The sequence below is a fragment of the Hydractinia symbiolongicarpus genome, chromosome 1 (assembly GCF_029227915.1).
Source record: "Hydractinia symbiolongicarpus strain clone_291-10 chromosome 1, HSymV2.1, whole genome shotgun sequence".
NCBI lineage: Eukaryota > Metazoa > Cnidaria > Hydrozoa > Anthoathecata > Hydractiniidae > Hydractinia > Hydractinia symbiolongicarpus.
The window spans coordinates 26190176-26262264 of NC_079875.1; the positions used below are offsets into that span (position 1 = coordinate 26190176).

Below are 72089 nucleotides of genomic sequence, written 5' to 3' on the forward strand. Positions count from 1 at the left end.
TGACTTCATAAATTCAAAAAATTTATAAGTTCATGAATATAAATGAAATAAATTACCTTGCAGTGATTATCTTGGCCCCCATAACATTTATTCAAATAATAATCAATAGGCATTTTTTATTCCTTTCACAAAGAGAATAAGAACAATTTTAGGAGAAACCTAAATCTATTTTCTTAAAGAAGGGAGCTACACTGTAGCTACTAAATATTTTTATTTATGAAAATGTGTGACCTTTGAGTAAAACATTTTCGTAAGAACAGCAGCATGTTCAGTAGTTTATCACTTCTTGAACATATTCAATAAATGATACACCTACAATACTAATATGAACTTGAACAGTCAAACCAAAACAATGAGCCAAAATATGTTTATTATAAATTTATACTGAATGCAAAAGGATATTAAAAGTGTGACAATAATTAAGGGATCTCACCTCTGTGCACATAGCTAGCGATAACATTCAACCTATAATATCTGGCTAGGATGAAAATATAAGTATAATATATATATAAATTATAATTATATAAGTTATTTGAGGTTTAAGTAAACTAGGTAAATATTTCAGATCTTACAGTATAGAATATAAACTTTTTGGAGGAGCAAGAAACAAGACGTTTGTTAGCTTGCTATAGCTAGCTAGCTAGTCAACATTAAAGTTGTCATGAATACACTTAATATCAATAAATATTCATAATTGTTGTTACACTACCACTATTAATACCCTCTATGTACTTTTATTCACTGCGACTCTTTCAATACGGCAGTTGAACATTATAAAACCAACATTTGTTGATAACTAGAGTCAGAACAGCTAGTAAACAACTTGGCGTCCTGAACATTATCTAAACTAACCTCGTTTTCATGCAATGTTTTGATTTTTCGCTACCACGGATGACTTTGAAAAGGCGATATTGCAATAGGTCTATTGTTATATCACACTGTAGGCTTGACATTTAATTGTTATCGAAATTATGGCTTGTTTAGACATAAATTTTACTTACGTTTACTGTTAAAATCTCATTGGAAAAGCCTCTGGACATTTCCAGAGGCTTTTCCAATGAGTTGACTATTGTAAAATAATTAAAAATTGATGGAAGGTATTGTTGCTTTATCGCTTTTGGTCTACACATTGTTTTCATTCAAATTTCTTTTATAAGAATCATCGAGGCTCAAAATCCGAAATTTTAAGAATATTTTAAGAATAATGTGTTTTGTGGAAATTCAAATAGTCGGAAATATTCACTTTTTTTGTTGCTTATTAGTTCTTATTGGTGTTTTTCACATTTTTTCAGTCAGTCATGTTTTAAATTTTCTTTGTTTATATTTTCTATCTATAGCATGTGCAAAAAACCGCAAACCCTTTAACTTTTGTAAACATTGGAAACTCATTGAAGCACATGTTTTTTAATAAGAATGCTCATCTTGAAGGAAACCTTTTAATGTTTTTTAACCTTTCTAATTTAAAGCGTAAAAACACGTAAAAAAGGATCAAAATAGGAGCAATATATTTTTGCTCATGTTACTTTTTCTGTGACGAAAAATCGGATTAATCATTTGTCCACAAAATACAGAAAGATTCTACTTGATGAAACGAAGTTTCAAGTTCTAATGATAATCCTAACAAGAGTTATTATATTTTCCGATTATAAGGATTTCATAGAGATATTTAGGGGTAGTTTCAAGTAATAGCCAATATCAAAGTCTCTGCGACATGCAAGTGTCTAATAGATAAATATTTAAACTTAGTAAGTATCATAGCCGTACGTACAGTTTTCAACCCAATATGAGGGAATTTGCTTACCCTCGCCTACAATGCTCCCGCAAGAATACGCCGGAGGATGTCACTTTGCACCCTCCCTCTTGTGACAATGTAGTGCTAAACCAATTTAGCTTGAAAATAATGTAATGACAAAGAAAAAAATTAGCTTGTTTCTGTCAGCATGTTCTAGATAGCGTTCACAGCAAAAAAACATAGAATTTTTCTTTCTGGAAATTCGTCCGGAGCCATATTTTACAAATCTGTTAACGTGTGTATGTTAATTAATGATGACAGAAGTAGGTCCCTGAAAACAAAATGATAATTTTGAAAGTCGGTTAACGATGGCAACACCGACAAAGTAACAAATCAAGCAATGTCCCGTAAATTTTTGAAAAAGGTGAAGTTCAGTCGGCCAATTTTCGTTTACATATTCTGTTGAATTTAGATGATATAAAATCAAGAACTAGAAAGCTATTAGTAAAGAATTCCATAGAATAAATATAATAAATTGTGTTTTTCGCGGGAATTAATTTTCAGCATAATCCGCAAAATTAATTCTAAAATTAAAAGTAAGAGCCATCCGAGAAGGTTTGTTCCTGCCCAATGTTGCATAATTGCGAAATTTTGTATAAGAAAATTTCTGAAAAAAAAGTGGCCAGGTTTAATTTGCAGCTTTATGCAAAGAATGACGTTACATAAAATTACTGGCTAAGAGATCTAGTGCCGCCCATGTCCTTTATAAACAAAATGATTTTGCACAAAATTGATAATGTTTTTTTACGAAACACGGTTAAATCCAGGATGCACTGAAGACAGTGGTAGATATTGGCAGAAATAGGGCAGATAAGATTCAATCTAAAATTATGCCATTAAACAAAAAACATTTTTGCAAAAAAATATATTTTTGTGATTTAATACTCTTATGAGAATACTGAATTAATCTCTTAACGGTTAGCTAGTTTGGCATATTGAATGATTCCCTTTGTGTTGTAAGTTTCAAGTTCTAATGATAATCCTAACAAGAGTTATTATATTTTCTCGATTATAAGGATTTCATAGGGATATGTAGGAGTAGTTTCGAGTAATAGCCAATGTCAAAGCCTCTTATAGGTATGGGAACAAAAATCTGGCACGCATGTGTCTAATTAAAAATCAGTAAATATCATAGTCGTACGTATGACTTTCAACCCAATATGAGGGAAGTTGATTACCCTCGCCTATAATACTCCGGCCAAAATAAGCTGGACGATGTCACTTTGCGCCTTTCCTCTTTTCACGAGGTAATGCTTGATCAAGGACAGAATTAGCTTATTTCCGTCAGCATTTTCTACATAGTGATCCGTATTTTACAAATCTGTTAAAGGGAATAAAATAGTCCCTTTTGGCGTATGGTAATGTTAATTAATGATGGCAGAAGTGTAGGTCCCTTGAAAGTCGGATAACGATCGGGCAAAACTAACAAATCATGAAAGTGTTTAAAGTATCTTTCACGATATATGAAATTTTCATGATCATTGCACTCTTACATTAATAGTTATACGAAATTATGTTGGAGTTTGCTATAAAAGTTTCTCGGGTAGCTTCAAGCAATGTCCCTATTTTTTCAGAAAGGTGAAGTCTAGTCGGCCAATTTTGTTTACATATTCTATTGAATTTAGATGATATAAAAACAAGAACTAGAAAGCTATTAGCAAAGAATTCCATAGAAAGGTATAATAAATTGTGTTATCTCCAAATTTTGAAATTTTGCGTAGCAATAAGATAAATAAAATGTAGTTTATTAGGAAAAATTTCGTGGGAAATAATTTTCGCGGATTTCGGCATAATAACCGTGTAAATTCGAAAAGGTTTGTTCCCGCGAAAATTTTAAATAATTGTTTGATCCGCGAAATTTTGTATAAGAAAATTTCTGAAAAATTTCCATGGTCGAATTCTCCACTTCCACAAACTACTTTCACTTACTTCTTTTGTCATCGTTTTTTATCAGAAAAAAAAAACGATTAAAAATGATAAGATAAAAACCTATTCTATCTTTCAAAATAAACTACCTCTACTAATCGATTACAAAAGCATCTACTTTTTTTTGTGTTATTTACTTGACTTTATCACGTTTGCTTTCTGAAAACAAGTTGAACCATGATGCAAAATTATACTGTCACTTTACTCCTTAACCAATTAGAGCCCTCAGACGCCGGTCCAAAATTCATTTTACCAGCCCTTCTTTTTAATTGTTTTTGTAAACGAGGAAAAGAGCTTCCTACGACATCAAAAGTGGAGCCATAAAGCTCTTTCCCTGGATAGAATTCGTCTTTGTAAATGCTTTTTTTTTAGATTTTTCGACAATAGATTTCAAAAGATAGTCAAAAATGTCAAAACGCGAGATTTAGTCCCCGCGAAATATTAGCAAATCTCTCCATAATAAAAACTGTTTTTGGTGTCAGCAAAGAGTGCAGATTATCTGAAGATTGGTAGTGGGGAGAAAGTTTATACCAAAACCGTAAAGCATTTAATGTCAGATGCAAGTGCAACTTGATTCACAGAAATTACCTTTTTAACGAATTGTTTTTACGTAAAATAAATTTTAGATTTTGATAAGAAAGGGAATTTTACATGGATATTTTTTTTATATTACAAAAACATATTTCCCAAGCGTCCGTTTTTATTATTTATCTGTCTAATTGTCCAGTATTCATATTACTGTGGAAAGTTTATCATTTCTTGAACATGATAGTTTAGTAGGTGTCATTTCGGGAGATCTTTCTCCCATTATTAGGCAAAGTAGAATGATGTTGGGCATGTATTTTTATAATTGCAGAGGATCGGAATGGTTGATTTTTATGAATTATATAAATATACTTGGTTTTAAGGTACACTTCAAAGTTCAGCACATTTTCAAAATAATACTAATGGCGGAAATCGTCGTAAATTTTTATTTCCGGATGGTTTGAATGTGTTGTGGAATTATGTTTTAAAAATGCTATGATGAAAGAACAGTTATCCTTAAGGGTACTTTTCTCGCAGCTTTACAATTTTTACTTCGCATGACTTCCTCCGTTATAAAAATTATAATTTTCTTCATAATTTAAAAACATATTTCTCAAGCGTAAGTTTTTGGTTTAATGGCTTTTACCTTTTATTATAACTACCCATTAAGAAATTAATAATGACATTGTATCTTGTTCATGTAGGGAGTTCATACCATTACTGATATCCCGCGACATTTCAAGAAAATAAATTATTTAACCAGAACGATTTATTACCACGTCTTGTCAAGATAAGCCACGTTGAGCAACAGGGAAAAAAGTTTCTGACGATAAAGAAAAAAATGAAAAAGAAAATAACAGTTTTTGGGTGGATTGCAAGTTGCGTTTTTTACAGATCTCTTATCTATCAACTCTTTTTATTATTTATATTATTCAACGATGCTGTTTTATTGTGTTTTTTTGCGGGATCGCTTAGTAAAGAAAGTTATAAATCAAGAAAATAAAAGGTATTATCAGGCAGAACGATGGTAAGTGGAATTTTTATTATTTGGATTTTTACAATTGTTGTAATTTATAACTTGCTTAGTTCCGTTTACCCACATTTTAATGGAGAAGTAGAAAAGAAAATTGTCGGATTCAAATAGATGTGAAAATAGAAGATACTGGATTGCTGTATGTGATTTTTACTTTTTAATATATTACGTACCGTTCGCTGTGAACCAGTACGTGCGCGCCAAACTGTAAGCTGTAATATACTTTAGCATTTTAGGTTTTTTTACTTAAAATTACAAAAGTATATTATACCATGTATAACATTTGTGAAGATTTTGCGCGTGTGTAAATTTTGTTTTCATTTTTATTTTCCTGGTTCCAGCAGGAAGCCATGTGTGGTATATTTAAACAATAGATATTAAAAAACATTTAAAATATTTTGCACATTTTTGAGTCGCGTAGTTATTTTCCCAGAAAAACTTTATACTTTAATGTACCGTTTAGGATTTTAATAAGTGACATCAGCGTTATGAGACTATTGCTGGTGTAGCACTAAACACATGTTTTTAACAAATGTTTTATAGTCTCTAAAAGCGTGATATTGTTCTAAATCTTTTCTCCCAGCTCATTGTAGCCTAAGCAAGATATATTCTTTTGAGGATTGTAACTACGGTTAAACTCATGTAATTTGAATCAATAAGATATTGTAAGATTTTTCTTTCCTATTCCTCATTCGGACAGAATGAATAAAAACATTCGTTTTTGGTATTTGTTGGTATTTCTAGTTGATTTTGATCCATTTTTGTTACAAATAAAAACTACTGTCTTTGATGCTGTCCCAACAAGTTTAAAAACGCCCTTTTTAAACGGGTCTTAACGGCGCATGCATGAAGACATCTCCTTCGCAGATGCGAAGCTCCCTCCCGCGGAAACGGAAAGAAAGTTCATTTCCTTCTTTTCTGCGCAACGAAGAAAATTTCGCATCTTAAATCAATTATTTTCTAGCTCTTTTAACGCGTCTTACATTTTGCTATTTTGTAAGTCTACTGCGAACAACCAAATTTAAGAACCTATAAATATGTAAAAACATTCGAAACTAGGGACTTAAAAAAAGATTCCAACCTAATTATATTCCAGTAACATGATGAAAATCACAACCAAAAGGATCTAATAATAGATTTAAACGATATTTTGAATTAAAGGAGTTTCTTGTATGGGTGTACTAGTAAATTTTGACAGAAGCGAAGTCTGTTTAATTTAAATATTTTATGAATTATAGGATTCTAATATAAATATTTTATGAATTATAGGGTTCTTGCATAACACGACTTTAACTGTAGCTCAAAGTATTCTTAAAAATTTCTGTCACATGTCTGAATAGCAGTATAAGTAGGCAGATAAGTATAGCTAAACTAAATCTGTCTCCACTTCCAATGTACATAAAACTAGTTACTTATTCTTTAAGGCGAAGTCCACTTCGGCCGCATAGCACGACGTACTAGACGCACGGCTTAAAGCGCACATTATTGTGCAACATCTCATAAGCGCTTTTGGTCGTTCCGCCCGCTTTGGATATGAAAACGATTTTGATATTTTGATAAATTATAACGTAACTTAAGCATTTCCACCAATCAAATTGCTTGAAAACCATTCTTCCTCCAAACAACATGGCGGAACAAGACGTATGCGATGAACAAGAAGAATCACAATTTGAAACTGAAGCTTATGAAGCTAGATAAAACAGGGAAGTGGAAAGAAATATGCAATACATGACAAACTTAAGGCGTAATGCTAACCAGGTAAGGTTTCTTGTGCCAAGATGTACTGAATTGAGCCGAGAATATGTTCCACCAAGAGTGTTATTTCAACCAACAAGAAGTGCTGGCCCCTCCTCCTCCATCACCAGCAGCAGAGCCAGAGGTAGCAGTAGTGGGTTAATATAAGCAGTGGAATAAACAATAAGCACCACTGCCTAATGAAGCATTTGCACAACAAAACAGTCTACCAGAAGGAAGAGATATGGAGAAAGTAGGGTTTGATAGTGATAATATTAGGGTTGATGGTAATGATATAGACGAACGATTAATAGAAGAAGTTAGTAAGTTCCCAATTATCTTGAGAACAGGTGGGCGGGGATATAAGGATACGATAATAAAAATAATGCTTGGCGAGAAGTGGCAGCAAACTTGGAAGTACAATATATTTCAATAATAATGAAATTTGTTGTTCCATCTTTCACAAAAAAAAATTCGGCATAATTTCGCAAGCTAGACATTTATTTTTCGAAGGTATAATTTTGAAATTTTAGCTAGCAAAAGTTCACATGGGAGGCATATGTCGAACAAAAATTATTGTTTGACTGTGTTTCATTCAAGTTTAGTTTCCAATTATATATTTTTAGTCAATGTAAGGACCCGATAGAAAAATCTTCCAGATGGCTTCGTGAGACGTAACAAGAAAATCGAACAAGCGACCAAGTCTGGTTCCGGTGATACGAAAGTACCAACATGTCAGTACTTCGAACAACTGTTGTTTTTGCAAGAACATATAAGCAATAGACAGACATGTAGCAACGCCAGCGTAGGTTCGTCGCAGAGTGCGGAAAATACTGTTGTTTTAAGTGTGACAACACCAACTAGTGCAGATTTTAACTTACCCAAGATTTTGACGTTGCAAAAAACTCCACAACAAGTAATTCCTAGCAAAAGAAAGAGAGAGAGAGAGCAACCTATGTTTTCTTTTGTACGTTTCCATTGTTGCGGTGCCTTTAGTTTTATGCTCACATGGTAATGACAAACGTCCTCTTCGTTCCTAAGGCGGTCAGATAGGTGGAAGAACGAGCCGCTAAGACCTTTCTATGGCCATTTGTGTGTCGTATTCAACTTCTAGATTGTATCAGTAGCATATGTTTGTATACTACTTTATACCTATGTTTATATACTAAAATACTTTTAGCTAAGGTTTTCGTACGCATCTTTGCTTATCACATAGGAATCTTTCTTCAGACAGAGACATATTGATTGGTAGTGATGTCTAAAGGGAGATTCCTATGTGATAAGCAAAGATCCGTACGGAAACAAGTATTCTCTGGTTGTCAATGGAGAAGATTTAGTTTTGGACAAAAAAACTTTTAATAGGGCCTATTTATATGAAAGGCTGTATACTTTTCGGGATAAAAATTTGCCGGAATGACTTAACCTGCTATTTCCTTTTAATTTCCTTTAACGATTTGTTAGCCGTTTACCTTGCGAGGTTGTCTCAATTGTTTGTTTTTTGAAAAATGCCACTTTTTGGTCGTAAAAAATTGCGCACATTTAGACCACATTATTTTGTTTTAAATATACTTTTGACTTCTATCAAAATTTCAGCCTTTAACCCAGCGTTAAAAAACTTGCACTGTGCAACACCACATGGAATTAACATTAAATGGACTCTTGTCGATTTTATTCCCGCCTTCTATATAATATAAAGTTAGTGAAGTTATCATAAATTGACGCAATGGAAATTATCTGTTTTTAAAAATTAATGAAGCAAGAAATTTTGCTCACTCAAAGTTTTAAGACAAACCATGATGCTTCACAGACATTTTTATACAAAGTGCAAGAGGAAGGAATTAAAGTGTTTTATCTGAGTTAATTTTTACTTTTTCATTCAGAAATAAAGTTTATATTAAAAACTATTTTTCATCCATAAGTTTTCTAAAGCATTATAAGAAATGTTTTAATTCGTTCATAGTGTAAAAGGAAATCACAGAAGCAGGACAAATAAATTTTCGGGACATTGTTCTTCTGTCGGACAAGTTACTGTTCTGAGTTTAGATGTTTTTCCGAAAATCATCTAAACGTTGTGCAGAATAATATTAATGCAGCCATGCTTTGTTGTTTTTATTATTATTATTATTATTATTATTTTTTTTTTTTGGGGGGGGGGGGTGTATAAAAATTTGTATGAAAACAAAAACGAAACTTTTTAACGGTCTTGATGACAAAACCACTCTTTTGCCACTGTTTTCGTTAATCAGGATTTAACAAATAATGTAAAAGGCGAACAGTACTTAGGGTTAACTTATAAGGTCTCAGTTACTCCAGTTAAATCTGCTCTACAATATACGACAGTTATCAGTTCTTTAACGATTTTGTATTTCTTAGATGATTTTAACAAGATAATAATGACAACAAAAAGTTACTATGAAAAAATTCTGGCAGAGAGGTTGTTCAAAGGTGGTATGAAATTTGTTCTGCTAAGGTAGGTAGCTTTTTTCTGCGCGATGTAATGAAAAAAGTGCAAAACAGTCATTAATATATTATCTTCAAATCGCTGTTAACAAAGGCGGCTAAACAGTGTCTAAAAATCAGCAAATATTCAATCCTGCGAACCAGGACAAAAATTTCTTCGAAATATTTGTAAATTTCGTTTTACATTTACTTTCGAAAATGAGCTAACTGCGTGTGTCTAGCCATATAATATATTTGTGTTACGTACTTCATGTAAGTTAACTGAGTTGAGTGTCGCCGTAAAATACAAATTTTATACAAAAAATTTTCTTGAAAAAAAATTAAATGTAGTTCCTTATCTTTCAAATTTTTTTTTAAAAAAGGGTGAGTTGACCATTATTCAGCATTAAAGTATAAGAAATATATTTTGATTTCTATTCATTTTTTGAACAGGGTCAAGCAGTCGTTCTTCTGTCATTTAATTACACGGCATTTTTGTGTGTTAAGATTCATACAGTAACAGTCTCTTCTGTGAAATGTCTCACTTCTCTTCCCTTCCCATCAATTTAACAATTTCCCTACTATTAGTCTGTTATAAAAATATAGACTTTCAAATGTTGTAATCACAAACCTATCGCATGTTTGCTTGCTTGCTTGGGTTTACTCTGGCAGCAATACGAGACTTTATTTCTGCAGTAATTCTTCAACATTTTTAGCTGCTTGCTGTGCAGTTTCATTGTGGTACCAATTCCCCGCTAAAAGAGTGAAAGAAGTTAAAACAAAATTAAAATTATATTAGCGAAGTATTAGGACTTGCCAACTTGTCGAATTAACGACAAGTAAGTTAGGAATAAGATAAGCACATTCTTGTATTTTTTTGCTACAGACCATCTTTAAAGTTCGTCTTGTAACACAGTTCCAATCCAAGATTATGTTTGCGATAATCTTAGGGTACTAGTATTTAGTCACGTGGAAAAATCCACGATAGATACCGAATAAAATAACAGCGAAATAGTGAGCGAAATTAACCATAAAATTCATTGTTCTTTTCGTCAAAATGTTTTGTTGTTAATTCCATTCAAGGGGGAATAAATAAAACCAATATGTTTTTCATATAACCGTAGACAATAGACACGTGCTAAAGGGATTAACAAAAATTATTTAGCTATGAATTTGTGTAATTAGGTCATAATGTTTTTATAAAAAATAAATTAACCGTGACTTTTTTTAAAAACCAAAATTTTAAATCAGTTTGAAAAATCACACAAAAGACAGAATAAAAATAAAAGTTTAGCAGAAGTGACATGTTACCGCAGTTGTTTCTTAAGAAAATAGAACACATCCAATTTGCCTGTTATAGACACACGGGACTGGCGTATTATTATATAGATTATCGTCTACGCTACCATTTTTTTAAAAAAATTAAAGCGAAAGTGATTTCACTGTGGTACCAATTCCGCGCTAAGGAAGTAAAACAAATTCAAAAACTACATTTTATTCAATTTCTACCGTTCGAAATACGTCTGTGTTTCAACGGTTACATTCGTATTAACAGGAATGTTGCTACAAACTCCCGATATTACTAAGGTACGCCACTTTCCCCTTGGAGGAGTGAATTATTTACATTAAAACAACAATGCCTTTATTCTTCGGAATCTAAATAAAGATCTTCAACACAAAAAATATTGCGGATATTAATAATACCTTCAGAAAATTTAATAATTTTCACGAAATATTAGGACTTGATAACTTTGCTAAAATTAGTTGTTGCATTGCCAACTTTGCTAAAACTGTACGCGGAATAAATTTTGCAAAACATAGGACTTGCCAACTTTGCGGGAAATAATTCACCGTTCCCTTTGTAAAACTTTATCTCTGTAATAGATTAATCAAGTGTTTAACAAAACAAAGTAGAAAAAGGCTTATTTGAGGGAAGGATAATGTAACGACAACTTATAATAGATATTAATGAAGATTTAAGTATATTTTTTACGATAATGATACTGCCCTTGAGCCTAGCTTTTCTCAAAGCTCTAGCACGGTATCAAGGCCAGTTTTCAGAGAAATTTCAAATCAGGAAATTTAAAGAGACGAAGAAGAAGAACTGACCTGTAGTATAAAAAAATGGTCCAAAGATATATCTCTTTTGCCTGCCATTTCTCATAAAAAACTGCAAAAGTATATGGTAGAAGATACTTTAGAAGTGGATAATAAATCTAGAGGTGCAATTAAGCACAAAATTCTGGAATACAGGTTATTTAAAGAGCATTTCGTGAAGAAGGTCAGAGTAAAACCAAATCTTGTTGCAAATACAAGTTTGTTTATTGTTAAATGCCTGGTAACAGCCTCCATGAAGAAAATTCAATACAGCGTGTACATTCACCTTTGTCAAAAATCTGGAGATGTTTTATATGCTAAATGCAACTGCAAAGGTGGAGCAGGGGGTTGTTGTAAGCATGTCGCTGCAGTCCTTTACCAGCTTGTAGATTACAGGGAACTAGAACTGAAAAGTGTTCCTGATGATAAAGTATGTACAGATGTTTTGCAACAGTGGCATGTACCTGGTGAAGCTGCGAACTCTGATGCTATTTTATTTTCAAACTTGCAGTTTGAAAAGGCTGAATTTGAAAAGTACAAAAATAAAAGTCGCAAAAGACCAATAGTTACTGGTGACCGAAAGCACTGTTCGACACCGTTATTTGCAAGAGAACCGTCAAGTGAAATAATGAAGCAGCTTAGTGGGAACTTATTAAAACTTAAACAAGGAGTAACAATGGCTACTTTGCTACAAGGAAATGACTATGAGCCTTGCTCTTTTTTCACAACATCCGTGACAAACTGTGAGATGGAAGCAGAGGAAAATGCACCAGTTAGAAAACATATTAATGAACTCATTGAAAACTTTAATTTTGATATTGAAAGTACCCTGCTGACAGAGCTTAATCTTAATTTCGTAAAATATCATTTGAGTGTTACATGCAAAGAAATTATCCTGCTGATAGAGCTTAATCTTAATTTCGTGAAAAATCATTTGAGTGTAACATGCAAAGAAATTAAGACTATTGAAGAGAAAACGATAAAGCAATCTAATAGCAAAGCGTGGTTTGCAGAACGAAAAAAAAGGTTAACTGCATCTAATTTTGGAAGTGTAATAAACAGGCGTAAAGGGGTCTTTCCAACTTCATTGTTGAAAAAGATTTTGTGTCAAAATAAGTCTTTTTTTTCAGAATCCTGTAATTATGGAATTTCTACGGAAAGTATTGCAGTAAAAAAATATGAATTAGCAAAAGAAGTTACTGTGGAAAAATGTGGTTTTTTTATAAATCCTAAATGGCCTTGGTTATTTGACGATCGAAGAAGCATGTGGCGACAAAAGTTTTTTTTTGCAAATGCGTGATAAAGAACCCAAACTTAAACGGAGTCACATATATTATTTTCAGTGCCAAGGTGTCATGGCAGTAACTGGAATTAGTGAATTGGATTTAATAGTTTATACTGAAAAATTTATGCACATTGAAACTTTAAAGTTTGAGAGTGAAAAATGGAACACGAATTGATTACCATGTCTGACAAAATTTTATTTTGACTTTATGTCCAACGAAATATTTAAAGATACATAGCATATATATTTTTATATACATTTTATATTCGTATATATATATTGTTTATTCCTCATTCTGTGCTATAAGTGGTGGAAGAAAATTGACTAAATAACAGCAAATTACCCAGACTTTATTTAAATCAGGTGCCATTGACAATGGAAATATTGACTGTAAAATTTTAAAGTTTTTAACTCGATTAATTGCTCTCTCCACATGAACTCTTACAGAAGCAATTCTTCTAGTTTCAAGTTCTTCTCCCAAATCTAGTTGTGTTTTACCTTTTAGAAACGCAGGTATATTAAGAGTTACTCCATCAGGTAAATCCTCTTCAATATCGAATCCTCGATCAGCCATTAAACGAGTCACCATGTTCTAATAAATTTAAAATTCCACTGTGTCGAGTAATTTTTTGGTCACTACTTCTTCCAGCATATAAATCAGATACGAATGTAACTGCTCCACTTGGTGCAATCCCTACCAATCCTTTAGCAGTGTTGTGATGTTTATAGCTGGAAAAAGTAGCTGATTGGCTGCGGTATGAAGAAGGCATCTCTGTAAATATTTCTGTACAGTCTATTATAACACGTGTTGTGGGATATAAATCTTTAAAACATTTTGGCATTGTCTCTGCTACTGTTTTTTTTGAAGCCCATATAGGAAGTACTCTCAGTTGAGTGTGCAAAAAGTCTATCCAAGTAATGAATATTCGACTTACATTACTAGTCGACATGTTAAATCGTATTGCCATATCTTCAATAGGAAATCCACAGCGAAGTCTAATAAGAATCATAAAAAATTCTGTTTCAGCTGTTGTAGCTCTGGATCGCTCACGTTTACCATTATAGGTTTTTGTGTTTTCAATGTTAGTATTTGATCCCCAGTATATTAGAGAGTCAGCAGCTGGTTGTAAATATTCAAGTACAAGTTTAAACATTTCGTAGCTTTCAAAACCAGTGTAAAATTTAAAATGTGCAGTGTTGTGTTTAAATCTGTCCACTGTAAATTTATTTTCATCAACTTCTGTTTGTAAAGAATTTATCTCTGCTAATAATGAGTTTTCTTTTTTTGTTATTTCAACTTTCATAGTAGCTATGGTGGCTTCCAATTTTTGAATCTCTTGCTGTAATGCCTCTTCTACAGTCAGCTCAGGATCTTTAGGTTTTTCAGGGGAAGGTAGCTTTCTTTTTAAACCAAGACTAGTCATGGTGTTTCTTTTTTTAACCGGTGTAGGTGCTATAGTTTTTGGTACAATCGTTGGAATATTGTTCATGTACGTTTTTTACCACCTTCAAAATGAGTAGAGCATACTCTTTGGCCTGTTGCAGATGTTTACAAAAGGCACAGTTTGTATTGCGGATCTTCCAACGCTTTTTTGGATTTCGCTCTCCCTGCGCATTGTTGCTAACTTTAGGTCCAACAAGTTGGAAAGATGTTGAGTTCATCATTGCGGTGGCTTGCCACCTCTTTGTAAATTATTTTCTTACTGAAGAGGAGAATTTTTCTCATTTACTAACGAAAGCCTTAATTCCTAAAAGAAGGGAAGAAGAATGAAAGTTACAAAGTGCACGCACAATGATAAACTCACCCAGTTAAGTCCTATAACGTCTAGAGGTTTTGATCCTCTAAGAAATATGCTCATAAAAGAAAACAAACTGTTTCCAAGATAATTGGCACAAAAATTGAACAAAGAAACAGAGAGAGTAGTACAGGACTTCTGTAAAGGGTACAAATATTTCGACTCATATTCCTGAACCAAGGTTCCCAAAATGTCTAGCTGAGTAATGGTAAATTGTTGAATCTGGTAGCTGCAGTCTCTCTGACAGAGGAAAAGAACCTAACAGATTATGGAAAACTGCATTAGTGAAGGCACTCCAAGCTGCAGTGTCAGCAAATTTTGGGCATGCAAATGCTTGCATTTTGTCTATGTTCTTAAGGTTTTAAATAACTGCTTGTTGCTGAGACAGAACACTGCGACTAATTATATTACAATCAATAATAAGGTCTTCCTAATAAGGTCTGGGTCAACAACATTTGGAAAATCATGGTTCAAAAGATTTGGATTTTTGGTAAAGCAAAATACATCCCACTGCTAGCCGACTCTTCTTTTTCCAATGCTTAACAAAAGTTATTGGCAGATGGTGTCAATGAATGTGGCTGGTGTCTTGCAGGAGGCAGGGGATGCTTACTCAAGGGTCCGGACCAGATCCCAAGCATGAGTGAGTTTCACCAATCCTCATGTTTCCAAATTCATAGGTGTTTGTTTACAGCCGAAATCCATTAGCTTTCCGATCATCCCTGTAAAGGGGAGAATACAGACGTTCTCCAGTGGCTTCTTATTCTTTGGAGAGAAACGTCCTTATTTTTATTAATATCTCTGTCTTGAAAGGCTAGTTTTTTCTGCATTCCGGTGTAGTTACTCCTATTCTCTTGGTGGGTGCGGCATATAACAATTGGGTTGGGGCTGCCAACTTTCATGCGGGCACAGCAGGCTTGTTATTCATGCCATCCCACAATTCAACCTATTGACACCTGTGTTTCTCATACCATCTCACAGCTCAATCTATTGAACCCTTCCGTGTAAGTACTATCTGTCTATTGCTGACTACTTCATTATAACTGGTAACTAACAATAGGGAGTGATGTTTAAATGAACACGAAATAAACGCAAGGCAAAACCGCACCTTAGTACCAGTTGATGTACTACCACAAGGAGGTATCTTGGAACCACTAATATTTCTGTTATATTGTATTATATAGTGATATTGATAAAAAATATCAAACCCAGTAACTTCAAACGTGTTGCTGATAACGGTTAAGGCAGTGGAGGTGTTGCGGATGTCTCTAGACCATAAGGACGCCTAAACGGACTGAATACTCCAACATACAATTTAAAGACGAAGTTCATGCACTTACGATGAATGTGAACCCACTTTGAGACAGATGTGTGTAGTGGTTTGTACGCTGGGCACGGGATTGTCAGGACATCTATTGTCCTCTTTATCCATTTGTTTTATGTGTTTACTCGATTTCATTCATTTTGATGTTTTTGAGGTTATTTGTTTGGTCGGTTTGGTGAAGGAAGTAGGAGGAGTCGTGCAAAGATATACTTGTTAGTAAAGAGTGCAGGGCAGTGAAGAGGAATTAGGTGTAAAAAAAGGAATGGAGGCGGTGGTTTGGCTTTGTTTAATTGCTAGGTTTTTCTCTTTTTTTCCTTTTCAGAAATTCTTTATTGTTATTTTCAGTTTCTTATTAATTTATGGATTTATTTCTAAATTTTGATCTACGCACTATCGTTAATTATTTGAATGGGGGCTCATATTCTGTCAAACGTGGTGTAATAATTGACTTTGTTTATTATGTAGTTTTTTATGCATTTGTTATGTTCTTCCACGTTTTGGAGCCATTTTCTTGCAAGTGCAATAATTCGATTTTTAATAGGATGAACATTGGCAATTCGAAACAGCAGGATATTCGGACTACTTCTGCTGCGGCCGTAGATGTAGCGAAGTTACATTGTTTGGATTACTTAATAAATTTTTTTCATTAAAGGTTATCATGGCTGTCTTTTGTTATCATTTGCTTCTAACGTAGGGACATTTGGACCGAAGGTGTTGTTTTTTAGTGTTTACAGTATACTCGTTTTGTGTTTTGGCCTTTATTGAATTGTTTATGTGTTAGTTGATGTTGAAGTATTCGTCAAAGATGACGCCAAGAATTTTGGTTACCGATCTTTATTTTTTATTTTCAAACTCATACATGATTTTTCTTTCTAAAGTTTATTTGGGTTGACTTGGTCATGTTTAAACCAACTCTCCATACAAATTGTGTCTGGATCACTTGGCTTGTTGGGATAGGGAGGTAATTAACAAAAAATCTATATAAGATAGGGCTTAAACGGCTTCCTTGGGGAACTCCAAAGTTGGGATGGAATGCCATTCCTTCAACCCAATCAACTACTATCCTGATTCCTCTATTTGTTAGGAAACTTTTTATCCAAAACAGAGTTTTTTTTGCTGATACTCATTTTTTGAAGGTTCCAGATGAGTCCGCTATGCCACACTCTGTCAAAGGCCTTCTCTACATCCAAAAAGGTTCTGTTTCTATTAAAACTTTGTGTTACAAATTGACTAGGTCTGAATATGTGGGGAACCCACTCTGATAATGTCATTTATCATGCTTACTATTTCCTCGCAGGAAATGTTTTCTTTCCTGTTTGGGTAGTCAGAAGGGTCAGCTTTATCGTTCTTCAGCTCATCTTCAATAACTTTTTTTATGTCCGCTCTGTGCGCTGGTAAATCGAGCTTCTCGTTGCAGAGGGTTCCTTTTAGAAGAGAAGTGAAAATCTTACATTTTTCGTCTTTTGTTTTTTAATGTTTAAAGGAGTTTTTGTCTGCGAAAGGGTTTATTGAGCAGCATAGTTTTTTTCCAATTTTTGCGGAGCAAAGCGGAGCCTATTTCCTCATTAAATAAGCATAAGGGAAAAGGAAGGACGGTGGAGAGTATATAGCATTTCTGTACGATTTCGTCCCTATACATCCAAAATAATAAATTTCGGCCGAAAACCAGTGCCATTCAGCAATTTATTATGGTCATTCTTTGGTACAGTTTTTAGTGAGCGAGAGAACGTGTTTTTAGTGCACGGCGATGGTGTTTTTGTTGGCTTTTAAAGATGGTGTAAGCGTAGCTAGCTACCTAGAAACGAAATAAGATTTTTCAAGAAAGAAGTGGAGGTTAAAACTACATATTAAGCTATTAGCATCATAAAAGAATTTTTTAGGACAGATTTCAAGCTAGCTAGCTGCTACACATTCTGCACAGTGAGTGATATAATTCTGCTCTAATTAGGAATATCTATCACATAGCTTGTGCTTGGTAGTCACATCCATCTCCACAAAATATGTTGGCCCTTGGGAATTTGAATTTGAATGTAGCATAAAATACAGCTATACATACTAGCTCAAAAAATTCTTGCAGACAGATAACAAAGCTAGCATAAAATCAACTAAGCGAAAAAGTTTAACAAAGTCAGCAAAAGTACATAGCTAGCTAATAGTACGTTCGTCCCCCGTTGATGATCAATGTTTATATATAAGGCTGATGTGGCTTACTTGTAATCGTTATGCTGCTCAGCCACAAAGGGCATTCATTTTTCTTATTTAATTCCCCAATATGTATACAAATGTCCCGATAATTACATAGTTATAAACTGTGTTTTTATTTTAAAATTTTATACAAACTTTTCCACAAAATATAATGGCTAAGTGATTGTTTTACCTGCACATGGTAACAACAGGCTCTTTTGTGTGTTGTTATTTAAATGAAAGTTGGATTCTTTTTTGGCAAGGCTATACGTATGTGCAACAAGGTTTACATCTAATAAGTGCTCAGCCAGGTGTTAACAAGGGGCTATTTCCTGTGTTTTTATTTAAATTTTTTTCTTGAAAAAGTCTTCTTGAAAAAGACTGTTACGCCTATATGTACTTTGCGTTTACATAGGATTAAAATAAGCTTTCGAAAATTCACCGGGAACATTTCGGTAAACTGGCCTGTATGAACCAGCTGGGGCAATACAAAGCCGCTCGGATTTACATTTTCCTCCCCCATGACCCTGGAAGCACAGGTTTAAAGCAACATCGAAGGTATATGAACATAATTTACAAAGAGGTGGCAAGCCACCGCAATGATGAACTCAACCTGTTAGGTCTTTGGAAATAAGCTAGAGGTTGTACTCCTCTAGAGAAAATGCCTCTAAAAGCACAATTCGTCCTTTTTACAAGGAATTAATCAATATATATATATATGGATCTGGCACGGGCCCTTGAGTAAGCATCCCCTGCCTCCTGTAAGACACCAGCCACATTCATTGACACCATCCGCCAAAACCAATAACTTTATTAAACGTTGGAAAAAGAAGAGTTCACAACTACAAATCGTATTGTTGTTGCTTATACCTACTGACTCAGAGCCCAGGGCTTAGAAAGGTAGACTTGAAACCCAGCTCTTAGAAAGGTTGGGACTAAGACTGAAAAGCAGTACACCTGGAAACAAAAAAGCTGGACTGACCAAAAAACCGCCCCTTAGAAAGGCAGACTTGGAAACCAGCAGCGGCTACCCAGAATACAATGCTTTAAATGTACTAGACACTTTTCATAGGACCCTCATTGATAACAGTATCATTAGAACCTCATTAGGTAATCCTGGGCAAATAACAGTAACAATATGTATGCGTGAAATAAAAAAGGTTTACAATACGGTACTGATGTATTTTGTCTACGGTGGATGTAAATAAAATTGGGATTAGGCTCCCAGAAGAAGGTGCTGAATACACTTTCTTGCTTATTACAAGCATGAGTACTGCCCAACTTGGACCTATAACTAGTCTCTGAGAGAAAATAATTTACAAAGAGGTGGCAAGCCACGGCAATGATGAACTCAACCTGTTAGGTCTTTGGAAATAAGGTAGAGGTTGTACTCCCCTAGAGAAAATGCCTGTAAAAGCACAATTCTCCCTTTTTACAAGGAGTTAATTAAAAAAAATATAAAAAAATAAAAAGAACACAACACATTGAAAAGATGAACAGAACTTTAACCAAGGGCAGGTAGATTTCGACCCATATTTCTGAACCTAAGTACCCTGAATGTACAGCTGGGTCACCTCGAAGATGTCCGCGGACGGTCATCAGCTGAAACTAGATATCCCTATCTTCCCAAAGTAAACTTTGACCACTTTCTGTTCAACTGTGCTATTCTTTGTTTTTAACTCAGGTAGTAAGTGGAGTCGTTACTCTCCAAAGACAAGATCATGTGTGATCAAACACCCCTGGATCAAACCCCCTTGCTAACATAATTTTTATTTGATTTTGTTTTATTTTTGACTGGGGGTAATAAGTGGAGTCGTCACTCTCAAAGACAAGACTGAGTGTAGTCAAGCCCCTTTGCTGACTCATTCTGGTTAAAATATTCTTACCTCAGCTCTTCTAAAAAGAAAACATATGACTCGTGACTGTTAATAAGACGGTCATCACAGAAAATTACTGCTCTATCGTTGCAATGTATCCACCTGTGAACCATTTGGTCGAAGGCTATGTTTGTGTAGTGACCATTATTTAAGTTGCCGCAATGGTTGATAATAGCCCTTAATTGAAAATTTTTACGAAATTTCACTTCTCCATCTACGGTTAAAGGTATGGAAAGGGTACCTGGGTAAGCAGTAATACGAGAGGCAATTTTTGACACAAGGTCGTTGGCACTGGGAAAAAGTTTTAGCTGTAAAATGAGATGGGAACCACACGACACTACCTCTTTTTCAACTAGAGCACTTTGATGAGCGTTGCAAACATGGCAGAAGTAGGCATTGGTGTCTGACAACTCCTCGCTTTCAAAGAAATTATCTAAGGAATATTGTAACGTAGGGTGCAGAGAAAGTTGGATGCAGGGTGCTATAACTTCTGAGGAGCTGGTAATGTGACATGAATTGCAAGTGGTTGATGTCTTGATGCCAATACTAAAAGGACTTCCAAGAAATGGAAAGTCTAATGACAGACCAGGTAGGAGATATTTAAGAACCTCGGGGACGTCGTGCTGAGCAAAGATATTAAATGCACTTCCCTTCGCAACTGAGATATGATGTTTCATAGCACGCAAAAAATGGGACGGATTAACTGGACTTCTAGAAACATCCAAGACCCAGACCCAGCGTAATTTTTCTTACCACCGGGAAATCGGAGTAGTTAAGGTGGGAAAAATTACGCTGGGTCTCAAACGATCTGGCCGCGCTTTTTGATTGGCTAATTCTATTGTTCTCTGCTCACGTGATTATTATCGGGGAAAGTCCTTTTCAACTTTGGCCAAGCTTGGTAAACAACAAAGATATGTCAACAAGTAGATTGACATCGTTTGACCAACCATCTTTAATTCCATGTGGGTCTGGTATTGTTGATCCATTAGTTAAAGTCAGTTTTGATTTATACTTAATCTTATCATCTTTATCCAAGTGTTCGTAATAAGTGGAAAATTCCATTTCAATGACGTTCATGCTGTGCAAAGCTTTGTGACTGAAGAGTAATCGCTGGCGCTACATTGCTTTTTGCCTGCCGAGAATTCGCGCATGCGCAGTATAATCAAAACAACAATTTACGGAAATTTGCCTGAGCAAGTCATCTATATATACGTATATGTTCATCAAGCTAAGGACACATGGGAATCTGTCTTTTCTAGCTGATTGAGTGTACAGGCATGGTCAATGGGTGGGGAGCTTTCTAAAATAACCAGTCCCGCATGTGTTCTGACAACAAGAAGATGTACATCTCTAAAACCAGACTTGTGTTTTCCGCGATTGGACTCAATTGGCCACACTAGGCTTTCCAAAAAATCCTTACAAATCAACTATTCATACTTTATTAGACATAAAATATAATTTGTAATGTGGGAAATTCTTTCAGCAAGAGAAAAATGAAAATATATAATACAGGGCGAATTTGACCGTATTTGCTCTGCATGGAGTCTTGTGGCGGTCCCGCGTACGCTATTTTATCCAGAAATACGAAATATCGTGTAGCAAACCCGTATGCTAAGGACGGTATACTTGGAGACGGGTATATATTCCAATCGCATATTGGCAAGTATCGACTTCAATTTGGATCCGTTGAAGCCTTTGTCACAACTGAATAGCTTTAAACTCATTCTAACACACCACATCTTGCATTGCTTTACCATATGCATAGAGTGTTTCCTCTGAGTCATAACATCTTAAAGCGTGAAAGCCTCTTTCTGTGTTCGATTGCCAGAAATTTACCATGTTGGTCGATAAATAGCTACTTAGGTTCAGAAATATGGGTCGAAACCTACCTGCCCTTAGTAAATACAATAGTAGTAATAGTAAATACATTTATTTGTTAAGTTAGGTTACAAAAAATAAACTTTTTTTAAAAAAAAATTGTCTAGAGTATAAATAATGCAATAATCTAACCTAACAGGAGAGCTAGATAAATCTAATCAAGAACTAGCCCCCCCTGTCAACAACAAAAAAATAAGATAGACATATATACATATACGTGGTAGAAATAAATTAGAAGACAAAGACAAAACAAACAAAAAGACACAAGAAAAACAAACAAAAAATCAATAAATGAAATAAGATAAACAAAAATTAAACAAAATTAAATAAAAAAATATAGCTATATATATATATATATACAAAAAATGAATAACTAATTAAACTTAAATTTAAATTTAAGTGTAGCAAATAAATTATTAGTTTATATATATTCCTTATAAGTATTTACTTAACAATGGATTTGTAATTATTTTTTTGCACTGGTTTTTGGATAGTGATGACAGCTTTTTGTCACTGTGTTGGTTATTAATTGTATTCCAGCAACGGATTGATTGATATCTTATACTATAAATTCCATACCGAGTGGTACTAACATTTGGAAGTATTAGGTTATTGTTTGATGCATTTCTAGTATTATGGGTATGAGTATTTGCAACCAGAGTGAAAATGCCTTGCAGAGGTTTAGGCAAATTTTTATGATAATGATCATACGCAAATAAAAAGTCTTTAAGCTTAATTGTGTCAGGAAAGTAAGTATTTTGGTTTTATTAAATAATAGAGAAGTAGGGCTGTTTGCAGGTTTGAAGTTCATAATTTTATTTGCTTTATTTTGAAGGGAGATAATTCTATTCATGTAGGTGCTTTTGTTATGTCCCCACATTTGACATCCATAAGTTAGATGTGATGAGATGATAGCATGATATATATTAGTTAAAATATTATAGGAAACATAGTGTCTTATTTTAGATAATATCCCAATGGATCTGGATAGTTTTACTTTAAGATTATCTATGTGTATATGCCATTTTAAATGTTTGTCCTGAGTGATCCCTAAATATTTATTAGATTCAGAAGGTAAAATTTTATGGCCGTTGATTTTTATTTTGATATCATAGTCAATAGATTAGTTTGGGTGGGTAAAAAGGATGATTTCTGTTTTACTAGCATTTAGGGATATTTTGTTGGCCTAGAGCCAGTTGCAAAGGAATCTTAGATCAAGGTTTAATTGCTTCCTTATTGATTTTAAATTATCACTAATTGTCAGTAGGACTGTTGAGTATTTAATTGCATTGTTTAGATCATTAATATAAATTAGAAATAGTAAAGGTCCAAGTACAGACCCTTGGGGTACTCCTATTGTTATATTTTGGACATTTGAATCAAAACCATTTATTGAAACATATTGTTTTCTGTTACTAAGGTGTGATCTGAACCAGGAGTTAGATAGTCCTCTAATTCCATAATTTTCAAGTTTTTTTAAAAGGATTGTATGATCAACAGTGACAAATGCCTTTTGCAGGTCAATGAATGTGCCACATGCAAAGTTGTTGAAATCTAAAGTTTCTCTTATTTTCTCTGTAATACTGAAGAGTGCATTATTAGTGGAATGATTTTGTCGAAAGCCAAATTGTAGAACATAAATACAATTGTGATAGTCTAAAAAATTGTATAATCTGGAGTGCATGAGTTTTTCAAAAATTTTATTAATATTAGAGAGGAGTGATATTGGGCGGTAATTGTTACATTCTAGACTAGATCCTTTATTTTTATATATAGGTATAATTTTTGCAATTTTTAAGTTATCTGGATAGATGCCAGTCGAAAATGATAGATTTATTATCTCGCATAGGGGTGTTGATACATTGAATTTAATAAGTTTAAAAATATTGCTGGGTATACTAAAAGGTCCGTTTGTTTTATTTTCATTTAAAGAAGATATCAGTGGTATTATTTCATTTTCAGTAGTAGGATTGATAAAAAAAGAATTGTGATTTGCGTCATTAAGGTAATTATGGAATGGTTTATTAGAAGGTGAAATTTTATTTTGAAGTTTTACTCCTACTGTGGAAAAATAGTTATTAAAGCAGTTAGCAATATCAACAGGATTATTGTTAATTTTATTGTTAATTTTTAGGCTAGTAGGAACAGTGGATTTCATTTTGGATATGCTAATAATGGTTTTGATTCCGTCCCAAGTTTTTCTAATATTATTCGAGTTTTCAATAAAATATTTTTGATGTTGTTTTTTACTTTTTCTGATCAAATCGACAATTAAATTTCTGTATTGTTTATAATTATTGTGTAACATATTTTTATAATTATTCTTTCTGTAATTTATGAATTTTTTCAGTAATTCATCTCTTATAGTGATAGATTTACATATTCCTTTTGTAATCCATGGTTTAGATTGTTGCTTGTATTGTTTTTTTGACCTTGGTTAAAGTTCTGTTCTTCTTTTCAATGTGTTGTGTCCTTTTTATTTTTTTATATTTTTTTTAATTAATTCCTTGTAAAAAGGGAGAATTGTGCTTTTACAGGCATTTTCTCTAGGGGAGTACAACCTCTACCTTATTTCCAAAGACCTAACAGGTTGAGTTCATCATTGCGGTGGCTTGCCACCTCTTTGTAAATTATTTTCTCTCAGAGAATAGTTATAGGTCCAAGTTGGGCAGTACTCATGCTTGTAATAAGCAAGAAAGTGTATTCAGCACCTTCTTCTGGGAGCCTAATCCCAATTTTATTTACATCCACCGTAGACAAAATACTTCAGTGCTGTATTGTAAACCTTTTTTATTTCACGCATACATATTGTTACTGTTATTTGCCCAGGATTACCTAATGAGGTTCTAATGATACTGTTATCAATGAGGGTCCTATGAAAAGTGTCTAGTACATTTAAAGCATTGTATTCTGGGTAGCCGCCGCTGGTTTCCAAGTCTGCCTTTCTAAGGGGCAGTTTTTTGGTCAGTCCAGCTTTCTTGTTTCCAGGTGTACTGCTTTTCAGTCTTAGTCCCAACGTTTCTAAGAGCTGGGTTTCAAGTCTACCTTTCTAAGCCCTGGACTCTGAGTCAGTAGGTATAAGCAACAACAATACGATTTGTAGTTGTGAACTCTTCTTTTTCCAACGTTTAATAAAGTTATTGGTTTTGGCGGATGGTGTCAATGAATGTGGCTGGTGTCTTACAGGAGGCAGGGGATGCTTACTCAAGGGACCGTGCCAGATCCCAAGCATGAGTAAATTTCACCAATCCTCATGTTTCCACATTCATAGGTGTTTATTTCAGTACAGCCGAAATCAATTAGCTTTTCGGTCATCCCTGTAAAGGAGAGAAAACAGAAGTTTTCCAGTTGCTTCTTAAAAGGCTAGTTATATCTGCATTGCGATGTAATTACTCCTATTCTCTCACCCATTAGAGCTACGTAAGGCATGCATGTACAACAGTTGCTCAAGATACAATGCTATTCTCCTGCCAAAACGATAAATCTACATTTTTATAGCTTCTGCCATAGCTCGGACCGTGTTTAAACCGAAGACCTTCCGCATCGCTCTGTCACAAAGCCCACAGTTGTTAGATACTTGGGTCAGTTCTATGAAATAAATGCCAGTAATGAAAGGCAGAGCGCAGCTCTTGCATTTTCTTTATCACATGTTCCAGAACTTTGGTTAAATCTTCGTAAAGTGGGACTGTTTTGTGTTTTCTCAGATTTATCTGTCTGTTGTGCTTAGCCTGTAAGTAGCATCTGTAAAAAAAATATTGCTTCCACTTCTTCCTAAAAACCTGCCGACTTATTCTGCTTCCTCATCTTTACCTTTATTACACAAGTAAAACTGCAATAATTGTGCTGCTCGTTTGATCAGGTAATAAAGATTTTTTCTTTGGTATATTTCCCAAAGTTTGATTCGGATCAAGAGTTATTTTTTGTGCACAATGATCGAACTTTATCGCATATTTTAACGAGTTGAAATGCCACAAAACAAATTAAAATACCTCCTTTTTCTCCTTACAAGTCATACATTTTAGCCATATGTTATACTGTTTACACTTCCGTACAAAAACAAGACAACATATGTACTTTTTGATGGGGATTTCATCATTAATAAGGAAATCATAAAAGTGTATTAACAAGGACAAATGCTTCTTCACTAACAGTGGGGCATACGATTGTTTTTCGCAGTACTTGGCAAAAAATCATTTCTAATAAAGTTTTGGTCCAGGAGGGCTGCCAAGTCATCCATTTTCAAAGCTTTCATGATATTTTCAATGTTTGAAACTTCACTAGATGCGGTACTGGCATCTAATCTCCCTCCATTAACTGACGTCAACTGACAGGTATCGAAAAATGCGTTTCTTGAATACACTTTTTCGTGGCCATACACGTAAGCTGTTTTATGTGTTTTTTATTATAATTCGGTACATATCCTTTTCTAGAACCGCTTCCCTAAATTCTTTACAATCATGCCTTCATTGGACTTTGCGCACATTAAAAACTTGTTTAGTTGACCCGTTTACTGATTTGACATATAGGTAATTGAAGTTGTGCCGCATTCCAGCCTTTAAACTTTTATATTCTATCATTGTTACGATATAAATGACATTGCACAGATCTTCAAAATTGTCCCTAACAAACGAACTAATGTCAGAAAAAACCTTCCAAAGTCTTAAGCGTTTCATACAAACGTCCTAATGTCACCGAGAGTTTTGAATTAGAAGAACAAAATAATGAAACTGCTGGAGACTCTAATAAGCCAGCATGTGAGCCAGCTGGAGAAAACTCGTTTTACGAGCAAGCTATGAGAGAGGAGGAGGATGTAACTCCAAGGCGAAAGGTAAGGACTTCCAAAAAGAAGTCCAAAAAGGGAGGAAAAGAAAAAGATCTCCATCCTCCTCCTCGTCTTCTTCTTCAGATAGCTCTTCAGATGAATCAGGAGAGGAAAACAAAATGGTAAGTGGAAACTCCCAACTGGGATGGCAGATTATGCCAACCAGCATTTTCAGAATTATATATAGTTGTCTATGCTAATTTGATAAACATTCACAGATGTACCTAGTATCACTTATCTGCATTATATTCTGCATAAATAATTAAGCAATACTATTCAGAATCCTGAAAGGAGCAGATTTAACTAATATTATTTTTCATTACTTTGCAGGTTACGCATACAAATTGGACAATGTGTCCAATGGCTCCCGCACTGTGCTATTTTGTCGTTACGAATAAATGTATGTATATACATTCATTTTATTAATTATTTATTTATTCATTTTGCGTGACAGACAGACAGACGTTTACAGGTATAATATAGATGGGTTATTGGCTTGAAACTTTTATGGGGTGTTTTTGGACTAGTCTTAAGAACAAAGAATATATTGCAAACTATTTTTTACAGGTCTGGTACCAAGCAAAACAACTTCCGACATGGAAATAAATGTATGTACCAATAATTTTATGTATATTTTTCTTAACTTATTTCTTAATTTATTTATTATTTGGTCTAACCTGGTAAGCATTCAAGCAGTATTATAAGATGCCAGTTTTTAAAACAGTGAGACTGTTTACTATTTACTCTTCTGGCATCCTTGTTCTGACAAATGCTACAATTGAGCTGTTAGAAAATAATTTTTAGGGCAAACTTATATTTCTTTATATATGATGGAGTTTTTCCACAACCAAAGTTGACAAAAGTGATTCATAACTTTTGCTGCACAAAGCAAGACTACATAAACTTCTAACATGTGCTTTAACATCGTTGTAAAATCGACTTAGAACAGATAGTCGTTCACGACATTCGACATTCCTGTTAAATTTCTGTACTTTCAATTAGTTATTGTTTTTATGGCTTTTCTTTTGCAATATTTAGGAATGAGTGTTAAGCCGTTGTTACTCCTAATTTCAAAAACTATCTCTTTATCATAAGTCTTTGCGACCTCATTTTTATCCTCTATTTCTTCATTATTAGTATTAAATAATTTTTTTGAATTTTTATATGTTTTTTCAACTATGTTTAGTGAAATCTGAACCTAGTTAGTAAAATCAATCAAATCCTTCAATTCATTTAAATCCTTTTAATTTGGCTTCCTGAATCATAGAAAACATGCATCTGTACAGTATGATGTTTGACTCAACTAAATAAAAATATATACAAAACCATAACTTAGTACACTGTTCCTAAATAATATCAAACATATAAGAAGGAATTTTTGTTTGCGTAAAGAGTGCTAATAAACCTATTTAATTTGTCAGCCATAATGAGCAATAAAGATTGTCTATTCTGGTACAGGCCATGGATTTGTTTTGTTTTTTTTACAGTAAAATTAGATGAAGGCCTATTTCGCAACTGGAGAGCACCTTTTTTATATCGCCAGTTGATCCTCATTCTTCCTGACTGTGTGTGCACTTACTTCCAGGCCCCGCAGGCACAGTTTTAAAGTGGAGATTAATTTTTGAGAGACTTTTGCCAGTGTTCATCTTGTATTCCACCCATTTGGCATAACTCAGTCCGAGGGAGAAAAACGTATGACAACATACAGTGAAGCAGCAGGATCGTATCTCTTCTTTTTCAAAGATATTTGGTAAATATAGATCAATGTTTGTCATGGCACATTCGTGTGACCATTTGCCTTAATCAAAATGATAATATTTAAAATGGATTTTTATTTTTAATGCATTTAGCATTGATGCCACTTTTGACAATCGCCTTAGCAAATATGTCAATGATTCTCCATATGGAAACTGTGTTATGCGTTCAGTTCAAATTGAAGGGCAATTACACCTATGCTTGTTTGCATTGACCAACCTCTCATCAGGTATTGAGCTAAGATATTATTCATATGGTGTACCTGGTTTACCTTGGAGAAAGGTTATTAGTTTACCTTACATCAAAATTAAAATACATGCTTATCTATTGACAAGAGTTTATTTTATTTATTTCAGGATCGTAAAAGAAAATTTGCCATGAATTTGAGCATGATTCAGTCAATAAGTTACAGCAAATGTGTATGTTAAGTAAAACTTTAAATGTGAATGGACAGTTGACCTTGTAAAATTTTGCTTTTATTTGACTTTGTTGGTTATTTAAAATACTTTTATTTTTTTAAGAATAAAGACGAGTCCATTTCTAATAAAGATACTATCCAAAAAGGTGAAGAGTGTTATTATTAAGTGTAGTGTAATTTGAAAGTGGAAAAGAGAATAAAATATTCATATTAACATTCTTTTTGTTTCCTCATGTTTGTAAAACACTGCACATTCCGTATATGAAGTATTGTAGTGATAAAATCCATACTTTAGATCAAATTGATTTTCAATTAAAAGAAAGAATGACGTGTCGTGATGGTGTAGTGCACGTCGATATTGAGCCTGGTGTTGATACTTCTGAAGTAAGAATAGACTGTGAGAATCTTTAAATTCTGAAAGTCTAAACTTTACATTTAAGGTAACTCTCCATATTCTTTGTATCTTTCTAGGAAAAAGACTGGTTGCAGAAAAATCCCAAGACATTCAGAATTATTTAGTTGAGATTTTGATACTCAGTGACCTGCAGCTAGGTTGAGTATAAACAAAGCAAGACTTTAAATAATTCAATGTCCCACACCAGGTCAAATATGTTTTGCATCGTCTTAGAGTATTCAAATTTTTAATTAAAATTAGTTCTTATTTTTTGACAGAAACTTTACTTTCTTCTATAAAATTATTTGTAAAAAGAAAAGCATTCAAAGTATTATTATTTGCCTTTGTCTTCATATTGTTTTTTCAAACGTAAAAAACAGCTTCTAAATTCAATAGTTAAGTATAATATATTCAAGGGGGGTTGTTGCATTTTGTTTCGTATACTGTCTGGCTTATATTATTAATAATAACAACAAAACAATAAAATTTGCATGCAGCGTACAAGACCTACTACCAAATAACTATGGGAATTTAATATTTAAATACCGCAGATTATTTGATAAGCATTTTACGTTACAGATGTATCATAATCATAGTAATATCTCTCTACACCATTATTAGAATTACACTGAGTTGGAGATGAAAGATGAAAAGTTGTCTTGGGTGTCTTTCCAGTGAGTTTTTTTTTTTGGTTATTAAGCTTGTACTGTCATCTAATTGTTCTCTTAATTTTAATTTCATTATTTTTGTTTTGTTTCAGAAATTTAAAAGATGTTCCTGAAGATGTAGTAGTGAAAATGATACGCCATGTAGGAAAAAAAATTTTGGATGGAAAGGTAAATAAAAATAAATGATTTTCATTACAGAATTAACAATCTAGAAATTCGTTTTTCAAAATTAGTTAAGATTAATTGTTATGTGTATAATATTGTTTCTGTAAATTATATAATCTCATAATTTATTGTGTTCGTAGTTTTTTAGGAAAACCCTAATTGTAATTAAAATGTAAGCTTTTACAACAACTAAAATTTGTAAACAGTCTTTGTTTTACTTATGTACCTAGGTTTACTGTGAGAGACATGAAGCATATAATTTAAAGGGAAGAAAAAGAGGTGCACATTACTCCATGTTTATATTTTATTGAATAAGTATAGATGGATATTCATAATTTTTTTTCAGCTTGCCTTGCAATGGAGGTATCCTTTGGTAATTTCACAGATTACTTATTACACAAATTTACACAGATTACACAAATTACTTTTGCACAGTGCATTCCAAAGTAAGTGCCTTTTTCAGCAAATTACACTCCTCATTGGATTTTTATTCCAATAATTACTTCACAGGACACGTGACTTTTTATTTAGTATTTTGATTATGTGGCTAAAGTGCTCTTTCCAGAAACAAAGACATTGCTTCAGAGTCTCTTTAGCACCAATGCTGATAAGGTAAAATTTGTGTGTTGCAAGTAAATGCTTTTTAAAATTTTTAAAGTTATTTCTTATATCCCTCTTTTTAATAGACGATGTTAACCAAACCCTCTATAGAAGAGGACGACGTAGATGAGAATAAAGATCTTACTGTAGTAACGGATGTGTTAGTTGCAAACCAAGTGGTGACAATTGATGACAATCCGAAGGATAACATGTCTGTGATAATTGATACAGATGAACAAATAGATGATGGATTGAATAATTCTGGAGAAGTTAACCATGAAACTGAAGTAGATATTTCCTAATATGTTAACTGGGATAAAGAAAAGGTTTGATTCATTATCACTTTATTTTTATTAACTTCAGACATGTTGCTATTGTCAAAAGAGAAAACCTCCAGGTGAAATGGGCGAATGCAATGCGCTTTTGTGTGTTACATACCAAAAATCTTTTTGCGAAAACTGTCTGGAATCTCATTTATGCCGCAAGAAGACTGTCCTAAGGAATGTGAAGGTACGAATATTTGTTTTCATATTTATCACTGCGATAACAAAATATTTAAAGATAACAATCTGATCTGCCAGTATGTTTACCTCTGATTTTATTTGTATTTTTAGGTCTGTATTGGATGTAACAAGGAGGTGTTTGCAGATAGATTTGATAAGTGTCGGCAAGATCACTGTAAATTAAAGAATCAATTATTTTGCGCAGAATGTGTGGTAGAGCACGAATGTGAAATTAACCAGGTACACCTGCAATTTATATTTTGATTCAAAGCAAAAGCGATTTGCATAGCCATTTAAAGATGATTAAATAATGTCGATGCGAAATTTATACAGTGTTCGTGATAATCATAAAAAAGGAGGCATATTTTAATTAAGTTAAATAAAAAAGTCTTTCAGTATGTAATATTTTCACTTTGTTTAGATGGAGGAGTCAGCAGTCAAACTAAAACGTGACCATAAAAGTGCACTTGAAAATAATGGGGTAATGACGCTAGCAAGCATTGGTTGTTATTAATACCAGTCTTCAATTAGGGAGCAAGTAAATTAAGTGTCTGTAATGTTTATTTTGTAGTATTCGAGGTAGAAATTAAACAAATCAAGGAACAGGTTTCCCGTTTACTGGAACAAAACGATTTCAGGGCTATACAAGAGGTAAACATTTCATACATTATAAGACCTGGCGGAGAGTAGGCTTATAAAAGCACAAAATAATTCACCAATTTAAACACTGTATTTTTATTCACGTGTTGTTACTGAATCCTTGTAAATTATATTTTTTAGAGTCTTGAACGATTAGAGAAAGTGACTAACAATGAGAAACCCGATCTAAATTTGTAAGTATAATCGTTGCGTTATTATAATTAATATCGAACATTTGATGAAGGGATGGACTGAGATATGCGATGGATAAGTTTCGAGAGAAACCTGTCACAGACGTTTCCCGTCATTTGCGTGAAGTACACAAGTGGTGCCGAGAAAAGGCTGTTGGTGCCATGGAAAAGTTTGAAAAACGGTGGTGCCCCATTGGTTCCTGTGAAGCTGCAGTACATACCGCGGGGCTCCGCAGAACAAAGGAGACTTTTAAAATGTGTTCAAGTAAAGGTAAATTTGAAGGCTCAATTGCGAGTCAGTTTGAAGCCGAGGGTGGAAGAAGTCCAAGTAAAAAACACGAATGAAGTTATGCACGATCGACAAAGCGCCAAAAGTTCGGAATCAGGTTCTTCTTCCAAATTTAAATCTGACACCGATTCCAAATACCAGCCTCAACAAGAAAACGTCCAGTCCCAGCAAGCAGTTGACAAAATTCCTTGTTGATCAGTTTTTTAAGTACATCATTTCAGCTGACGGAGGACAGAAGAACGAACAAGCATCAAAGCAAACAGCATCGCAGATCAAGAGAATGTATACTGTGATAAAAGCTTCATCTGTCAGTGACATGTTCCAACCGAGGCTTTTGAGAGACCATTTTTTGACAGAATATTGTAAGGAAATGAAATATGAAGCTGACACGGTTAAGAGATACTTAAGATCACTTGGCGATTTCTGCGACTTCGTTATTGCAGAAGAGGTGGAAATTCCAAATTGTTCCTTAGAAAAGGTGTCAGTGATGAAAATGAAACTTTTGGCATGGTCGAAAACCTACAAAAAGCAGTCAAAGGAGAGATTCTGGGAACGACAAGAAGAGGATGAGATCATGATGGTTACTCCTCAGCAAATTTCCACCTATAAAGGAAGTGAACATAGCAGGGCTGCCATTAAGCTGTTTGGTCAATACGCCAGCCCATACTGTCAAAATATGATAAACATGACAGATTTTTGCATAATAAGAGATTTCTTGTTTGTGGAGCTACATACGAGCACAGCCCAACGCTCTGGTGTTAGTGCAAACATGAAATTAAAAGAATTTGAAGCTGCACTTCAACAGGATGATGGCGGTTATGTGATCAAAGTTAGAGATCACAAAACCTTTCACGTGTATGGGGATGCCATTGTGATACTAGAAAGACATGTGTTTGATTGGCTATCATTGTTCTTCAATAAAATACGCTCTCAAATTAGCGTTTGTTGTCCATATGTTTTTACATCATGGTCTGGTAAACATATGGGATCTGGTGCTATCAGTCGTCAGCTGCACAGTCTTTGGCTAAAAGCAGGCATTTATGCATTGACCGATAAGTTACCTAAAAATCTGAGTTGCACAATATTAAGAAAAAGTGCTAGCACTGGAATTCGAGAAGCGGAAACTGGTTTTTATGCTGAATCAGCTGCGGCAATGTCACATAGCATCCAAACTGCAGAAACGCACTATGTGAATCGTAAAAAATTAAATCAATCTAAGCAAGGTAAGTCCTTCATTTAAAGTTGTCCGTGAAGTTTGTACATTTGTGGTTACTAAACGCCATAACTATTAAAATCGCAATGTTAATGCCATTTTAATAGTTATGGCGTTACAGGAGTATAAGCGTAGTTGGTTTTCGTTTGTTATTTTTTAAATTAACGAATAACAGAAGCATGAGAATGAAATTAGGTTTGCTTTTAAAGAGTAAAAATTTTGCGATAAGAAATTTCCGAGGTTTCAAAACCAGCATATTGCCCCAATATATTTTTATTTTTTTCGCGTTGTATTTCGTTGATTTATTTTCATCATTGACGTTTTTCCTTGTTTTGTTGTTGTTGTTGTTGTTTTTTGCGAATTCAAGGTTGTGCTTAGTTCTTCTGACTTAATTTCGTGACTTAGGGAGAAATTCTGGACAATGTCTGATAGTAGAAAATTTTACACAATATCTATAATTTGATTATTACATAGGTTGTAAAGTGGTTCGAGGGTATTTTCATGGAGAAGTGGACTCAAAGTATGGCGCAACTGCATCTCCAGTTTTGAAATACGATGCTAAGAGATCATGGAGAACAGAAGAGGAGAGAATTTTAAAGTCTGCTTTCGCAGACAAAATTGTGGAACGAAATGTTAAAATTGAAGACGTGCGTCAGAGGTATTTCTCCTTGAACATTAAAGAACTTAATCGTTAAAGAACAGACTGATATTGTGGAATCTGAGCACCTTGACGATGACTCTAAATCAAAAGAGGTATGAAATATTTATAGTGTTTTACGAATGTCATCACAATATGCATAAAAACCGACTTGATGATTTACTTTCTTTATTATGTGTAGACCAATGTAGCAGCGTCTCAGTCATCTGTCGTTGCATCCAGCAATATTGCCCGACGAAAAATGTTTTCAGAAGAAGAAATCGAGGAAATTCGTCAGCGATGTGGCCACATAATCAAAAGTGGGCCAAAGACGGATGATCTCATTAAAATGGCCTTAGATGGCTCTATGCTTGTACAGTTAAGAACGAGGATTAATTACGAAGCGTCCAAAAGAAAAAGCATTTGCCGGATGTAACATTTCGAACGTTTATCGTATTTATTTTCGTTACGAAATATTCGTGTGAACACGTGCAACAACTGTCACCCTTCTCACAAGTCGATTAACCATTATAGCTGTAACAAGTTAAAGAGAAAGTCCACCCGAACACCCCCTAAAAAGTTGTAAAAGATGATAAGGTGATTGCCTTACTTTAAGCGTAGAAATATGCCGTTTCTATATGGTTTCTTTTCGGAAAATAGGTAAACGAAACCAACCTCATTTGGCTACGAGGTATCGGAGAGTTTTTATCCTGGAAAAATCTCTAAGTAAAGCTTGCACTTAAATCACTAGAAAAAAGGCGAATGCCTTCTGATTGCTTGTTGTTTATTTTATATTGTGTACATATGTTTTTTGATGACGTAAAAAACTTTAACGATTCTAAAAAAGTCTAGGAAAGACTGATATTACGGTGTAAGATTGATATTACTATCTTTAATTTCAAAAGCAGGATAAATTTAAACCAATTTTGTTTTTAATACCTCTCGATCGAAATATTTGAGAACAGAGAACTTTTGTATATATTTCGTTTTTAATATCCCCAAAACTTCTTATAACGAAGACATAAAAGATGAGCGTTTAAAAAGTTGTGAAACAAAATCAAAAAAAATCTGTCGCATGACAAATTGCTACTTATTATCATAGATTTCTAATTTCTAGGGTTAATTAAATAAGTAATGATTAGCAGGATCCTGAGGACTGGTAACTTAATTCAATTGAATGCAAAGTGGAAGCTGTTGGTTAAGATTGATCGATTTGACCAAATTCGTTTAATTGGAACTCCCCCAAAGTTTTGCGCTCTTATATTATTTTTTCTTCCAGATATAAATACTCTCAAGACACAAAAGTTTAACTTTATGATTGAAGTTTCCTGGTGGTTAAATTTCCATCCAAGTCGAGTCTGCATAGGGATAACTCACAAATCAAGAAGTGTACTGTAAACGTCATTCCGACGTTAGGAAGGGAGGGGTCAATCCTTTGACGTTTAAATATTACATGCGGCGAGACATGACATTTTAAGAATAGAAAGTTTTAAACTCATTGGTTGTCTTCACGCCTCACAGGAGTGCATGTCAAATCGATTTTAATTTCAAAGATTACCGTTACTCAAATATGACATTTTTTGATTTTGAGGTTTGGGGCAGGAATAAGGGGTTAAAATCTAAATGTCAAAATAACGTTAAGCGTACCCTTTTCGATTTGTTATTCATTCCTTATAAAGATGCTTATGAAATAATCGGTTCTTGACAATATAGTTTCGAGAATTTCTTTCTGGAAATTAGGCCTATAAAACTTCTTGGAAAAATCCTTTATATGATAAAATATCCACGGATTTTTAGTAACATTTTATATCTGTTGTATGACAAAAAACTTTAAATACAAACTATGTGAGATCAAGTGTGTTTTCAACTACTTTTGGTCGCCAATTCTTTCAATTAACTATCCCCTGACCGAAAGAAATTTTGTCGGAAATTTGATTTCGCGGATATGGAAAACTTTTCAACAGCAACGTAAGCCATAAACTCGGGTGGAGGTTGCTCGTAGTAATTTACTGACATAAATAGTATGAATAATCAAGTTTTTGAAAATTAAATTTGGTAGGCGGTGTAAAATATTAAATTTTTGCGAAAATGCGATGTGACTGATTTTTGTTGATTAAATTTGTTCCCGCAACTGTTTCTAATTCGAATATTAAGGGCCTAAGAGAGATATTTTAATTATGTGAAGTCTCTTAAGGGGGGTATTCATTATTTAGGTTTCCGTCTGACCTGGTCCTTCTCAGTCTGAGTGACCCGGTCTTATTTCTAAAACCTCTTTTTATGTTAGGTACGTGGTTAATTGTTGACGTCAGCAAAAATTTGAAAATTGCGATATATTATCCGTAACGATACGTTATTTACAACGACTAAAACCGTTGACTCCTTTAAAAATCAGCTAAAAAAATTTCTTCTAAATCAAGACCTTTGCTAATTCAAAATGGCTTTATCCTTATTTTTCTGCTTTGCTCTTTTTGTTAATATAGACCATAGATATTAAGTAAATTTTGCTCGCTTTAAGAGGCTTGATGATAACACAAAATATGTCTTCTGTTTGCACCTGCCATATTGTTAACACTTATATGACTGCATTTTTTGTCTGTTGTCGGCAAATATATACTACTACCACTTGTCGCAATGAACACTTTTTAACCTTAAAGGTTCCACGTGTGTCAAATTACTTCTATAAACAATGATTAATCAAGTTTTCAACTTATTTTCAGGCTTTTTTTAAATACAGTTGTTTTGCATCAAAATGTCCCTATCGAAAATGTATGCATATGCACATTTGAGACATGAAGAAATTCAAATTACCTTTGCTATATAGCATTGCAAATCCTAAAAAATAGCCAAAAGCACAATTTTACCTCCCTCGTGGCGTTATAATGCAGTTCAGGCGTTAAAGGGCGTAAAAATGTCGAGAATTAAAATCAATAATATACAAAGATCATTTAGTGGTAAAGTGATCAAAATTGTAACCATTGTTACCAAAATTAGAAAGATATAGGTTTTTCACTGCCGTTGCTTTTGCAACAAAAAGCGTAGTTGACTGTTGGTGTCATTTATTGTCAACCTCATGTGAGTTAAAACTCTACGGCAAGTTTAAAGTCAATCGTGCTAGACAATAAAAAATTACGGACAAAAATCCAGGGGTGGGGATATTTTTTGAATCGTTGATCTTTTAAAGCATTATGGACAATCACGAAATAATGATGATGGAGATAAACACGATGATTTTCGACTTGTGTCTAGATATTTCGGTGGCTCTTGCCTGCCTCGTGCAAGGAAAAGACATCTTTGACAAAAAAACCATCCGTCTCTAAACGTCGGACTTTTGTTATTGATTATTATAACTTAAATCTGCTAAAAACATGTTTATCATTCTTTTTTTTTTTGCAAATATCCAAAACTTGAGTGATAATAAGTGCAGCAAATCTGCCTCATTTGTAAAACTTTGTTAAAGTCCTACAAGTCTTTAAGCTATTTGGCAAAGTTAAAGTACACATGGGGAAAAAGGGTTCAACGAATAATATTTGCAAAAATTAACTTTTGTAGAATTTTTTAACATTTCCGATTTTTTTTGGAATTTGTGCATATAACAGAACGGGCAGATTTTTTTTGGAATTCGTGCATATAACAGAACGGGCAGATTTGCTGCAATGTTGCTTTTTTACAAGCTCTTGATTAAACTCTAAATTCTCAGTGTGCACTTGGATACACTAAAAGAGAATTTTCATATCGATTCTATAATGTCTGACGCATACCTATGCCAAAAATGAGAGTGAACAAATTATTTTTTCGGGCCATATAAACGCTCTAAATACGCATTGAAATCGCCCACTTTTGATACACCTACCTGACATTAGTTAACAACATGTTCACTTGACATTTTTTTTAAATTAATGTTTTTATGGGATAGTGAGGCGATGATATTAAAAAATAATTTAACCATCAAAAATGATTGAAAAATATCTCTTTAACCGTGAAAAATAGAAAAATAACCCTGATTGTCAAAGTGCAACCCTTTTGTCGGGCAGAAATGCTGCCTCTAAGGTACATTAATGTTAAAATTACTCAAACGGCACCGGTGAATCCAGATTTCGAATATTAAATTTTAAAGTATGAAGTCTGAATTTTCATATTCAATCACTACTTTTTGTCCATGACGTAATTATGTGATTTCTGGTCAAGTTTTTATAAGTTGCAACATAACTGCCCTTCCATGCATATGCTAATAATAATAACAATAATAATAATAATTCAAATTTTCAAAAACACCCATTGGGGGCGTGCTGTAGCTATTTCGCCCTTTTACCACGCTAAATTCCATGAGTTAAAACCACATTTTACATTTGGGGCTGCTGATGGAGGCTTAAATTATAGAAAAGAGCTTTACATTGAAATTATGGGATCAGGTAAAAGATTTAAATTTGGGAGAGCTAGAAAAAGACGTTATTACGAGAGAAAAAATGTTTCTGGGACAGATTCAAGTGCACAAACACATGAGGAATCGAATCACAATCCAGATAAGAATACACAACAGCCTGAAGATGCTAAAAATGCAGCAAACGCTTCAGCGTCTACAAATAAGATTAATTGGTCTTTTCTTATCATTAACCAAGAAGAAGATACACATTCTAACTATGAATGCAACATACTGATCGACACAGACCTTCTGCTTGGGTTACTTTACTTTGTAGCTATATGCCCAAGCTGCACTTCTGCGATCAACATTCAGCATGATGTACAAAAGAAGGAAGGACTTTCGCATGCTCTGTATCTGAAATGTAATAAATGTGATTGGGAAATGAACTTTCAAACTTCTTGTGAAGTATTACAAGAAGATGGAGAGAGAGGTAGGAGGTCATATGAAATCAACTATCGAGCCATTGTGGTCATATTGCCTTGAAAACATTGTGCACGATAATGAATATGCCACAACCAATGAACTCAGATTCTTTTGAATCCATGAATGAAGAATTACATAGTTCTTATGTTGCCACAGCCAGGAACCTAATGGTTAAAGCTGAAAATGAAATCAGAAAAGACATACTGAAATACAATTGTCAATATAGAAGAAAGTACGGATGGATCTTGGCAGCGTCGAGGTTACGCATCCTTAAATGGAGTCGTGACAGAGATATCACACGTGTCGACGTTGACGTTCTCTATGCAGTGTTTGGGAGAAGAGAAAGCAATCTGAGGGATAAAACCTCTTTCTAGAAAGGGACTCTTGACTGATAAAGTCATAAATAAATTGCAAAATTATTACGGTATGGCAATACGCCAAGTTACAGACAGCAGCTATAAGTCGACGCTATTGTGACGACAAAGTGTTTCAAAAAAGGAGACTTTTTACTCGAATATGCTGACCAATTGTTCACAGCAAAAGAGGAAAAAAAAGACATTCTGTATGAGCAACAAGGCTATGGATGTTGTTTGTTTTACTTTACCTATAATAGTAAACATTTATGATAGGCTTAATTTTACAGTTTTAATTAAGCTAAACAAAATAAGTAACAATCATGAAAATGAAATGCCACCTTGTCAAAAATGAACATATGAGCGCTCATTAAACCAACAGGAACTTTAAAATGCATCAATGAAAATAAATAGTTTCCAGTATCCTAAACTGTACTGTTAGCCAAGAAAGAATGGACCTATTATATTGTAATGATTTGCAACTGCTTTATTTGTGTTTTTTTAGCAAAATAAAGAAAAATGGAAAACACCATTGATTAAAAACTTGGTAAGTGTATTATTATTATATTCATCGCATTCATCAATAAACAATTAATCGCAAATTTCATCTTTTTAGTCGCGCTTCATGCTGATCTTATTACTCACAGAATTGCGCATCCCGGTTCAACAAGTTACAGGTCTTTTTGGTCGTTGGATCAAACCGGGGGGAGTGGAATGGACGGGTTATGATCCAACGAAAACGTCACCTGATTCAAAATTGAGTAAGATATTACTTTTCCAAAATTTTAAATTTTCGTGTTTGGGTTTAAAACTTCAGTATAATTTACTTTATGTAACTTATTGGATTAACCTTTCTATTATTTTTATTTTAGTGAACGTCTGGAATCAATTTTTGGAGTTTCGGCTCCGCCATAGTGGCCTAATTAACGAGGAGTCGTTGGGTGCACAACGGAGGAAAGAAGTTTCCCAGTAGTAGAGGTTCCAGTGGTCGTGGTAGCCAAAGGGTTAGTGGAGGTCGTGAAGGTCGCGTTAGACCTTATCAATGTGTTGTTGTTTCACGTTAAATAAAATAATTTTATTTATTACCTTCATCCCTTTACATTCTCTTAATTTGTCTACATGATGTGAAGGGGACAGTTTTGTGACCTTGCCTTGTGCCTATTTTTGCCGTGAATTGTCGCTCTCCTTGGCTTCCCAGTCCTCTCTGTTAAACTAGTACTAATAATCGGGAAATTACAAAAACAATTGAAAATTTCCTTGGCTGTTAATGTTAAGATATGACCACATTGACACTCCTTTTAATTTACGGTTTGCCCTAGACAATCGTATAAGAAAACTGGATACCATTCTAGTTTAACTTACCATTTTGTAGTATTTTCTGATAAATTGTGTCGCAACCCGCATGGAATATTGCGTCGAGAACAAATTTCCAAGTAAACATTATCCGTATTTTGTGTAAAATGAGTTGGACACATTTTGGTTATACATATACATACATATCGGAATAGATAAGTAGGAAAAACTACTTATTTTCCGTGGTGAGAAAACTGACCGGGCTTTTTGATTGGTTAATGCCATTGTCTTTTGCTCACTTGGTCACTATCGAGATATCCTTTGTTTTGAGCGCAAATAGCCTCACTCACTTAAACAAACATAATTGATTCCTGAATTAATTATTTTCATTGTTCTGCAGAAAAATATTTAAGCATATTTTTTTGGCATAATGTTTATAATTTTGATTCTAAATGCCTCTCAAAAATTTGTGACATCAAAAGTTGCTAATGATCGCTAAAAAGGTTTAAACTGTTTTAACTCCTTTGTGAATCTTAGCGAACAACTCATTTATGTTGCGGAATTTTAGGTAAACAACCTTATGCGCATGCTCACATCCACATCGCTAAAGTCAGGGCGACCAAAAATCGCTTAAAGGAGATCAATCTTTAGGGATTTGCTCTGATATTTGTTGGCTGTTAGAGCTTACCTCCCACTTGTTCAGCATCTAGGAGATAGACGATGTCATAATTTTGCATAACCAGTCCAAAATCGTGATGGAAAACAAATACAAATAATGTCTTTGGAGAGTGACGACTCCACTTATTACCCCAGTTAAAAAAAAAATTTAGCAGGTGGGTTTGATCACATATGATCTTGTCTTTGGAGAGTAACGACTCCACTTATTACCTGACTTAAAAACAAAGAATAACTCACTTAAACAGAAAGTGGTCAAAGTTTACTTTAGCAAGATAGGGATGTCTAGTTTCTGCTGATGACCGTCCGCAGACCTCTTCGAGGTGACCCAGCTAGACATCCAGGGTACTTAGGTTTAGAAATATGGATCGAAACCTACCTGCCCTTGGTTAAAGTTCTGTTCATCTTTTCAAATGTGTTGTGTCCTTTTTATTTTTTTATATATGTTTTTAATTAATTCCTTGTAAAAAGGGAGAATTTTGCTTTTAGAGGCATTTTCTCTAGAGGAGTACAACATCTAGCTTATTTCCAAAGACCTAAAAGGTTGAGTTCATCATTGCGGTGGCTTGCCACCTCTTTGTAAATTATTTTTCTCTTGTATTTCAAGAAAAACACTAAGGCCTACTAAGAAAAAAGGAGCACCACAGTACAAGAAATAATTTATACCTTTCATAATATATTGCACAAAAGTCCCACAAAAGTACTGCTGCTCCTAGCAAATTTTATTGTTGTTTTGAACGCACGTGGTATGTTATTCCTTTAGAAGTATTTACAAAATTGGCACGGCAATGTCTTCTTTTTTTATAAAACATTGCAATGTCTTCATTAAAACCAAGAAACAAATTCAGCCGTAGATCAAACGCGTTTCATTGTTTTAAGAAAAGAGTTTTCGTCAATTTTAAAGGTGAAATTGATAAAAGAAAGTAACCTTCAAGTTATCATCTGTAAATAATTGTTTGGCTTATTGAGTATTCAGTATTATTTAGAACCAGTCATTCTTTTTCTTAATCCTGATAATTTTTTTTTAATCCTAATTTTTAATCACATGTGCTATAGATAAATAGATGTGCATATTTTACATGACTAGCCTCACAAATATCAAGGGGTTATATTATTTTAAGGAGGGGCTTAGATGGGGAGTCTAGAAGTTTTTAATGATCATTTTGAGCTACGCGGACCCAATTGTGGTCCCCGCTCTGGTAGACAATTCCCGGTAACATCCAACGGCCAACATGTGTGCCATCTGAACAATTTTCCTCACATGGCTTGGGTTAGCCCAGGGCTATAGTAACAATCACTCGCTCATGTTGAATCGCCATCAATAAGAATCAAACCGCACAAAGATTTTCTCCTGTTAATCGTTTCCCATTGTGAAGATTCTTCTTTGTTGGCCAGAGATTCAAAACCTTAGGAAATACTACAACAACAGACAGTTTCCCTGTCCGGTGTGGGGATGTTCTTAAATGAATAGTCGTATTCCAAAGAATAGAGCAAGGCACATTTCGAAGCATATAAGTTAACTGGTGATGAAGTAATGATTTTTTGGGTTGCCGCCGCTGGGTTTAAGTCTACTTTTCTAAAGGGGCGGTTTCTTGATTTCTCAAGTGTTCATGTCTAAGGTCAGAAAGCTTTTCTGTTTCCAGATTTTCTGCTTTTCATTCTTTGTCACAACATTTCTAACGGCTGGATTCCTAGTCTACCTTTCTTAGCTCTGGGCTCTGTGTCAGTAGGTAAAAGCAACAACGATACGATTTGTGTTTGTTGACTCTTCTCTTTCCAACGTTTAATGCGGCTGGTGTCTTTCAGGAGGCAAGGGAGGCTTACTCAAGGGCCCACACCAGATCCCAAGCATGGAATTTCAACAATTCTCATGTTTCCACATTCATAGGTGTTTGTTTCAGTACAGCCGAAAACCATTAGCTTTTTGATCATCCCTGTAAAGCGAAGAATACCGAAATTCTCCAGTGGCCTCTTATTCTTTAAAGAGAAACCTCCCTTTTTTCATTAACATCTTTGTCTTAGATGGCTAGTTAGATCTGCATTGCAATGTAGTTACTTCTATTCTTCTCTTTGTTTCTTATTAGCTTTCGTTGATACGAGTAGACTGCTCGACTGGCGTAAACACAGGAGCTTTATATCGTAGGTGGTTGTTCATATAAACAAAAAAGAGTGATATAACTTTCAGTTAGCTTGAAAAAACACAACAACTACGTATGCAACTATAAGTTTCACGTATTCACGACCATCAGGCATACAACTACAATGTTAATAATTTTCTATATAAATCCATAAACACTAATCGTTACTTTTCCAATTGTTTAAAAGGAATTTGTTCTCGTGCCGGCATTTTTTTATTAGATTATCTTTGACTTTCTTTTTCGATTCCTAAACCATGATTTTTTAATATACTTTGTATGAGTTTCTTGACTTTTTTAGATTGTGGTCCACAACCAAACGACCAAACCGTTATCCCTATAAATTCCAATATCATTATTGTTGTAACATTGTGAGACCTGGTAGAGTAAAAAAATTCTGACGAGCTCGCATACTTCTGCTCCGTCATACGCACCTGTAGTTACGTCAAATAATCCACCTTTTCTTTTTATCAATGCTTGTCCACTGTTAAACAAAAATGACTTCCTAGCGTGAAAAATAACGTTTTTATATTTGTTGGTATTATTTGTGTGCGTCTCTGAACGCAAGTCTAATCGATTCAATGTGTAGTTTTCCTTCATGGATTGATAGAAATGCGTGTTCTCTTTAACTGGCTCGTATACAAGTGTAATTTGGAAACCGCTGGATGACAGTGCGTTTTCGTAAATGCTTTTTGCCTAACTAAACTCTTAAATTTTTTCGTTAATCATCCTTAACAGTTGATTTATGATCGTTGGAGGACTGTTTGGTTTAGCATTTATGTATATGGTTATTATTTGGTTTCCTAAATGGGTAGAATATACCAGTAGGCATGACAAACGTAACGCTCAGAAAATCGGTTGCCGTAAGGTTAGAATGGTAATATCAAGACCTTCTGATTAAAATGTTTTAATTTCTTTTCTAAGCTTTTCAAGCTATGGACCATTCTGATTGTATATAAAAGCAAGTCTGTCGTCTCTGTAAAGTCCCACCTGATTTTTGTCTATTAACTTGGAAAGTTTATCCAGCAGGTATAGACCAACAAGCTAACATACCTCCGCACTGTGAACCCTGCAATGCTCTTTTAATATTGCTTTGCAATTCTTTACCTTGCCTATTCAATTCAAATGGATAAGTTGGTTGCATTTAAAGAGTTTGTTGAAATGGGGAAATGTTTCTGACAAAACTCTGCAATCCCAAAATTGTTACATAGTCTTTTAGAAATATCTTTAACGTGCTAATAGGCTTTCAAACGCATAATATAAAAATGTGGCATAATTAGGTCTTTTAGATACTTACTAATAATTAGCCTGCTTATTTTCTTTAGGTGCAGTCTTTATTTTCAGACTTCCTATTTTACGATTGATTGTTTTGGAATAACTTTTTAGCAATTCAAATCCATCTGTTAAGGGCAAATGCCTTCTTTGGAGTCTTATTGCAGTTGTTTATGATAACAAAACTTTCCTTCTTGCTCTTAAATTTCTGAAAGCAAATGAGTGTAGTTTTCGTTACTGTGGTTTTTGAACCAGTCACTTAATCAACATCAAGCTATTCATATACTTTGTAATCTGCTACCTTGTTGACTAACTGATGATCATAACCACCTGATAAGAACTGTTTCCTGAAACATTGCATTCACAAAATCTGTTTCTAACGTTGTAGCTTTTAAGAGCGAAAGTTCGTCTACAACATGAAAATGATTGTCAGAGGAGAATGACAATTCTTCAATGCTTTGTAGACCTGATACAACATTGTTAGGGGCACATAAGACATTGAAAGTTTCCCCCTCTTGTATGTTGATATTTTTTCCATTTTATTGCCTTTAACAATTACTGAAGTTAAGTATTTCGTACTACTGATAGGTTGGTTGGTGTATGGTGGTTTTAATTTTATTTGATTTTCAACAATCTAAAATATCTTACTTATTACTATTTTACAGTTAACTTTGGTTTTGTATTTTTGTAATAAATCAACCTTGTGATTTTCTAAATGAATTGGAAATGTAGATGATTTTGCTGTTTTGTAGGTCCCTTTCCCGAGCCACTGTTCCGTATAAGAAATGAGGAAAGTTTTTGTTCTCTAAAAAGGTCATGCCTTCTTTAAACCTTCCTTCGTATGCAGAAGAATTTTGTGATTCCTCCTTCATATCCATCAGGAGTCCATGACGCAACACTTCGTTATACTTCATCACTAAAAATGCAATATCTGTCATTTCTCGCCATCTATACCGTTTTTGATCTTGATATATCATCTCTCTTGCACGTGCCCCAAAAGTAGATGTAGCCTCCATAATTGTGTTGTATGTTAATTTCTTAGGTGTTTTATTTGCATCATCATAACTACATTCATCTTGAGTGGTAACACTTCTGTCCTGCTCTATCCCCACATTGAAAGCTTCTCTCGGACAACGACTCGTATTCGGTCTTCACGTTTGGTGGGTTACGAAGTTTTGGTCTCAGTAAATCAAGACAAAATCGCAGTCTAATATTAGCACCTCTGAGCAAGTAAGTCCATTTCTTCAACTGTCCTTGACATCGACTGTGCAATCTTCAATAGATGACTTTTTGGAGAGAAGAATTGTCAGGTTTTAATTCGTACTTCTGTCACTACTGCAATACTTACCAAACTGCAACAGTTGAAAAAGAGGTCGCAGAGTGCAGTTCAATTTTGGTTCTGCAATTATAGCGCTTTGCCTATAACAAAGGTCTTGTGTCTAAGGTTAGTTCTCCTGCCACATCATAGCCGTTTCTCTGCCTATCACCATAGACAGTAAAGTCTCTTGTAGCAAGCACTACAACGTAAGGGCTGTAACCACTCTGGAAATTTGAACAATGGCCATTACACACTGTTGCTTATAACCAAGTGCATGGTAAGTGGTTTCATTGCAACAGACAGAGCAAAAAAGGAAATAAAAACAAGAACAGAAAAACAAAATAAAAATTATGTCAGCAAGGGGGGTTTGACTGCACTGGTCTGATCTTTGGAGAGTGACAACTCCACTTCTTACCCCAGTCACAAAAGGTTGTACAGAGTAGGACAGATGAAAAGTTATGGATAAAATAAATGTCTAGTTCCTGCTGAAGACTGTTCGCAGACTTCGTTTGAGGTGACTCAGCTAGACATTTTGGGTACCTTGGTTCAGGAATATGAGTCGAAACCCTTGTACCCTTTACAGAAATCCTGTCCTACTTTCTGTCAGGAAGAATTGTGTTCCTTTGTATGAGCATATTCTTTAGAGGAGCAAAACCTCTAGAATTTAAATTTTAAGACCTAACTGGTCGAGTTTATCATTGTGCGTGCACTTTGTAATTTTCATAATGTTGTTGTTGTTCCGTTTTGTGTTGTAGCTTTGTTGTTTTACCTAACTTTTCCAATCACTGTTATTATGACAGAGGCGATTTGGTTCTGTTGTGAAACCTTTAGAGGGTTGCAACTTCTACCTATTGCTTAACCAGCTGTCATTAGATAAGTATCGGCACTGTAGCTTGCTATTTCGTCACCTTGTCATCAGAATGGCTACAAATAACAATTTCAGCTTCTTTATTTTCCTCTTTTCCGATTTCCATAGCCTGTACTATTTCAGGTGACTTAAGAAACAAAAAATATGAAGAAAGCTTTATGCCTGCTTTAAGCTCATCGTTGTCTTCGGTATACTTTCCAAAGGCTTCCTTTAAAGCCTGAAAGTTGTGCCGACTGTACATGTCCAGGGACTTTTTGGTATCTTTCTTGTGTCTGTTTGCACATAAGCTGCAAGTATAGCTTAGCCAACTTTCTCATACCGGGCCTAACACTTTTAGAATTTCAAACAGTTTGTCTTTCTTCCTATTTTTCTCTTTTAAGAGATGGTAACTATTACCAATATTGCACTATCCCCTCGAGTAGCATTCACAAGTAAATCTTTGCGTAAGATAGTTAAGACTTATCTTAAAACACTTTAATATAACTTGCATTGGTTCTTGTAACATAGAAAGGGGACGGTACTCTTCTGTTTGGATCATTGATCTTTTTTGCATAAAGATTTTACAATCTGGAGGGAAATTAATGGAGCAACCACAGTTTAACTTAAGTTTAAAACTTTAATTTACTATTCCTAAAAACATTATAAGAATCTATTTTTAATCTATTCTAGAAATAACCACAGAAAACAAAATAAAGTATTAAATACAAACCTGTCTGCATTAGCAGCACATAATTTGTGTATTTTATTTTTTAATTCTAAAAATATTACTATTAAATCAGGAATACTGCTTGGTTGATAATTGCTGAGTACAGTTAAATAATTGACAGTCACGCTGCCATCATTGCTCTTTTGAAAATAAGCAAATTATCTTCCAAATAATCAGACGAATTCACTTTCTTTTAACAATTGTTTCAGAACTTAACATTTGGAAAACATTAAATAACATTGCACCTTTTCCAGTAACAATCAGCAGCCTGTACGTTAACAATGACAAGCTCTATATTTTTCACTTTTTGTTGAAAAAAACTGGCAACATTTTTAGCTCTTAGATCCATTTCTGTGTCCTTTACTGGCTTGCGTGCATGAAGACGAAGACTGCAATGGATTCTGCAACTCAACACCACATTCTTTCTTTACACGTCCTTTAAAAACCGCGTAATTTTTTGTTGCATAAATGTATGCTTTTGGATAACCTCTAGTTTGTTTTCAAAGACCTAACAGGTTAAGTTCATTATTGCGTTGGCTAGCCACCTCTATGTAAATTATTTTTTTGCAACCACTTATTTTTTTCATTATAATTATAAAAGATTACAGTCAACGCAACTTAAGCAACCTCAGGAGACATAACTGTGGCACCTCTGAGTAGGCTATGCCTGAGTAATCGATGGAGGACTTCATTTGCTTTTGTTCCTTGTCCTGGGGTAATTCCTTTTACTGCATAACCAGGGGTTTTCATGGTCCGAACAGCGCAGAAGTCATCTTTTTGTCGAAAATGAAAGTGACTTCGTTCATCAGTAAGTAATAACGGAGTTTCATGGGTAATTGGGTCGCATGAAAGAAATCTAACTTTATATCAACATAGGGGAAATAACGGTGATAAAAGTTTTGTTCAACACAACATTAGTTGATGAAGAATGCATTGTCATCAAACTTGTGTTTATCCGTTGTGACGAATAACAATCACGTATTTAATGTTACTTTGGTTCTGTTCTATCACAGAGACATTCTACCTAAGACGAATTATGTTGTACACAAACGTTTTTGACTTTCAAAACTGTGAGGAGCTTATGTTATTATTTTGTTCAGACGTTTTAGCAATTGGTGTTGTGTACACCATGTAATTTGCGCATACAACAAGTCAATTTATATTATAACACACATATATAGTTTAGTATAACGATAACCATAGGGGGTTTAGAGGATTTCTTAACAAAATTGACGAGTAACACGAGTAACCATATTTTATATTAATAGAATACTATACATTCTTTATATACAGTACGGTTACTCGTGTTACTCGTCATATCCTGCTAAGAAAACCTGTAAACAGCCTATGGTTACTCGATGGTTACTCGTTGCTCTAAAACTTACACAATTTTACAAAGGTCTTTCACAAGCTTAGTGCCGGGTACGACGTCCTTTACCTTTTATAACCTCATCAACACGTTTTGGCATGGAACCAATTGTTTTGTCGATAATTCTGGAAGGATAATTTAAAAGTGTACACGGCGACAGAATAGCACATAGGTTTCTTTCTCAAGTCTTCTTTCCAAGGCCTGTTTCTTAAGCTGGATACCAACCAAATGAAAGACGTCTTTTTCAATGGGGTTAAGGTCGGTGTGAACGAGGTGGAATCTTGAAAAGTCTGCACCCGAAAGGAATCCATAACATCACGCGACAAACGAAAGTTTTGTGAAGGGTCTCCATCTTGAAGGAACAGTCTCCCGCGCTGGTTATTTCCACGTTCAAACATTACTGGAAAGCGACCTCTGAAAAAATGTGCGCACTTTTCACCACTGAGACCACCTTCATACTGATGACACTCAATTACACCTTTTCCATACGCAATCGTTACCATGAACTTAGCCATCCTACCGCCACTGCCCTCCTTTTTTCCTTTGGCCGTACACTCTCTGCTTAAACCTTCACCTCTTTTCCGCCACATCCGTGTCCTTGTTGTTTTTGCTGCCTTGCATGGATTTGTTTTATGCACCCAGCCAGTTTCATCAAGGTAGAAAGATATCACTAAAATTACCCACAGGTATATCATGATCCGCACAACAAAATTTTAAGTTTCAATAAGTTGAATCAACTAGCAAGGCATGTATAAAACAACTCAACACAATACAAGATAATTAACCTTAATAACTTACTGTCTGTCCAAAAATTTGGAGGCAATTTTTTACATTTTTTGGCAAATTTTAGCCGTTTCGTTGAATCCCCTTTGGTAAGAATACCTTTCTTCCTGCACTGATAAAAACCATATTTGTGTTTCTTTAACACCCGTCAACAGTACGGTTGCTCAAGTAGAGCCACTTGCCGTCTGGATATCCTGCGATGAAAAGGTGCCAACAATCTCGCAAAGTTGCGTCAAGTTGCGCAGTATCGTTCTTTCATCCCTGTCGCAAAATTTCCTTGCCCTGCCCCTGTTTCCATGGTGACGGTCCTCAAACTCAACTGCAACGCTACCCTTCATATGCCTTAACAAAGTCGTTTTGGAATAGGCTGGATACCTTCTTTTTATTTCTGCAATACCAATTCCACTCTCCTGGTGAAGGTATTTTATGTACGTTGAGAGAGATGATGGCATTCTTTTGCATGGTTTTCTTTTGTTCTCAATTTTTTTTATTTTTTGTGTGTTTACGCACTATGACGATAAAGACAAGAATGTTGTTCATTTAAGATAGAATTTTCCGACAATCCCGGACAAAGTATTTGGAACTTTTGAGGAAAATCCTCTTCTTGGCTCCTTGCCCCCTAATTCAATGTTGCCGGGCTGCCGACTGGTCATAAGGCACCTTGCAACATTAAAATGGGGGGAAGGGGATGTGAGCAGGGCAAAAACATGTAAAATGTGAAAAGTTCGAATATACTTTGTCCGGCATTGTAGGTTGTGAAATACATGTCAATAACACCTAAAAATGATACCTGCTATAATGTTCTATTACTAAAAGCAAATCATTTTAATATGCTTAATATGATTGCAAAGATATAAATAGATTAGAATTCCATTCAACACAAAAGAAAAAATGATCTCTAGAATTGTGTTTTAGAGAGAGCTCGTAATAGGAGCACTCGCAAGCAATTTTTGTGTGAAAAAAATTGAATTGCGTAGGTTACGTAGGATCGCACATGCAGTTATATTAATGTACACGTTTTGTCCCAATGGTACTATTTTCTCCATTTAGAGATTCGGCTATCTATTGTGTACCCTATTTTCTTCCTAAAACACCACATAATAGTCCTAATTGCGCAATGTCAACTTTGTTTCATTCTGCGCAATTGTGTAAGTTTGTTAGTACTACAAATAAATGAAAAACCACGCACAAAAGAAACCTTGACTTGATTGCACTAGTAAATGTATAAACTTTAAATGTCACAATAAATAAAGAAATATAAAATTTATCATATAACCTACACCACGTTATAACCCGCACCAACAGTAAAAGTTGTAAAAATCAACATATAACCCGCGGGTTATATACTGGAAAATACGGTAAGGAAAAAAGAAAAACGTTTTTGCACAAACTGGTAATTTCTTGTTTCAAAAACTATTTTTGTACTAAGTTTTCTCCAAGCCTTTTAAGTATCTATGTGTCCCATACAATTTCCGGCCTCTAAACCTAAAATGTGTACTGAATAGTAATAAGAAAACAAGAGTTTAGGAGGTGAAGAATAGAATTTCTTTTTCTCAATGTTGAAATACTACCATGGGGTACCCTTTATCAGTAAATATATACTTTCAACTATAGTTACAAAAATCCCTTTGTCTATACTCATCAGTGGCTTTCCAACTCTCTTGTGATTTCTTGGTTGGCTAAAGGTGCCTGGTACACATTTTGTTAATGTCTTTCGCTCATATAGCAGTAGAAGACATTTGGGGACATCCAAAGAGGCAAACAACGTGCAAATCCGTTGTCTGTTTTTCAGAGCGATAATGTCTCGTCCAGAATTTAAAATGAGAGATTGGCAAATGGAATTCACTGCGTGGCCGTGTTTTTTAAAATTAGTATAAAAAGCACATGTGGAAAGCTACAGCCAGAGTCACAAGTTCTGGCGCACAGGAAGGTTTTGCTTTTTTGACATATACATTTTTTCTATTTGTGTTCCTTCTGTAACCAGTTCGTTTATGTTGTTAGCTCTGTCTTGTGTCGTATTGTTTGGTGTGAAGGATTGTTTTTCTCTTTAAGATTTTCTCAGAAAATAGTTTAGGTTTAAGTTGGACAGTACTCATGCTTGTAATAAGCAAGAAAGTGTATTCAGAACCTTTTCCTGGGAGCCTAATTCCAATTTATTTACATCCACCGTCCCTGTAGACAAGATACTTCAGTCCAGCTTGCTGTATTGTAAACCTTTTTTATTTCACGCATACGTATCATTACTGTTATTTGCCTAATCAGGTTCTGATAATACTGTTATCAATGAGGGCCCCATGAAAAGTGTCTAGTGCATTTAAAGCTCCCATTAGAGCTACGTAAGGCATGCAAGTATGTTGTTGCAAAAATATTTTGGGAGTGTGATCAATATTTAAGAAACATTTCGGTGCAAAAATTGATTACTTGCCTACAACTTGTTGTTCGATTTTTTCACCAGGTACTTTTAAAATCCAATCTCGCATCCTAATGTTACAACTCCCACATAGTGGTTTAGAGCATTTTTGTTTTAAAACGCACGACGCAGAGCCCCTCGAAAATAAATTTGTGACACTGATTTTTCGTTTTATTTAGATCATGTTTTGTAAGATTACCTATAGCATAAGTTTTATTGTGATGTTCGTTTCATTTTAAAAAATATACATTGTCTTCTCTTGCTAACTGTCAATCTTCTTTTTTTCTTAACAATTTCGAACGTTAAACAATAATGTGAAACATGAGAGTTAATTGTCCAGTTCAATATTTTAGTTCTGACTGTTACCAAGATTGCACAGAATTAGGATCGATCTCAATTTTCCAAACCACTGTCTTGTTCCTCTGGGTCATTTTCATTGTCAGAATCTAATACAACATTGTCCTAAGGTACTGTTAAGATTAAAAGATAAAGACAGCTCCCAATAACAAATACTTTCGCATCAAATATTTATTTGCAGCTATCTGCAGCTCTTCAAAAAGTTTTTACCAATAAACTATCTTTCCTGTAATGTAGAAATACTGTAAATGCAAACGCTTGTGTTGACTGTAGGTTATAAAGGTGTTATATTTTGCTTCTGATTTCTTTTTTTTCTGCAAACATGCAATGTCATGAGCTATGGAAATGAGAAAAATGATGGGATATTTTATCTCCTCTACCTATAAATCAGCACACAACAGTAAGATTTAAAATACATCAATTCCTATGAACCACATCAGATTCATTACAAACTACGGCACCACGTAACCACTAAACTACAGCGCCACAATAATGTATATAGATATTCTATCAATGTGTTGGTTTAATTTTCTTACTCAAGTTGTGTTTGGTGAGGCCCAGGAAGATCCACAATAACAAGTGTGGGAATTTATAAAAGAAGAACAAAGAGAGCTTAAAGTATTAAGAGGGAGCATATATCCTATCTTTCTAATAATATCTGTTCCCTGCTAAACTTTTCTTATAACAGTGTGTAGATGTTCCTTCCAATTAAATATATTACCAAGAATAACTCTCAAATATTTTGTTGATTTGACTCTCAATAAACACCACTGGCATTGCGACGACTAATGAGTCACAAAAGTACAGGACTAAAAGAGTGACTTTTTAATGACCTCTTTGACCTCAGGAGGGAGTAGACAATAACAGAACATCAATCATGAACACTGTATAAAATATGCCGTGCATTTTTGTTTACTTTGATTCCATTCATTCTGTTGATCAAAATTAATATTTAGTTAGGATGGAAATGGTCAATGCTAATTTAGTGACAAATGTGCCAATCAAAACACAAAGAAGCTTTATGCTTGTGCAGTCAAGAATGCAGATTTAGTAGCATAAGTCAGCCGCCTGAAGGCAGTCACCCCAGGTTGGTCCAAAATCACGGTGGTTTTAGTCATGTATTGTTTAAAGAGCTATTTAAATGTGGTAAAATTTGACTATCCAGTCATCAAATAGTTTTGATTTCAGTGATTCTTCAGAAAAAACACCTCTTATCCTAACGTAATACACCATTCTTGGTGCAATACTGTCCATTGTAATTTACGACCACATTCTTTTCTGTTTCACCACTGAATGCAAATACCCAGTATTTATTTCCTCACACAATGATCATCGGGCCAGAAAACAACACCAGTCCTTCCGTCCCACTGACCATCAACCGGCACAAACTAAAATTAAGAACTAATTAAAAACTCTTGCATTAAAAACGACACTTTGTATTGTACCCCCGCTTTCATCTGTTTTTGTAACGACGTTTCATTGAACCTACTACTTTCTCCAACATCTCCACATGCTCCCTGAAGACAATAAGACATGCACAATACTTTTAATTAACAGAAATGTAGAAAAAACAAATATAATTTTTATCGTTCACTCTACCAACCACATCCCCCCCCCAACACCCCCACTTTCATCGTTTACTCCACCAACCACATCTCCTCCAACACCTCCACTTTCATCGTTCACTCCTCCAACACCTCCAATTTCATCGTTCACTCCACCAACCAGAAACTGTTTTGTACATCCAACGATCATACTGATAAGTTTTTTTTGCACTTAGCCTGCCTGAGCCTCCCTGACAATTTGCTTGTAATGGCTAAAAACAAGTAATAAAATAAAATACACTGTTTTTAAGAATTATTTAAAGTACCAAAGATATGGAAGAAATGAAACCTGTAAGATGACTTTGTATTTGTATGTAAAAAATTATATGCAGCTTGCAATATATTTCTTTTGCTTGTTTCTGAAACGGTCTCTGTACGTGTATACAAGGAAAATCCGGCTGTTTTAACACGATAACCATGTTTTCTTTCTTGTATTTGCCTACATCAACGATGAGTAATGAAAGAATTTGTTCTTCCTGTTGACTGAGATATATTAACGGCGTAGGGACGTTGCACATTCGTGGTACATTATATTTACTGTCAACACACGCGCACGTAGAAATTTTTGATAATTTTTTCATTCTGCAATAATTTTAATAATGCAATAAAATAATAATAATTTTGTCTCCTTGTAGCAATTGGCATTGGTCACAAAATGTCCAAGCATACTGGTAGCACCAGTCTCGTATCTTCTTTCTTGTTTGTAACGGCACAGGTTTTAAAACATGATTTCCGGAAAATGTCATTTTGCGAAGTTCCAACCACTCTTTTCTATTTGAATCTTCTTCACTTTTTGCTTCTGCTGTTTCATTTATCTACACTGACATATATAAAATGCAGTCAGCTATGGCATAAGGCAGTAATACTATTTAGTACAAAAAATAGCAATATGCCTTTTTATCGTGAAGTAGCAGACGACAGCTTCTTTTCGACTATGTATGAGAAGTTAATGCGTTCATCGTTTTCGAAAGTTGATTAAGTTATTAAAAATGGCCCGAAAAATGTATAAGTTTCTAATACAAGAAAAGAAAGATAGTAAATTTGTGGACAATTAATGAATAAGTTAATAAATGTCTCACTGAAGATCGTTTCCTTTTTGTGCATTCTCTTTCCATGATGTGCAATTTAATGTCTTTCAATTAAAAAGGAATTTAAAATTGTACAGGAGTATTTTCCACTTTCCGAAGCGCTATATTATTTCCGTCGTTAAATTTTGTGTCCTTAGTTCTGAAAATATTATTTAAGGTACAGACTTTTAGCACAGTAATTATTATTCCAGTAAATGTTTACAAAATCTATGTATGTACGATGTGTATACAATGTAAATAATATAACATGTCGCCAATCCGATTACTTCTTCTTCGTTCTTTTTCTTTGACTCTTCTTCCGGCTGTTTAACTGCTGCAACGCTGTCTCCCTCGTCTTTGTCATTAAGCATGGCCAATAAAGACCTTTTTGTTGCGGAGGAAGATGAAGCAGACGTGCTTGGTGACTTGTCAATGCACAAATCATAATAATTCTTCAAGGTTGTTTCCTGCTCCACCCTGCTCCGCAACAAAGGGTAAATTGCTATGGACGAATCGAGCGCATTTTAGGTGAAGTGCTGTGGAGAACAGCGCTGCACCAGTCTTCAGCGCAAGATCTAAGTACTTATCGAATATCTAAATATGAAAAGAGAATTATAGCACATTGTGACATTAGTGCATTGTTTTAGTGAATAAGTGTTTGAAATGAGTTACTTCTTCACCCTTTTCGGGCAGCGCAGCCCCTGTTACCGCCAAAGTAACTTTTCAATTTTGACTATGACGGTTTGTTTCCTTCACATTCTCTATGAAATGGTTGCAACGATTCTTTGACTTTAGATATGTGCCCTTTCACAATGTTATTTAACTTTTTATCCGCCAGCAACGGCAAGTTTTCATCAATCGTCTCAGAGTTTGTTTCAACAGTTTCGACGAATTCTGACAACGCTACGTTAGGACGATTCAGCCATTCGCATGTGAAGGACCTTAATTTTTTGCGAAAATCACCATCAGAACCCGTTTCTTCTTTCGTTGCAGGACCATAACCGCGTATAAAATCTTTCGCTAACTGGTCCAAGAAGTTCACAGCTGTTTTAGATGTTTTTTTATTAGACATTTCTAAAGGAGGGAAAACATACCGATAATTATAAGAAAAAAATAATCATTTTACGTAAAAAAATATTGAAGAATAAAGCGTAACAATAAAACACTCACCGATGTGCAATATGAGGCACTGTCAGATTTGGCGGCTAAATGTAGAATGCAAATGCAGTTGCTCCTATCAGTATTCATACCTTTTTTTCCATAACAAATAAAATGACATTTGACCCCAAGAATTATTAGCCAAATCTCATTGGTTGAACGTCTATCTCACCACTTTGCAACGCTCATTAATATTTTTTGCGTTGTGTAATTGGCTGAGATTGCAACATTCCATTTTATTCCATCCAATGAATGATTTTTTCAACATTAATATGATTGGATAAAAATAATCACACCTTTTTACTCTGTAGTTCAATATGTCCGAAATTGTTGCAGGTGCAACCCCTGTGTAAAGATTAAATGGGAATCCTCTTTACGTCAAATCTCATATACAGGCTGATTTTTATGGCTCTCAGACGCTATGGTGTACCAGAATCCTGGATAGGGCTCATACAGCTATACTACGACAGCCTGTGGAGTAAGTCTTTTTCGGCTTCTGCTCCATCCAGTTGGCATCAACACTGTAGGGGGATTTTTATCGGCTGTACACTTTCCATTATACTATTTCTTGCAGCTATACACGTTATTATTGAATATGTTTTTGTTACTCCCACCCTTATTAATACTGAAGGTAATAAAACAAAATCCCAGACCAACCCTCAATAAAAGCTTTTATGGATGATATATTCGTATGTCCACGTCAATTCCAAGTACTCAAAATTTATTAAACAGGTGTACAACAGCTCTTGATTGGGTAGGCATGTCGTTTAGGCCTTCTACATCACACAGCATTGTTATTGATAAGGGAAAAGTCGTCCAAAGTTCACCGTTTTACAGTTGGCAGCGAAAAAATTCCATCCATTCATTCTAATCCAATTAGGTTTTTAGGCAGAACAATAAACTCATCCTTGTCTGATTCTGCTGCAATACAAGAATTTCTAAATGATGCCGAAGACAAACTTATAGCTATAGAAAGGTGCTTTCATAAAGGGGTCCATAAGGTTTGGTTTTTACACCATCTGTTAATTCCCAGAATCCGCTGGCCATTATTAATCTATGAAGTTTCTCTATCTACTATCACAAAACTAGAGCAAAGATTTTCTATTGTCATTAGGAAATGGTTAAAGCTACATCATTCAATTTCCAACATTTCCTTATATTCCTCGACATCGCCTTGTCCTCTTCCCCTGAAAAGTCATGCATCTGTTGTCAAATCTGCCAAAATCAGTGGACATCTGTTACTAAGAGATTCTGTCGACCCTTGTATGTCTAAGTGCGTACCAGAAGCTGGAAATTGGAAAGTTAGTGAGGCAGTTCTTTCGGCGGATAGTCAACTCTATTTCAAAAGGATTTTAGATTTGCATCAGACTGGTCGAGCTGGCTTAGGGCTCCTAGACCACAAAAATATACCACCAAAAGGCACTTATGCTTACCGAAAGCTTGTTTCCAATATTATTGAAGATAATGAAGAAGATATTTACCATGCCAGAGCTGTACAGTTGCATTTGCAAGGCAATTGGACAAAATGGTGCTCTTTTGTGAAAAATGATTTATCTTGGAGAACAATTCACTGCCACAATGTCTAACTTCCTTTTGTATAGGAGCAACCTACGACACCCTTCCCTCTCCAACCAATCTTGTGAGATGGGGAATTGAGAAAGTCAAAAGTTGCATTCTGTGCAAGAAACCATCCTCAAATGTCTCTCACATATTGGGTGCCTGTAGGACCTCTCTTTTGCAGGGTAGATACACATACCGGCATGACTCGGTTAACAGTTTTGGTTAAGGTATTAAAAGAGTTTTTGGTATCATATGAACCTCTTAGGGTTTCCAAGTGCAACAAAATTAATTTCATTCCGGCCGGTCAATCACCATCTAAGAAGAGGCATACAAAGTGTCCAGGCCTTCTTCACCTTGCTTCCGATTGGAAAATACTGTCAGATTTAGATTCCGTTTTAGTTGTTCAACCTTACATTGCAATAACGCAACTACGCCCAGACATGTTATTAATATCCAGTTTTTCCAAAACTGTAATTATGGTAGAACTGACTTGTCCATGGGAAGAGAACACGGAATATTGGCACAAACGAAATCTTAAAAAATATTCTTCACTTTGTTATGCTATGAAAAACAATGGATGGATCGTGCATTTCTTTGCCATTGAGGTGGGTGCAAAGGGTTTCTGTTCAGAATCAGTAAGGACCTGCTTTCGTCGCTTTGGTTTCCCTAACAAGCCTTTACGTTCCCTATTAAAATTCCTAACTTTTACCTCCATGAGTGCCTCTTTTTACATCTGGATGTCTCGAAATTCCACCACTTGGGTTGAGCCTGAAAAGGCCCCAATCATTCCTGAAGTTTCTGTCACAAATATGAAATGTAAGAAATCAAAAGACCCTGAGAAATCTTCCGCAAGTCACACAAAATCGTTTAAAATCAAAAAACCCGAAAAACTTGCTACAAGGTCTTCCAAAACAACAGTCGCATTGCCATATAACCCTGATTTTAGGAATAGCGGTCTAAAAAACTTGGGAAACACATGTTATGCAAACTCAATCTTACAATGTTTTTATAACCTTCCAAAAGTTAAAGAAGCCATTTCTGTCAGCAAAACAACCTCAAAGTTAGGCGAAGCATTTGTAGGTGTTCTTCAAAGTTTGGCTATTTCCAGAAGTCCAGTTGATCCCTCCCATTTTTTGCGTGCTATGAAACATCATATCTCAGCTGCGAAGGGAAGTGCATTTAATATCTTTGCTCAGCACGACGTCCCCGAGGTTCTTGAATATCTCCTACCTGGTCTGTCATTAGACTTTCCATTTCTTGGAAGTCTTTTTAGTATTGGCATCAAGACATCTACCACTTGCAATTCATGTCATATTACGAGCACCTCAGAAGTTATAGCACCATGCATCCAAATTTCACTGCACCCTACGTTACAATCTTCCTTAGATAATTTCTTTAAAAGCGAGGAGTTGTCAGACACCAATGCCTACTTCTGCCATGTTTGCAACGCTCATCAAACTGCTCTAGTTGAAATAGAGGTAGTGTCGTGCGGTTCCCATCTCATTTTACCGCTAAAACGTTTTGCCAGTGCCAACATTGCCTTTCGTATTACTGCTTACCCTGGTACCCTTTCCATACCTTTTACCGTAGATGGAGAAGTGAAATTTCGTAAAAATTTTCAATTAAGGGCTATTATCAACCATTGCGGCAACTTAAATAATGGTCACTACACAACCATAGCCTTCGATCAAATGGTTCACAGGTGGATACATTGCAATGATAGAGCAGTAATTTTCTGTGATGACCGCCTTATTAACAGTCACGAGTCATATGTTTTCTTTTTAGAAGAGCTGAGATAAGAATATTTTAACCAGAATGAGTCAGCAAGGGGGCTTGACTACACTCAGTCTTGTCTTTGGAGAGTGACGACTCCACTTATTACCCCAGTCAAAAATAAAACAAAATCAAATAAAAACTAAGTTAGCAAGGGGTTTGATCACACATGATCTTGTCTTTGGAGAGTAAGAATAGCACGGTTGAACAAAAAGTGGTCAAAGTTTACTTTAGGAAGATAGGGATGTCTAGTTTCTGCTGATGACCGTCTGCGGACCTCTTCGAGGTGACCCAGCTAGACATCCAAGGTACTTAGGTTCAGAAATATGGGTCGAAACCTAACTGGCCTTGGTTTAAGTTCTCTTCATCTTTTTAAATGTGTTGTGTCCTTTTAATTTTTTTACATATTTTTTAACTAATTCCTTGTAAAAAGGGAGAATTGTGTTTTTAGAGGCATTTTCTCTAGAGGAGTACAACCTCTAGCTTATTACCAAAGACCTAACAGATTGAGTTCATCATTGCGGTGGCTTGCCACCTCTTTGTAAATTATTTTCTTAACATTTTATTGTTCTCAAAATGTTGTTAGAAATAAATCCTGGCATAGTACGCCATCCTACATTTTTAATGTTAAAAAATACTGTCATACAAAGTCGTTAGCAATTAAAAAGTCCTGTTTGGGATAGGAGAGCGTGATATAAAGAACATAATGACCATTTCAAAAAAAAGTATGTGAAACAACTTCTTTAGAAGACAACTCTGTTAATGCTGGTAAAAATATAATGGTACGCCACGCTCCATTTATATTTAAAAAAAGAAATTGTGCGCAAAGTAAATGACAATATGACATGTCAATGAAAACTTCTTAAGTCATTCAAAAATTGGCAGGTGCACTAAAAAGAATAGAAAAAAGAAATTACAGCTTAAAGGAGATGACGATGGTGACCACTTTACTATTCTAATCACACAGATACCATCACAATGATCGTGTAGTAAAGCCCACACAGTGTGCCATCTTCCCAATTTCCCTCACATGGCTTGGGTTAACCCGGGGCTATGGTAACATTCACTCGCCCATGTTGAATCGCCGTCAAGAGGAATCCCACTAATCTACGGCGCCACATTACAATAATAATAAATAATAATAATAATAATAATAATAATAATAATAATAATAATAATAATAATAATAATAATAATAATAGTAATAATAATAATAATAATAATAATAATAATAATAATAATAATAATAATAATAATAATAATAATAATAATAATAATAATAATAATAATAATGTGGCTAGCCCAGAAAATCACAAAAACTTATAGTTAGTGGATTGTTTCCACTGGGGGCCAAGATACCGCTGTTACACTGTTACCAGGAATACAACTAAATGGCTTAATTTTACATAGCTCTTTTATAATTTCCAAATCATTATCAGTGGATGATGTGACTGTGTGATGAACTGACCGTGCATGTTTTTGAAAATGTGTGTCAACATTCTCTATGATTTGTTTAATCCCACTTGTTGCTTTACATAATCTGCTGATGGAGTTGATGGTTTTATTTGGTCCCATTCTTCGAACAATATTTTTGCTGACTATATTTGTAATTTCTTGTGCCAAGTCTTCTTCCATGTTGTTACCTTCTCCACCTTTCCAGTTGACAAAGTAACTCCGTTTAAACTGTCTTGGTGTAAGCAGACTTTCTGATTGAGCAATTGCTACAAACATTTCAAGAGCATATTTGCTATATCGATTTAATGATTTAAATATTGAGAGGAGTTAATAAGATTGCAATCACCATCCCCTTCTTTTGCAGTATCTTTCATCTGTAAAATTAAAACTGTTAGGAATATAAAGCACAATCCATAATTCCTGACATTATCGTCAACACACTCTGGACCACCTCTTTGGGTCACATATCGGTTCACAAAGGAATCAAGAACATTATCTAAATACATCTTCTTTTCTTCTAGTCATTTATGGACTAAATTAACAGGAAATGGCTGTGTTTTTGGCTTTTCATCCAACTTTTCCATGCCCAGCATATGCATTGCTGCTGTAATAACATATCCTTTTCCTATACTTAAAAAAATTCCTTGCATCCTTGATATGAATCTATTACCTTTTCTGGAGTGACGTTTTTACGATCAAGTTTCTCTCTGAAGTACTTTAGGGTACCGTTTTGAACAGATGAATCTGCCTTGTATAAAAGTTGGTAACTATACTGCAACAAAGACGCTTTCGTGTGCCACATTACCCCCTTGAAAGGAGAGCAGTGTTCCAAAACGATCAACAGGTGATGTGACCTAGCAAGCAGATGTTTTGCTCCGGCAAAGCGTACCCTGGTCAAATGATCACCGGAAAAGGGAATCTTCATTTCTTTCATTAAGTCATCATGCGTAAAGTTGTTGTGAGAATATGGTTGACCGGGAGGTACAGGTTCATTTGGAATACATGGATCATCTTTATTTGGTTTGTTGGTCAGTAATCCAGCATGGTGGTATATGTCAATTATCCATGACTATAATTGTTTCATTGGCATCTATATGATCGGCATACATATGATGTTAGATTTTTGTGACATTTCATTTGAAAACTTGTGTTGAATGTGATCTGGCAAGCACTTTTTTAAAAAAAGAAAGTTTTGGAAAATATTCTGTTAATATTCTTCCAATTATGATCTTCGATGTTGTGATGTATTGTTTCCATGATTGAATAGTTAATGAGAAGGCAGTATTAGAAAGCAAGCTGATGTCACATTTAGGATTCTCATTTTCAAGGTGGTTGAAACATAACCGGTTTTCTATTAAATTTGAAGCAAAAAGGTGCATGTCTTCATTTTGGTTATTGAAACGTATGTGACTTTTTAAGATTCGTATATCCGAATTGTCACTAGTACCTCGAAATGATTTTCCATTCGTTATTCGTGATACAGCTGTGTCAAGAAAGTGACCTGACATTAGCATTAAAATTCTGTTGCGATTATCAGGATGAAGACATATACCCAATTTGTTGATGCGGATTTGTTGCTGCAAGAGAAAATTCAATGAAATTAGATTTGTATGCTTCAGTGTCTAAAACAAAAATTACAAATGTAAGCAAATGTTAACAGCAAAAAGAAAAAGGAAAAATACATCATCATCCTTTCTTTAAGTTTATGCACAAAATAATTGTCAGCATTCACATATATTCACTAATAAAATATATTTTTAGTACCTAATTAAAAACATACCTCTTTACTGCCTCCTCCTTCGATGAACATGACACTGTTAAGCTTCTGCATAAGAGTAAGTTCATGCCATATAATATTCATAAGGATGGCATAAATAAAGTTGTACTTTAACTGTAAATGTTTTGGTGTTGTTTTTGGATCACAAGTCTGACCACAGGCTGTATTAAAAATGTCAACTAGAAATGTATGCTTCTTAACTAATTCAAGCCAGAGTTTTTCATGAGAAAATTCAGCCAGTCCAGGATATGTGTTGTCTAGTAATACTGATTGATTTGGTTTTTTTTACAGATGTTTTCAAATGAATTTTGTAATTCTTTTTTATCATTTTTTTTGAATTCACTGTTAACTAAGGTTTTTAAAGCCACTTCTGCAATTATGGATGGTTCTCTTGTGTTAGCAGCATTTATAATTTTAGAATGTTCATCTTTTAACAGAAATTTGTGTGTAAAATTATCCTTTTCATTATTCGACTGAATGTGAACTATAGGTTTGGGCATTTGGATATCGGACTGATTACAGCATAAACTGTCAAAAGGTAATCTTTTTCTTGAATCAGCTGTGAAATTTTGTGGACTAGCATTCTTTTGTGAAGATGGTGATAAATGCATTCTTTTTATAATTTTGACGTAACTTGATTTGGGATTCCTGACAAGCTCTCCTGTAAATCCACATTTTTTCAACAAAGTTTACACATGTGCGACTTTAGGCCAAGGATCTGAGTCGTTCACCTCAATTTCACATGTTGTGTTAACTTTTCTTGCTAAATTTTTCCCCTCTCCAGATTTATGAGAAACATGAGTTAGTCGACTCTTTAAAAATTGAATTTGAGCACAGCCGACAAGAAGAATACAAGTCTGTTTTGTGGTAAATCTTTTTTGGTGTTGACAGCCTATGTCAGAAAAATTATTAGTATAAACATACACATATTTTATAAGAAAAAAATTTATAAGAAAATGAGCCTCAAAAAAAAAAATAAGAAAATTTGTTGGTTATTTCTTAACAATGTGCATGATAGAGCTACTACTTTGAGTGAACGTAAATAATATTACCTTGATACACATTCTTCTGTGCTTCTTTTAAATTGTTGTTTACTTTCATGTTCTATTGGAAATATATAATACACATAGCTAGCCTTTTTAGACTTTAAAATATTAACCAGCTTTTAAACCAATCATATTTGCTAATCATATTTGAAAATCAATCAGTTGCCGCCAGGGCTTCTTTCTTGAGCGCCGTCAGCCATAAAAAAAGTGAAAAAAGAGCCCTGGGAACGAGGTTGGGTTGCAATACAATTTCTAGTTCTCTAGTATATTTTTAAATCAGTTGTTCTGTTACGAGCGAACATCGCGTTACAGTAGGGTTCATTGATTATTTAAAACTAACCAAATAATTAGATCGTCAGTTGATTTGTACCGTCATCAGAGTTTTTGGCCCCGTCCGAGCACGGACTAATCAATAACTCCTTGTCATAGTGGGCCATACCTTGGTTTATGTATTATCATCAGTTAGTAAAAACAATTTTCTTTTTTTTATCTCACCTTTGTTACATTCGCTTAGCTTAAGCAAACCCTAAGGATCGTTTTGATTCATGATGAGATATGTGACTAGCTACAGTTTAGAACTTTCTACGACAGCTATTCGAGTGAAAAGAGGTCGGTTAGAAGTCATGTACTGTTGTATATATTGACTATTATTCGTAGTTTTCAAAAAAGCACAATGAGAGTATATACAACGATATATGTTACAATCAATTTAGAAGGTTACTTGCAAATTTGTACTTAGGGTTCTTTTCATAAATAAATTGCAGTTACGCCCAATTTGAGAGTTGCACAAGGTCAAAGGTACACATGCGTTACATTTTGTTAAAGAGCAGTGCCAACAGAGCGTTTGCAGTGTCTTATAGTCTGACATTTTTAGGTACAATGCAAGTGCATATTGTTGCTATGGTAATGTGAATTTTAATCGGTTTGAAAAGTAGGTTAAGGTGTCAAATGTCGAAGTTGACTTAGGCATACAATTACGTGCGTCTATGCTGTTGCGTTGCCGCGGGAGAAATCAAAATTAAAGGTAGCGAGCGAAAAAACAGCAACTAAAAAATCCCTAAGTTAAAAACCGTTAGAGAATCGTTGCTTTTAGCTTATGACGATAATATGATCACTGATGATGAATTTGTGCTCATCAAAAAATCCAGAAATACCCTATTGGATGTATGATAGATATAATCTTGAACTACTATGTGATGATGAGTGTAGAATTGAATTTCGTTTTTTGAAGAATGGTATTTACAGGCGTAATGATGCTTTACAAATACCAGATAATATTTGCTGTTCTAATGGCACCTTATGCACATCGATAGAAGTACTATGCATCCTACTAAAACGGTTTGCTTATCCCTGCAGATACCTTGACATGGTCCCTCGTTTTGGTAGATCTATACCTGAACTGTGCATCATTTTGCAACATATGAAAAAATTTACTTTATACTACTTTATACTATACTTTATACTAAATTCTTTCAACCAAGTTTGGCAAGGGTGCACCACTTGAAAGCTGTTGGGGCTTTAACACGCCCCTAAGTTTCAATCAGTAGTAACACGAAATGGGCATACAGATAATATGTTTGGTCCTATAGCGGGAAAACGTCACGGCAGTGGCATGCTGGCAGATTCAGGGCTTAACCTCCTTCAACGACATAGCTATGACAGTAATGGAAATCCACTGTGAATCTATGGAGACCCTGCATATCCCCTCCGGGTTCACCTGCAATCTTGTTTTAAAGTGTTTTTGCACAGGTGTGATGTAAAATAAATTTTTACCACTTATACCTAAATATCTTATGGAAATAAACTTTTAAAATTCTCGAATTACGTAAGGGCGCCAAGCGCCCGCAAAGTAATTCCGATTTTATAAATAAAATCTCCGGCGATCTAATACTGCGTTTCCCAACCTTGCCTCGCTTAACAGAGTAGAGCCCAGTCCGACCGATGTGCTTTATTTTGGGATTATTTCGTTTTAAACAATGCCCAATACTATATTTTACCAAGGAAAATGTTAGATAAAACTACAATTTTTAAAGGAGAATGCTATATTATAAGCTTTAAAGTTCTTACAAATGAAATTAAGGTCTATCAAAATAAATGAAATTCTATCTTCTTCCGCTGGCGTAGTACGAGCCTAAACGGAAGGAACATACATATACTATATACATTGGACTAAACGAAAAAATACAAGGTAGTGGGAGGGTGGGCAGTATTAGATCTTTCTTCGATTTTATTTATAAAATCGGAATTACTTTGCGGGCGCTTCGCGCCCTTACGTAATTCCAGAATTTTATTTCATAAAATCTCCGGCGATCTAATACTGCGTTTCCCAACCTTGCCTCGCTTAACAGAGTAGAGCCCATTCCTCTCCTCCTCTTCTCACTTTGTTCGCTACACGAACGGTCAGAGCTCTTCGTGAATTAAAATAAAAACATTTTAATCCACGAATATCCTACCAAAAATCCAATAAATCTTTGTAATATGGAACAACAAGATAATATTGTCAATGAAGAGTCTAATGTCACCGAGAGTTTTGAATTAGAAGAACAAAATAATGAAACTGCTGGAGACTCTAATAAGCCAGCATGTGAGCCAGCTGGAGAAAACTCGTTTTACGAGCCAGCTATGAGAGAGGAGGAGGATGTAACTCCAAGGCGAAAGGTAAGGTCTTCCAAAAAGAAGTCCAAAAAAGGGAGGAAAAGAAAAAGATCTCCATCCTCCTCCTCGTCTTCTTCTTCAGATAGCTCTTCAGATGAATCAGGAGAGGAAAACAAAATGGTAAAACGATTTAAGATAGTTCCCAAAACAGAGGAACACAAGTGGAAACTCCCAACTGGGATGGCAGATTATGCCAACCAGCATTTTCAGAATTATATATAGTTGTCTATGCTAATTTGAAAAACATTCATGTACCTAGTATCACTTATCTGCATTATATTCTGCATAAATAATTAAGCAATACTATTCAGAATCCTGAAAGGAGCAGATTTAACTAATATTATTTTTCATTACTTTGCAGGTTACGCATACAAATTGGACAATGTGTCCAATGGCTCCCGCACTGTGCTATTTTGTCGTTACGAATAAATGTATGTATATACATTCATTTTATTAATTATTTATTTATTCATTTTGCGTGACAGACAGACAGACGTTTACAGGTATAATATAGATGGGTTATTGGCTTGAAACTTTTATGGGGTGTTTTTGGACTAGTCTTAAGAACAAAGAATATATTGCAAACTATTTTTTACAGGTCTGGTACCAAGCAAAACAACTTCTGACATGGAAATAAATGTATGTACCAATAATTTTATGTATATTTTTCTTAACTTATTTCTTAATTTATTTATTATTTAGTCTAACCTGGTAAGCATTCAAGCAGTATTATAAGATGCTAGTTTTTAAAACAGTGAAACTGTTTACTATTTACTCTTCTGGCATCCTTGTTCTGACAAATGCTACAATTGAGCTGTTAGAAAATAATTTTTAGGGCAAACTTATATTTCTTTATATGATGGAGTTTTTCCACAACCAAAGTTGACAAAAGTGATTCATAACTTTTGCTGCTCAAACCAAGACTACATAAACTTCTAACATGTGCTTTAACATCGTTGTAAAATCGACTTAGAACAGATAGTTGTTCACGACATTCGACATTCCTGTTAAATTTCTGTACTTTCAATTAGTTATTGTTTTTATGGCTTTTCTTTTGCAATATTTAGGAATAAGTGTTAAGCCGTTGTTACTCCTAATTTCAAAAACTTTCTCTTTATCATAAGTCTTTGCGACCTCATTTTCATCCTCTATTAAATCTATAGTTTCATCTTCTGTTTCTTCATTATTAGTATTAAATAATTTTTTTGAATTTTTATATGTTTTTTCAACTATATTTCTTTAAAGAAACATGAGACAGCTGTATGTCACGGATATAGAGAAGCCTACGATTTTTGACGATTACCTAGGGCAGGACACGAGAATTGCCCTGAAATCGATAAGTATCTGGCCCGTATGGCTGAACCTTTACAGCGACAATGATTTTGTTATTCGTAGGACAGGGCCTGATCAGACAGAAACTAGAATTGAAATTATGAACGGTCTATACAGGATAGAGGATTTGGCAACCATCGTCAACAGTCAGGCAGGGGACAAGATCAAATTGTTTGTATTAACAAATGGACTCTGCAGACTTAGGGTTAGTGACGGGTATACTGTGGTAATCCATCGAAAACTGCAGGAGCTTATGGGGCTACCCTACGACCCTGCAAAAAAGTATTTTCTTGCAGTAGATATGGGCCAAGTAGGCCTCAAGAATGCTTCCAAACGGATACAGTATAAGGTGCACAAACATGAGTGCATCAAACTCCTGGCAGAGTCGAAGCTAGACACTGTTAACGATAAGATCTCCAGAGCGATCCAAGATGGTACAATTTCAGACTACGAGTTTACATGGATCATCCAGGAAAAACAACGCTACATGTTGCTCAAGGAGCAGATCCGACAACGAACGAAAAAAGCTGAGGAAGCCATCAACGAGAAAGAACGCGCAGAGTTGGTGGCGCAAGGCAAGCAAGAAGCCAAAGATGAAATTTTTAAAAAACTGCAATCTGCGCAGTATGCCAGCGCTACTTAGAGTCTCCACCCGCCTACAGAGTCTAATATGTTGGTCAATATACTAGACGATCACTTCTCCCGTATCTTGATCTATGAGCAAGTCGCCATCATGTACGACACGTCGCTGTTTTTTAGCGAGATCCCTCAAATATTGTTCAAGATTTTTCTCCCATGCAATTTTAACACAAGGCTCGCAGTAAGGCCCGTCCGTTTGTGTCGATGCATCCTCATACTTGACCTTGCGTATGGCTTCAACAACGTCTATTCGCTTCAACGTAGAGTACCCTTTGAGACCTAAGGCCTTAGCTTCTTGTCGCAGTTTGTCCATTTGTTTCTTCTTCTAGTTCTTTAATTCTCTCTACTAGAGCGTTGATATCACTCTCACACTCCTTTTCTTTCGCACTTTTCATCACAAGTGCGGTAGAGGTGAGGGCTAGGGCATATCCCACACTTCCAAAAAACGTTACAAGCATAAAATTTGTGTACCAATCCAGCGATGTCTTGTTGCTTGACATTTATTATACCAGCAATACGTTTGTTTTTCTCGCAGCAATTTTTATTTATTTAGTTTTTGCGCACCATTTCTTCTGGATCGTCAATTCTCTCTACTATAGCGTTGATAACCCTCTCACACTCTTCTTCTTTCATACTTTTCAGCACAAGTTCGGTAGAGGTGAGGGCTAGGGCAGCTATCACAAGCGCGATAGAGGTGAGGGCTAGGACAGCTCCCACACCTACAAAAAACGTTATAAGTATAAAAACTGTGTACCAATCTTGCGCTGTCTTATTGCTTGACATTTATTATACGTACATTCAGACTTCAACTAACAACGGTCGCAATTTGAGTAGGGAATTTCCCTACTCAAACAGATTTGTCGAGTGCCGTCATGATGTCAGCAGTTTTGTCGAGTGTCGTCATTTTTGATGATGTCATGTCGGGTGCCGTCATTTTTGATGATGTCATGTCGGGTGCCGTCATTTTTGATGATGTCAGCAGTTTTGTCGAGTGTCGTCATTTTTGATGATGTCATGTCGGGTGCCGTCATTTTTGATGATGTCATGTCGAGTGCTGTCATTTTTGATGATGTCATGTCGTGTGCCGTCATCATGTCACGTGACTTGTTTACGCATTTGAGGTATGATGAAATCTGTGATGTCACAGCTTTTTTAAGGGGTCTAAAAGCAGCGTTTTTTAATAGGGGTTTGACCGTTGAAAACCTAAAACCTGTACATATTCATCCCCTACTCTAGCTACAGGGTAAATATCTTGGTATTCAAAATAAAAAGTATATGTTGTAAATGTGTAAAATTACCTTCTTGTCTTCTTTATTGTTAGGATGTGTACTTACGGTAAGTTTTTACGTTTAGAATAGCGGTGATCCTAGTAGGAAGTAAAATATAATTTGCTTAGTAGGATTCTTTAACCGTTTCTTCATTATAAATAGAAATAAGGTGTTTTTATGATATATAATATATATTTATACAGATAAAAAGACAGCTAATTCTTTCCAGTTTAAATATGTCTCCACATGCAAGAGGAATGGTGTAATACTTTGAATGGACCTAAAAACTGGCTGCTCATAAATTATTCAGATTCGGTCTTATTCTGACTCATTTCGTCTAGAAACAAACAAAAAATCGACTGTATTGAAGCTGTAAACTAAGCGATTTAATTAGCTTCTATTTATCTTTCATTCTGTTAAAATTAAAATTGTATGATAATCAGAAGTGTCTGGATCACCTACTTAATTTACAATTTGTAGTTGTATTTTTTTAGACTAATAATGACTTTTGTGCCCTAGGGAATGGTGAGACACTTTGGGGAAGATAATGACATCAATTTCAAAATTGAGGCTAGTGATCAACACACATCTGTAACAGTGATATTGAATCAATTCACGAGGTATGAGAAAATTGGAAATTGTGTTTTTAAATCGTCCACTATGTTTTTTTTCAGATAGGGAAATTTTTTTTATAAATGAGAACAAAATCATCAAAATCTTAATAAAATTTTAATATCTAGCCTTAAATTTCTCAGATGCAATTTTATTAGACGTTGATTTTAAAAAGAAAACTCGCCCATAACAGAAAAAAAGTATAATAAAAAAGTGTTTTTGTTCAGATAAACACAGCAAAGCTCTTTCGTTTATTAAAGTAAAACACAATATATTACATCCTAAATAAGAAATTAAAATAAAGGTTAAATATAATTAAGAAGTATCAACAAGTTTAGCAAATATCGACAAGTTTAGCAGAGTCAAATTGACTCGAAAGCACGATGCCTATTTCGACACAGTGTCATTTTGACTTCTCTCTCTCTCTCTCTTTTGTTTAAATAAATCAATATACGTAATATCGTCACTCTAAAACTGCACTGTAAAATAATTACTCTTTGGTGTCCTATTTTACGCACCCATCAACGGGAGTCATTCTTTAAAGTTCAGAATTGCCCTCTTTTAGATTTAAAAATGAGTCATTTCGATTTGCTACTAGATTCATTGCAAATTGAAACTCTGTTTGGGTCACTTTGACTCTGCTAAAGTTCTCAGACTATTAAGATAATCGAGGCTGAAGTGAAAAAAGATTTTGCTATATAAAAGAAAAGGTATATTTTCACAATAAATATTTTCATTAAACTTTATTTCAGAAATCAATTACGGATGATTCGGGTTTACTACTGGAGAGTGACCAGAGCGTTTATAATTCAGATATCTCTGAGGTGTTTGAAGCCATTGCATTACCGGATAGCATACCAATTCAAAGCACGCCACGCAATGATAGATCAAAACAAAAATCCATAGAAATTGTATTTTTTGGCCACGCGTAAGCTATTAGCATAGTCAACCTAGATCAATCTAATTTGTACTGTAAATCAATGCCTGCAATTGTAGCAGGATAAAACCCCGAAAACGTTGGAAATATACTAGCTGATTCACGAAAAAGGTTTAATTGAAAAATTTACTTTTGACTTACTTTTGAAATGGAAAGGTGAAAATATCCTTTTTTTATTCAGAATGTTTTCCAAATTCCGAAAAATAAAAGATAATCGTGGAACCAACGCTTTAACTTTATTTGAAATGTCTCTCTCGAATAATTTAAATAAACTGTTCCAATCCCTTTTAGAAAACCAATCAAAATCCCAATAGAACCTGTTTTATTTGCGGCAAAGTGCTTAGCCGGCTTACAAGGCATATCACGAAATCTCATAAAGATGATGACGTTGTAAAGAATGCTTTGCTAATGCCGAAAAAAGAGAAGGTTAAATGTTTTCGTAACTTTAAAAAGATTGGTATCCATCCATTGGTGTTCCCTCTGCAACGGTTTCTATGCGAAGTCTTTCAAAACAAGACATATGAAAGACAGTGGTAACGATTCTTGTTTCTCCGAAGTTGGTGTTCCACTGCCTTTACTTGGACAGGAATTTAAAAAATTAAAAGCAAAATTCAAAGAAGATATCCTGAGTCGTGTGAGAAAC

At 34.7% G+C, this 72089-nt stretch overlaps 4 protein-coding genes across 7 annotated transcripts; 3 read left to right on the plus strand and 1 right to left on the minus strand.

Moving 5' to 3' along the window:
- Positions 1-12917: 12917 nt before the first annotated feature.
- On the minus strand, positions 12918-14255 carry LOC130621831 (uncharacterized). Its single transcript, XM_057437219.1, has 3 exons — positions 13497-14255; positions 13175-13423; positions 12918-12944 (listed from the first exon to the last, which is right to left on the minus strand). The coding sequence occupies exons 1-3, from the start codon at positions 14253-14255 to the stop codon at positions 12918-12920; spliced, it is 1035 nt and encodes a 344-aa protein (XP_057293202.1).
- An 8036-nt stretch (positions 14256-22291) lies between these two features.
- On the plus strand, positions 22292-30932 carry LOC130648440 (uncharacterized). 4 transcript variants are annotated; one of them, XM_057454499.1, is made up of 11 exons: positions 22293-28693; positions 28821-28883; positions 28986-29028; positions 29178-29266; positions 29354-29484; positions 29898-29950; positions 30037-30112; positions 30340-30388; positions 30456-30555; positions 30641-30721; positions 30796-30932. In XM_057454499.1, exons 6-11 carry the CDS (start codon positions 29916-29918, stop codon positions 30803-30805), a joined length of 351 nt encoding a protein of 116 aa, XP_057310482.1. In that variant the 5' UTR covers positions 22293-28693; positions 28821-28883; positions 28986-29028; positions 29178-29266; positions 29354-29484; positions 29898-29915; the 3' UTR covers positions 30806-30932. The 4 variants fall into 4 exon arrangements, 2 of the variants coding, with proteins under 2 accessions (XP_057310482.1, XP_057310476.1); XM_057454493.1 differs by having other exon boundaries at positions 22294-28693; positions 29354-29434; XR_008982955.1 differs by lacking the exon at positions 30796-30932 and having other exon boundaries at positions 22297-27109; positions 27277-27317; positions 28560-28693; positions 29354-30112; positions 30340-30719.
- Positions 30933-31707: 775 nt separating this feature from the next.
- Positions 31708-36359, plus strand: LOC130648430 (uncharacterized). Its single transcript, XM_057454485.1, has 4 exons — positions 31708-31863; positions 31993-33554; positions 34019-34297; positions 34384-36359. The coding sequence occupies exons 2-3, from the start codon at positions 32384-32386 to the stop codon at positions 34237-34239; spliced, it is 1392 nt and encodes a 463-aa protein (XP_057310468.1). The 5' UTR covers positions 31708-31863; positions 31993-32383; the 3' UTR covers positions 34240-34297; positions 34384-36359.
- Positions 36360-66481: 30122 nt separating this feature from the next.
- LOC130621924 (protein FAM133A-like) lies at positions 66482-66880 on the plus strand. Its single transcript, XM_057437332.1, has one exon. The coding sequence runs from the start codon at positions 66482-66484 to the stop codon at positions 66878-66880; it is 399 nt and encodes a 132-aa protein (XP_057293315.1).
- The last annotated feature ends 5209 nt before the right edge of the window (positions 66881-72089 follow it).

What these genes read in the sequence shown, in the direction of transcription:
- LOC130621831 (XM_057437219.1), bottom strand. Translation starts at nt 14,255, where the DNA reads ATGACTAGTCTTGGTTTAAAAAGAAAGCTACCTTCCCCTGAAAAACCT. An exon ending in CAAGTGGAGCAGTTACATTC is followed by an intron (nt 13,424 to 13,496) that starts GTATCTGATTTA and finishes TAAATTTATTAG; the next exon opens with AACATGGTGACTCGTTTAAT. An exon ending in CTGATTTAAATAAAGTCTGG is followed by an intron (nt 12,945 to 13,174) that starts GTAATTTGCTGT and finishes TAAATTTTTCAG; the next exon opens with TATAAACTATTAAATCCAAT.
- LOC130648440 (XM_057454499.1), top strand. Translation starts at nt 29,916, where the DNA reads ATGAAAGATGAAAAGTTGTCTTGGGTGTCTTTCCA. An exon ending in TTGTCTTGGGTGTCTTTCCA is followed by an intron (nt 29,951 to 30,036) that starts GTGAGTTTTTTT and finishes GTTTTGTTTCAG; the next exon opens with AAATTTAAAAGATGTTCCTG. An exon ending in TTTAAAGGGAAGAAAAAGAG is followed by an intron (nt 30,389 to 30,455) that starts GTGCACATTACT and finishes ATTTTTTTTCAG; the next exon opens with CTTGCCTTGCAATGGAGGTA.
- LOC130648430 (XM_057454485.1), top strand. Translation starts at nt 32,384, where the DNA reads ATGAAGTTATGCACGATCGACAAAGCGCCAAAAGTTCGGAATCAGGTT. An exon ending in ATTAAATCAATCTAAGCAAG is followed by an intron (nt 33,555 to 34,018) that starts GTAAGTCCTTCA and finishes ATTATTACATAG; the next exon opens with GTTGTAAAGTGGTTCGAGGG.
- LOC130621924 (XM_057437332.1), top strand. Translation starts at nt 66,482, where the DNA reads ATGGAACAACAAGATAATATTGTCAATGAAGAGTCTAATGTCACCGAG.